This window comes from Trichoplax adhaerens, genomic scaffold (assembly GCF_000150275.1).
Source record: "Trichoplax adhaerens TRIADscaffold_38 genomic scaffold, whole genome shotgun sequence".
Classification (NCBI taxonomy): Eukaryota; Metazoa; Placozoa; class Uniplacotomia; order Trichoplacea; family Trichoplacidae; genus Trichoplax; species Trichoplax adhaerens.
In genome coordinates, this window is record NW_002060978.1 from 1,446 (window position 1) to 73,534 (window position 72,089).

General features: G+C 34.1%; 8 protein-coding genes across 8 annotated transcripts in view; 6 read left to right on the forward strand and 2 right to left on the reverse strand.

The window, feature by feature from the left end:
• Positions 1-154: 154 nt before the first annotated feature.
• Positions 155-4,830, reverse strand: TRIADDRAFT_62201 (uncharacterized protein; the record flags this gene model as incomplete). The annotated part of the gene is made up of 22 exons (XM_002118151.1): positions 155-216; positions 440-590; positions 673-777; positions 859-960; positions 1,033-1,134; positions 1,200-1,259; positions 1,327-1,469; positions 1,567-1,663; positions 1,752-1,841; positions 2,046-2,150; positions 2,228-2,353; positions 2,475-2,557; positions 2,667-2,721; positions 2,810-2,906; positions 3,074-3,128; positions 3,247-3,341; positions 3,442-3,564; positions 3,906-3,949; positions 4,013-4,075; positions 4,149-4,232; positions 4,509-4,603; positions 4,824-4,830. 22 exons carry the CDS (start codon positions 4,828-4,830, stop codon positions 155-157), a joined length of 1,944 nt encoding a protein of 647 aa, XP_002118187.1.
• A 3,194-nt stretch (positions 4,831-8,024) lies between these two features.
• On the forward strand, positions 8,025-18,201 carry TRIADDRAFT_62202 (uncharacterized protein; the record flags this gene model as incomplete). Its single annotated transcript, XM_002118128.1, has 41 exons — positions 8,025-8,141; positions 8,395-8,447; positions 8,593-8,653; positions 8,752-8,823; positions 8,951-8,992; positions 9,069-9,140; positions 9,212-9,307; positions 9,402-9,683; positions 9,769-9,846; positions 10,061-10,155; positions 10,497-10,568; positions 10,658-10,712; positions 10,814-10,911; positions 10,955-11,051; positions 11,325-11,537; positions 11,617-11,650; positions 11,733-11,851; positions 11,932-11,960; positions 12,059-12,085; positions 12,542-12,624; positions 12,791-12,865; positions 12,982-13,055; positions 13,135-13,261; positions 13,466-13,681; positions 13,829-13,916; positions 14,161-14,202; positions 14,286-14,400; positions 14,518-14,655; positions 14,773-14,850; positions 14,957-15,145; positions 15,263-15,320; positions 15,447-15,643; positions 15,706-15,890; positions 16,176-16,249; positions 16,371-16,534; positions 16,670-16,761; positions 16,846-16,975; positions 17,066-17,137; positions 17,309-17,362; positions 17,483-17,564; positions 18,131-18,201. The coding sequence occupies 41 exons, from the start codon at positions 8,025-8,027 to the stop codon at positions 18,199-18,201; spliced, it is 4,116 nt and encodes a 1,371-aa protein (XP_002118164.1).
• A 4,083-nt stretch (positions 18,202-22,284) lies between these two features.
• Positions 22,285-24,724, forward strand: TRIADDRAFT_62203 (uncharacterized protein; the record flags this gene model as incomplete). Its single annotated transcript, XM_002118129.1, has 3 exons — positions 22,285-22,395; positions 23,720-24,396; positions 24,547-24,724. The coding sequence occupies 3 exons, from the start codon at positions 22,285-22,287 to the stop codon at positions 24,722-24,724; spliced, it is 966 nt and encodes a 321-aa protein (XP_002118165.1).
• A 2,453-nt stretch (positions 24,725-27,177) lies between these two features.
• Positions 27,178-28,287, reverse strand: TRIADDRAFT_33759 (uncharacterized protein; the record flags this gene model as incomplete). Its single annotated transcript, XM_002118152.1, has 1 exon — positions 27,178-28,287. The coding sequence occupies one exon, from the start codon at positions 28,285-28,287 to the stop codon at positions 27,178-27,180; it is 1,110 nt and encodes a 369-aa protein (XP_002118188.1).
• A 1,419-nt stretch (positions 28,288-29,706) lies between these two features.
• Positions 29,707-35,380, forward strand: TRIADDRAFT_64406 (expressed hypothetical protein; the record flags this gene model as incomplete). Its single annotated transcript, XM_002118130.1, has 21 exons — positions 29,707-29,805; positions 30,242-30,341; positions 30,599-30,684; positions 30,988-31,043; positions 31,135-31,280; positions 31,424-31,548; positions 31,639-31,695; positions 31,884-31,962; positions 32,040-32,133; positions 32,253-32,301; positions 32,394-32,432; positions 32,942-33,054; positions 33,202-33,233; positions 33,325-33,493; positions 33,600-33,642; positions 33,759-33,882; positions 33,979-34,059; positions 34,158-34,313; positions 34,593-34,694; positions 34,739-34,922; positions 35,320-35,380. The coding sequence occupies 21 exons, from the start codon at positions 29,707-29,709 to the stop codon at positions 35,378-35,380; spliced, it is 1,995 nt and encodes a 664-aa protein (XP_002118166.1).
• A 6,663-nt stretch (positions 35,381-42,043) lies between these two features.
• Positions 42,044-42,349, forward strand: TRIADDRAFT_9204 (uncharacterized protein; the record flags this gene model as incomplete). Its single annotated transcript, XM_002118131.1, has 2 exons — positions 42,044-42,158; positions 42,234-42,349. Coding segments are annotated over 2 exons (231 nt in total), but the record flags the coding sequence as incomplete, so codon positions are not given.
• Positions 42,350-47,502: 5,153 nt separating this feature from the next.
• On the forward strand, positions 47,503-48,984 carry TRIADDRAFT_51183 (uncharacterized protein; the record flags this gene model as incomplete). The annotated part of the gene is made up of 4 exons (XM_002118132.1): positions 47,503-47,682; positions 48,011-48,169; positions 48,348-48,600; positions 48,794-48,984. 4 exons carry the CDS (start codon positions 47,503-47,505, stop codon positions 48,982-48,984), a joined length of 783 nt encoding a protein of 260 aa, XP_002118168.1.
• Positions 48,985-61,808: 12,824 nt separating this feature from the next.
• Positions 61,809-72,089, forward strand: part of TRIADDRAFT_33760 (uncharacterized protein) — a gene marked incomplete at both ends in the record, with an annotated part of 25,197 nt that continues 14,916 nt past the window's right edge. Inside the window, 5 exons of the mRNA XM_002118133.1 lie at positions 61,809-61,899; positions 62,479-62,598; positions 62,806-62,982; positions 71,879-71,951; positions 72,015-72,089. The exon at positions 72,015-72,089 is cut by the window's right edge and continues 71 nt beyond it. Coding sequence (XP_002118169.1) covers positions 61,809-61,899; positions 62,479-62,598; positions 62,806-62,982; positions 71,879-71,951; positions 72,015-72,089 — 536 coding nt within the window. The remainder of the gene's footprint in view (positions 61,900-62,478; positions 62,599-62,805; positions 62,983-71,878; positions 71,952-72,014) is intronic.

Genomic DNA, 72,089 nt, shown 5'->3' on the forward strand with positions numbered 1-72,089 from the left:
CTAAAAGTACGCACAGTTTCTGTTACTTATGCTCAATGAAGCATGAGTCAAGTCGTTTAGACCCTTAAATATTCAACTAAGTCAAAATTTTAGGATAAAAGACAAGTCGAAAATTAGTTTTATGAAATTACTACCAATTACAGCTAGAATACAGTTAGCTAAGTGTCAAAGTCCGATTAGGTCTCCTGTCTTTAAAATCTAAATTTCTGATACCTTCTGCAATTATATAAAGTCATAGTAAAAATTATGAAAGATTGTTACGAAAAACTGCAACTTTGAAAACATTCCATGCGACGCTTTCCGTCCATCAGGATCTCGCTAGATCCAAAAAATTTATTTCTTGTCACCCTTCGCTTTTAGTTTCTCCATTTCTACATAATAAGGGATCCTCACTGAATAATCAATTTAAGATCATAAAGAAACGGTATTGGACGATTACCTTGCTGAAGCTTTTGATTCTCTTGCGCTAATTCAGAGTTTCTGGATGACAAATAAATAGCATCTTGTATTGATTCTTCAAGAAGTGATCTATAGGATTGGTCCATGGTGGCTTTTTGCTGTTCAAAAACGTCCCTGTAGTTTCGGAAGGTCTAACGTACAATTCAGAAGAAACCTTTAATATCATGGGTCTTAATATACGGGTATATTCTATGCAGAGAGAAGCAGTCCTACTTGAAATTGCTGAAGTTTTTGAATTTCGAATGCTTCCTTATGGCGTTTATAAACATTGTTGATATCGTCCTCCAATCTTGCCTTTTCCTGTTGCAATTTACTGATCTACAAATTTGTCAACAGTAATTTACGAGTAAGTTAGTTTAAGAATCAATGATAAGACATGTACTATAAAACAATACATACCTTTAATGTGAGTATTGATCGTTCAGCCTTCATTTCTATTAGATCATTCTCTAGCTTTAGTATTTGTTGTTGCGAGTACTCGATTCCTTCTGCCATTTTTAACTACAGTCAGAGTATAAATAGCTATTAGATTTACACGTGATGTTAGTTTTTGCCCAAACATGACAGTTTTACCTGTACTTCAGCTTTTTCCTGCTGAATTTCAACTTTCATTCTTTCTAATTCTTCTTCAATTATTGCATCATCTTCCTTTTCTCGCTTTTTTCTTTCCTCTGCCTAGTATTTGTATTGTTTAACTCATGTTATAAAGTAAGTAGACAATGAAACTGTTACTGCTGTACCTCTATGACTTGCTGTATTTCTAAATTGCCGCGGGAAGCACTGTATTGCATTTTAGCATCCTTAAGTATAAATTATTAGTTTATTAATAACACTAACAGTTGACAGATTATTAAACTATATGGCTACCATTTTTCCTTTTTTCATTTTCTCTTGATTTTCTCTTAACCTTTTCTTGACATCTTTCAGGATTTCATTTTCGTGCTTCAATTTCTCTTTAACTTCATTAATTGCATTAACATATTGTTTGGTTTCTTCTTCTGATCGTTTATCTGAGTAGATTCATTAATATGAATTACATTAAATGGATTTAAAACATCAAGCATTTTCATATATAATAGGTTTGGATTAATAAAACAGAAACTGTACTTGATTCTCCAAGCTTTGAATATTCAGATATTCGATTTTGCAAGTCGTCTTTCATTTCATCGACAACACGCCTCTTTTCTTTGTATTCCAGAGAGAGCTATGCGTAGATTTATAGCAGATTAGTTAATTCAGTTCAATTTAATATTTCTTATTAGATTTTCTTGACGTATAACAAATAATCTTACTGAGTCCTTTTCTTGCTGCAAGGTAACCAATTTTTCTTTTACTTCTCGGGTATCTTTCTTGTGGATATCAAAAACCCATTCTATCATACCCTATTGGCGATACAATTGTTGTAATTTCAACATAAAACTATCATCAACATTGACTTAATCAAAATATTTGATTATTCGAACTGAAAATAACTTAATGTACCATTGCGCTTATGTATACGTTACATAGCAGCTACCATCTCTAAATTTAACCACAGTACTCGTATACTAATATCACTTTTAGAGAAATGCTTTGATATCTCTAACCTTTTCAGCAAGATTGCGACGTCGTTCTTCTTCGTAAATATCAGAGTAGCGTTCCTTCTCGTACCAGGTTTGTCTCTTTGCAACATTAAGGTCTTTAATCATATCCTGTTTTAAAATTTTGTTGGCATTGTAGGAAAATTTACTAGGTGCAGATCAAATCAATCATTATAAGCTAAATTGACCTCTAGCCTCTGGATGTCTTCCTTATTTTGCACCGCTGCTTCTGGACTAGTTGAAGCAGTGGCTAATTTCTCTCTAAGTCTGTTTATCTCATCCCTAAGCTCTCTAATAACTCGCATATTGTCATCCTAGATGCATAAACAAAATTGGAACCCGTTAAAATGCGTTAATGCTATGCATGTCAAGAAAGACAAAGCCAATAAAAAAATCTGAATGTTTTCAACATTTTAAGCTTATAATATTAATAACCTCTGTTTGCTTAATAGTGTTCTTAATGCTTCGAATAGACTGAGTAAAGTCCAACGTATTTAGCGTTTCCTGATATTTTTCACCTATAAATTGTTATTGGATTAACACTATGCTACATGATCCTACTTTTTGCTAAGTACCAACTTCGAAGCTATCTACTCGCAGCGAAATGCTATTTCAAGAGCCTTCTACCTGATGAAGAAACTGTTCCTATGAATACTGTACAGCTGTTACCGCCAAAAGCATCCTAATTGCACATTAGCGAGAAATAAGCAGAATAATATAATCATATAACCATTCTTTAAAGAAAAGCATATACAATAGCAAATTGTAACCTGTAGTATTCGAGTGATTTTACTCTCTCTATATGGTATAACTGTTCGTTTCTTAGAATTTACGAGGTCTTGTACGACTTTATGAAGAGTGTTGACCCTAAATGAATGGTAGAGTTACTTAAGCATTTATATGTTCCCTAAATGAGAATGAATATCTAGGGGCTGACAAAATAAATAATGGTTACACTATATATTCTGGCAATTACTAGCTTTTGAATGCCATAGAAGGGATATTCATTTCATGAGCATTTGTCGAATACTTACCCTTTATTTGTCAGTTCATATCCTGATCCTTGACTATCCTTCTTCCGTGGTGGAGCTGCATACCATTTTTATTAAGTTATGAATAATTGAATTTTTGAAAGCTTGAATAACAGTAACTAATTTTACCCAACCAATCTACATTACCAATAACCTCTAATTAATTTTCAGTGTACCTGTTATGCTGGCAATCACAATTTTGCTACGTAACCCGAGATCACCAGCATTTTCTTGTTGCTGTTCAATGGTTATGGTATATACATCGTCAGTTCTGCAATGATCGCATTGTTAGCCAAGTAGTTTGAAATATACGAGTATGAGCAAAATTCTTAATAAACTTAAAGCAATCAATTAATTTTAATTAACCGTACTTTCTTGCTGCACCACCACCTTTCTGGTCTTTCAACAGCTTTTTAACGCGACTACCTTGCTCATATAATTTCGTACAATCTTCGCTTGAGCGTACAACAATTTCAGAAAGACCATCTATGTATCTGTGTAAAAGATATTAATGACGCTAATTTTACTTCAAATTCAAAAATAAAACTAAGTGTCGACAAAAAATATTTTAATAGTCTTCCTTACAAGCCTAACTGCGGATGTTGTCTAATTTTCATTTCGTTTGAATGAGGATTTAGCAAATCTTGCATTTCTTCATCTCTAACCTATTCGATTTCTAACTGTTAGTTATATAAGTACAATATATAATTTTAAATCGAAATTAGCGTAGAAAGACCTCGAGAAATGAAGCAGTTGTAAGACAGCGTTTTCCAGATGATTGTAATCCTTTGAAAATGGCCTGTGATAGCTGGAATGAATTATAATTATAACACACTTGAAACATAAATCTGGTGCAAAACATCGATAACAACTATGCATCTATACATTAATTAATTCAATAAAGTTGCTAAATTTAGATACTAGTAAGAAAGATCTTCCTACCAGAGGTACAATTCCAACTTGGTCTTCATTTCCTGACAAAGTATGGGTTTTACCAGTACCAGCCTTAGCAAAGTAGTTAACGATATCTTTAGCACGATAGATAGTGTACTACAATTAAGAAATATTTACAAAGTACCTGTCCGTAAGTAACAATTGTTAAGTTCTTTCCAGATAGTGCTTTTTTAATTAGCGGCTCAACAGCATCATGGTATATGCTATCCTAATATTAATGAAACATTATTAGACGTTATATTTTTATTTCACATCCAAAATAACACCATTGCATAAATGACATCCAGTTTGCATACAGTTTTTGCGTCTGATGAGAAGCTGTAGTCGAAAGCAAAAGTTTGTTCCTGAAAGACAACAGCAGTAATAAAACGTTTTAGTAATAGTTAGGCAGGCGTTCATCTTTTACTATTTCGCATTAAATCAAAGTACTTAATATTTTCCTAAAGTTTTCATGAAATTTGATGCAATTACTGTTTACATGTACCTTGGTATCATTTCCAGAAGGATTAGGATTATGAATAATAACTTTTTCGTTGTGCATTTTAATGATTTTGGTTGCTCCTTGACCAGATTCAGAAGCTGTAATATCATTAACAGCATAGGCAAGTTCAGTTAGAGGAATAGAATTACAGAAAAACAAACAGAACAACATAAACCGATATTAAGCCTACCAGAGAAGGGACGACATCGGATAGAGGTTATTATATTCATAGATTCTTCCTAACAATGGTTAGATCCGCAAATTGCGATAAAAATATTGAAAGATACGAGATTAATTTACTGCGCTAATTATCCTAACTTGCCATTATTTAGTGATTGAAATGAAATCAGTAATGCTAAATCATAACACATAGTGATACAGTTGGCTTATAAAAGCATTTAAATTGACTATAAGCATAAACAATTATGAAGAGAATAACCTTGTTTGAATAGATTAAACTGTATCTTGTTTTATAAAAGAGGAAGTACACGATATACTATATCTACTCCAATTGAACGAATAGATGAGTGAGTATGAACGTAATAAGTTAAGAAATTTTTAGCTTGTATAAAATCTCAATTTTAAGGAGCTAGATATTGCTATATCAACGGTGGAAATAAGAAACTGTGTTAAAATGATTTCACAGCGAAGTTTAGTTGCTTACATGCCGTATACACATGTACATGTCCAGTTAAATTAGTTATCATCGAGCATTCTATATCGAAATCGCATGCTTAGATAACATTTTTACTGTTAACTTGCTAAAATCGCATGTATAAATTTACTACAACAATCCTCACTAATATAGACCGAAAATCTGTCACTTACGGTACAGAACATAATAACTAGCAGGAATAACAAACAGAAATATATCACCATTAAGTGTTAACCAATATTATAAATTCTTTGACATTTGAAGCAACATGTAGTAAGGGAATTATTCATACCATGTTTGTGCCTCTGGTAATTTTCTTCCTGATTTGTGTATTTGTTATTCAAAAGTTCACCTTCGTGTCCCGTAGGCACTAGTTGCTAGTATTGATAGTCGAAGGTAGCAGTTATAACTACGGGATTAAACAAAATGCTTTACAGTAAATTGTGGTCAAAGCTTTTACAGATCGAAACTTTTCAATAAAATTGTGAATAACAGCGACTGGTCTCCAGTAGTAAAGCGATGTAAAGCTTGGACTTACACTTGGAAAGTGCATCTATTTTAAGTGATCTATCTCCAATTAATTAGCTATGGCACAGTACACAGGTGGATACCGTTGCGGTATATGGTACCGTACAGTATTTCTCTTGCAGTATAACAGCGATATTAAAAGTGACTGATGATCAACACAGTGCAACTGGCTATTTCAGGGCCGTTACCAGCGCAACTGCATGATTAAAATAGCTAGCACTATGGTAATTAATAAAGACGGCATTAATGAAGGGAAAACTCCTTTTGCAGCAATAAGTACAAGAAAATTGCATACTGAAACATTTAGCTCGTTAGCTAGAAATAGCAGTACTGTATTGGTACTGTAGCATGTTATTTGAATTCTGTAAGATGCCCCGTCCTTTTCTCGTATGACGCAGAACATGACTATTATGACGTCATAATCTCTATAGCAACGCTATTTCAACGTTGTGTAGAATGTAATTGGGCATACTTATGGCATCGTACTGAAACGGGACTCTCCATTGACCATTTTAGTATTCCCCAAATTTCCAACCGGAGATGTTTTAAAGTAATTATCGAGTCTTGCAGAAGTTTTAAGCAGAAGATCTCTGCAATCTTTATGTGAGATTGTAGTACAGTACAGTGCTGCACTATGCTATACCGGTGAGGAAACTTTATGTACTGTATAGTACAGGTATACAGTATGAACGAAATCAGCTCTGATGATAAGCACTGCAGTATACTGTGCATTGTGCAGCATTGTACCATGCCTGTATCGCGCCTGATCGCGCCGAAATATTAAATAAAAAAATGATTTATTTATTTAACTGCCCGACTTGGCCAATTTATTTTATAATATAGTATAAACTACCATTCAGTTTCAACTTGCAACTAAGAAAGAGTATTACGCTGTCAGATTGTTTTACGCCTTATCACGCAGCCTAGTTCAGAATTTTGTAGACAATCTACGCTCTGGCTCCGGCTAGACGGATACAGATCTGTTTTCACATGCAGACTGCTGACCATTTAACGTGGAATTCAGTATACCGTACTGTACTTCCGTACAGTGTACAGTACAGTCCAGTATTCCTTTGCTATAACCGTACTGTATTGTACAGTACACAGTGTACAGTACTGTACAAGTGTACTGTACAGCCTGAGTACAGCATACCGTACAGTACACGGCGCAATCGCGCAAATGAATAATCCTGCGTTGTACATACTGTATACATACACTGTAGAGAAGTACATCAAGCTCGGGTAGATCTTTGGCGCTTCCTGGAAGGACTGGTATTTCAACAGTTTGACCGATATTTTATCCTATTTGATCCTTCTACGTCTAACCCACTGGTCGCCCTGGCTGCAGTCAGATGGTAAGAAATAGACATTATAAAGTACCGTGTCATTTCAGCCTCGATTTTCTCGATGGAGTTAATTTTGAATTAATCATACACGTCTGATCAACGGGTTAATTTCATGACAACAAGTGCATCAAACGCGTTCTTATATTGGCAGTGCATGATATACAAAATTGAGAGAAAATTCCCAAAGAAATCAATATCGCATAAGTTATCACTGGAAATTACTGTAATGTAGTGTACAGTCATATGTATCTTGAAATAAAGACTTGAAGATAATTGAGAAAACAAACATGTAATAAGACTCTTCTAGCTACCGAGCTACTGTTGCAACGTGGAGGCGGATTCGATGAAGTTGTTTGTGTCTATCAATCAGAATCGATAGACCTGTATTATAAGTAGTATTAAGCACTATATACAGACGACACAGTTTACTAGACGACGTCCACAACATCAGCTAGACACTATCTTGGTATTCACCGTTACGGTCGTTATCTTGTGGCATCTACTTTACCGGAATAGATCCTGTCTGGAAGGACAGGCTATGTACCAACTACTGAGATAATTACAATCTGTAATAAGTCCAATAGTTACATTTTACAACGTACCTAGCGATTTTCAAAATCATTGTCAGCAATGACTTCTAAAGCATATGCACAGTAATTTCTTTATTAGAATCATCAAAACTTAAATATTTCACCATTATCTGTATGTGGTAGAAAATTACCAATAGCTACTATTGCAGTAAATAAGACGTCATGATTTGACGATGTCGTTCATTAATTACGGTTATATTAATAGTATCAAAGCTTACCCTTATACTGCATCTGCTGAAGGTGGATAAATGAATGCATGACAGTCAAATAGTATTAAAAGCCGGTACTATCGATTGAATCGATCTTTTAAGTATAAATAAGGCGACCATAGGGAGTTAGAAAAATAGATATATTCTATACTGTGACAATGTGCCGATGTCATTGGTGTTCTAGGTAAGAGATGGCTTCCAACTTGAAATACAGCAGCTCTTCCGAACCGAGACCAAAGCATTTACGGGTGTCAAGAATAACAAATGATCGCACACTAGCTCAATCTGCGCCAAAGCCGTCAAGCAAGGTGAATGGCATAATACTTTATCATATAGCATGGTTTATCCTGCACTATGCCGTTTTATATCAATTGGACAATTCTTAAATGACAAAGTGTTAAATTGCTGAGAAGCCCATGTTATTGATAGACGTGCATGCTATAATTCCTATTGTAGTAATTATAGTTAATCAAGCTGCTACTTTTAATCTTAATCAACTTCCCTATGTTGTTATAAAAATTCGTCATATTTTACTTATACACGTACTTAATACTATACTAGAAGAATGCGACGACACCGTTAGCTACTATGCAAAGTGCTCCTTCGAATGAAAGGTAATTGAAAATTGATTTGACAGTCATAATAGGAAACGCAGACTACGAAGATCATATGTATTGATTGGCAGCTATAGTAATAACGATGCATAATTAATATGACAATATACGTTGCATACGTGTTGTAAATTTTTGCATATTTTAGCCATCGATTAAAAGATACCATCAATAGAAAAATTGCATTTGATGTTGATGAAGAAGAAATAGTGAGTTAAATGATATTTCTGTTTATTGCCCCTGTTGAATAAAAATTCCGTAATATGAAATCCTTAAAAATTGTTATTCCTTCTTTCTTTTATTGCAGAATTCGATGGAGAACGGAATAGATGATATCGAATCGTTTACTACGGAAAATCAAAGCGATATATCAGAAGCGGTTAGTTTGATGATAGTTATACTGTACGTTATCTGCTATGAATACGTGTACTTTTAGTACTTCTTTCTTAGTTTTAAAATAACAAGGCATCCACTAAATGCAATATAACTGCTCCTCTATACTGTAGATTGACTCTCAGATGGTTTATGAACGCCTGATGCAAGTGAGGGTAAGCTAACACTTTATTGTAGTAACTGTAATATTGTAGATTAATCTGAAATGTTTTACTCTGTGTGCAATAACAGAAATTTCTTAAGCAAGTTACGCAAAGATATAAAGAACTTCAAACTATAGAAGTTAATGATGATGGTAGAAAGGTATTTGTGACTTATATCTAATACCATTTTCCATTTAATTCTAACAATTGACTTTGTGCTCATGAATACAGAATTTGTATGCACAGCAAAAAATCAGACTTGCTGGATTTATTAAGACATTAAAGGGACAGGAGCAAGGATATTTAGATCTGATGAGAAAAGTTATGGTAGGTATTTCATTGCAAATGAAACTACATGTGGTATATTTGCAAATATTGTGTTAATAGCTTGATTTATCCTCTGAAACCGAACCCTAACTAGAATACTGAGAATGTAAGATCTGAGGCAGACACAGAAAGCAATCTTTCGGAAACATTGCGATACGATGATCAAATTGAAACTAATAATCCAACGAATGACTTAGTAATTGATGACTCTAAATTGCTAACAATTTTACAGTTAGATTGTTTCTTTGCTTACTCGCTTAGATCTAAGTCGAATGCTCTATTGCAGGCGGATGCAACGGAAGATGCCGCAGAAGAGATGAATGCTTTACGAAATAAATATGCGATTATGCAAAATATCCTTACGCAACAAAAGGAGGTAAATCGCTGGATATCAGAAGTAAATTATAAAATTTGGATTGATTAAAGGTTTAGTAAATTTTAGCATTGTCTACGGTTATTAGCTGAATGAACTTCGTAGTCGTCAGGCCGCTTTAGTTGCATTGCAACAGCGATCGCAAGACCGACAAAACGATTTAAAGGTAATTGTAAAAGAGATCGTATTGCTATCCTATTCATGGCTTCAAGGTTGTTTTTAATACTAATTGAATGAACGTGTTTGCTCAGGATGCATCGAATGACCTATTTGCGGAGGCAGAACTACCAACAAAAATTGAAAATGTCAGATATGATTTACACTTATCATATTTAACATGAAACAAACTTACTGTCGCAACTCCTTTATTGCCGATTTAGGATGAAACGGATAAAAGTAGTGAACCTGAAAGCGCTAATAAACGACAAGCTGAACTTTTAAACAAGATGCTACTATTGAAACATCGGCAACAGCAGTTAGACGATCTAATAAATCAATATCGCAGCGAGAAACAGCAGATACTTCAAGGTTGTGTATTCCGTTGAATGGGGATAATGTTGATAACAGATAAAAATTTAAATTAATGAAGAACTTGGTATAGTAAAGTTGGAGTAGCTCAGAATCAGTTTATAAAGTACTATAGTATGCACTACAGAAAAATGACGATAGTTATTTGTTAAATTTATAAGTATCAGTAGGCGATTCGAAAAATGCCAGGAATATCGATAGCAATGAAAGGTATCTTCTGTAAAATTTTTCTTTCAATAATGACATCGAACGTATTGTAACATATAAGTGTATTCCTGTTTTTAACAGCATTCAAGATACAGAAAGTATGGAAAAATTTGCTGACGTCAATGATGATCCGGAGTTACTGCAAAAATTAAGGTTAAATTCAAGCATCCTTTATTTTGATTTTAATACTGAAAGCCTAGATCTTATTCAATTTCTAAAACATCTTATCTTAAATTATTCAGATTATTGCAAGAATCACGATCGCGTGTCGCTCGTTTAAAGGAATTAATTCCTGAGGTTCGTCTAATGTTTTAGATATTTAGCTGAAATTTTACTCGGAAATCTGATATAAGTCATCAAACATAAAATAGTCGTCAGAATCGATGGCATCATCACAGGTTGTAATAGATGATGAGGAAGAGAATGCCGGTAGCAGTTCGATAGACGACAGTCTAGCTATTTCAACGGAAGACCCTGAAATCCAAGAGAAATTAACGTAAGAACTATAGTAACTAGAACTTGTTTGCAATGCCTGAAAGGAAATTTGCCTATTGGTTATTACTGATATCTAGAAAATTAAACGTTGCCAAGAAACGATTACAAAAATTAAAAGAATTGATGAAAATCGTTCAAGAGGTAACTATTGCTCGTTATTAATGTAAGAGTAATTTCTGGGCAGCTTTTGCTTTGGAATATGTCAATGAACTTATTTATTACATTTCTTACGAATTATCAACTAGTCATCCGCTGAGCAACTACCACCGGATTTATTACAATTAACAGAGGAGCTGACCACATCCAATCCCGATAATAGGAGCGACAGCAGTGTATGCCTTTTCATTGTTATTACCAAGATTTAACTATCAATCGTTATCAGTATTGCGACAGTATACTATGTCATCATTCTAGGTATCTAGTATTAATAGACCAAGATTGAAAAAATCTGAAAAATTACATACGGAAGAAAGTAACAAATCTGATGATGTGGACCACTTTCAAGAAGAGCAATTGCATAAACTGCAAGAAAAGCAAGAAAAGTTATTACATTTAAAGAAAGTTCTCGAAGAACTAAAATCTTCTCTCTCTGATTCTCTGAACCTACCGCCAGCACCTACAGATGATGTAAGATTGAAATTATAATCGGTTGTATAATTCTTGGTACAGGAATATTTGTTGCTAAGATTTCACATTATGTATCTAGCTGGCCGCAAAGAGTGATAAAAGGAATGATTTAGGTACGTGAAAACTTTTTCTGGTTTATCTTACTTTACGTAAATTGTTCCTGAATTTTATTGTTGATACTGATTTCTATTCAAGCTTTGAATAATTCCAATTCGGCACTATGGGGTGAACTACGTAAGCGGCGCGAATTACAGGAAGAGCTTAAAAGTAAAAGAAAGCAATTGCAGCAATTGCTTGCTGTAGAAAAGGCAAAGGTAGATTATGTGATACCGTAATGTTGTGTGATCGAAAGTGTTGTTGAGTCAGGGCCTTAATCATGTCAATTGTACTGTAGGAAATGGAAGGCTTGGCGAATGGGCCATCGTAAGTTTAGCTAAACCGTTGTATGACAATTAACTTCCAGCAATGTGTAGATAATATCTTGACCGAAGTAATGTTAACTTTAATATTGCACTTTACAGAGTGAATGGCACCGAAGAAGTTATGGGGTTAGTCCTGTATTGACGTAAATGCTTCATATTTATACATACGTTGATGTACAGTATAGTGAGTAGAAAGATTGGTTGTACATGATGTTGCATTTAAATAGAAATACCTTAATACTATTATGTAAAACATGATATGAAGTGTCACAATTTTGATTTAATTAACTAATGTTTATATTATCAATTTAGAATATGTTCTATTGAGTTGCTGTACCGTATGCAAACAGTATTACCTACCGTATAATAATAATTTTAATGATACATACGATCATTTTTCTCGAAAATAGAATTATGGAGTAATTATCATGATTTTGGTGAAAGTAGTCATATAAATAAATACTATGAAATCCCTAAGCCAAAGCCATGTGCAATAAATGCTCGGGATTAAGTCACAAGGCTAGGTTATGTACACATTTTGATACTTGTCAAAGTGATTATATTCTCTTGCTAATTAATAAGATATGGATATGACGGTGCCACCACTCAAGCAACGTGGGGTGGTTCTACGCCGGACGTTGGGGATTTTAACGCAAATCTAGAAGGTATAATCTATGATGCCTGTTTTTATCATAATGTAACGCTTACATTCTAGCTATGTAAGTTTTTATTTTTAATGGTTATCCTTGAATGAATAATTTAAATTGACTTTTCGTTATTAGTAGCTTGGTTTTTGTACAAAGCGCGTAATGAATGACTTTATTAATATAGACGACTTGGATGACGGTTACGTTGCAACCAGAGGTATGGAAGAAGATTCTGCTTCTAGCGAATCTAATGAAATCGGTGAGCAATTTTGGATGGTTAATGTATTTGCCATTCGCATTGGTAAAGTTACATTGAAGCGAAACCGGACCTTGTAGCTTATCTCTGATCATACTAATTGTTTATTAATTCTATAGAATCTGACGATAGGAAGGAATTTAAGTCTGATAGAAATCGTAGTAGAGACTATCGTAATGTTGATAATGATTTGGTAAATAATGAATTGGTAGTCAGCCAACTTTATGATGTACTGTACAGTAGAATTGATTCTTGTTTTTGACTGCCGTTAGTTGAGTAGGAAAGAGCTACTTGCAGTTAAAAGGCAGTATGCCGGCCTAGGAAAGCAAATGGATGGAATGAAATCTCTTTTACAATCGCTAGCAGTTAACTTGCGAGTGCCTTCCAAATCTGATGAAGGTTAGGGATTGTATACGTATTGCAAATAACATACTTATGAGTGCTTGCGGTAGTCAGTATATAATAGGCTTACATAACGTGAATATTGCTATTAGAACGGTGAATTAATGAATTAAGCATTTGTTTAGCTCTTTGTACTAATGGACGTAAATTGTCAAATAATGATTTATGATGTTATATTACATTGTTATTCTATATGCGTAGAGATGTATTTATCTGAACCTAATGAAAGACCAAATTTTGGTGCTGTCCGTAAAGGGCAGGATCAAGTATACATGAGGCAGCTGGAAATGAGTAATACATTAAACCAGTGTCTTTTACAACAAATGAAGCAACAACAGGAAATACAGGAAGTTCAAAAGCAAACGAACCAGCTGTATTGGATGTTCATGGATCGCCGTCATAAATATACTGATCAGGGTTCGTTATAGAGTTCACTATCGTATATAGTAGAATGCTTGTTTAAATTTGCGGAACCGAAAGGAATACTCGCATTGTACTTTATAGGAAGTAGTATTTTCAGATTATGTAGCCCGATTTATATCCTGAATTTTCTACTTTATGCAGCATTAGGCAGGTTGTACTCGGATTCAAGCTTGACATCGGGTCCGGAAAGTACTAACAACGAAAGATCATTCCAACGTTCAAAGAAAGGGTATGAAAAGGCAACTAGTGACTGAAAATAAAACAGATTACTTTAGTTACGTGTTGCTGACTGGAAATGATGATTTCATCTAAGGATTCACTACCTTATCTAAAATGTCTATTAAGTTATTGTAATTAACATTTAACGTCGATCGAAAATTATCCTTGGTTAACTTTCCTAACTTAGCTTATACACGGATAATTAAGTGTTCGTCTATGTTCCGATAAATTACGTTTATCTATCTTATCTTAAGTAAAAGTCATGAAGATCTTTTAAGGCGGATAGCCAGCGATAGGTAAGTTGTGGTTTCTGCTGATTCTATGCTGCTTATAATGTAATATAAGTCAATACATTAAAGGTACACGTTATTAAATGTAGAGAGTCTGGTATAACAAGTGCTACCGATCAGTCACTTTTCGAAACTTTAAGAGAGCCAATCTATTCTGAAGTAGCTGCATTAATATCTCAAAATGAGGACAGGCCTCACTTTTTGGTAATACTTACAATATAATAGCTTCACTGTACTGTGTTGTCGTGATAATGTAATTACGAATGTAAAGAAGTTTTATTGTACGCATTTGCTACAGCATCGTTTATATATTTTCGTTAGATTGAACTATTCCGAGAACTACAACAGTTAACAACGGATTATTTACGTCAGCGAGCGATATTTTCGTTACAAGACCTTACTAGGCGTTATTTGCGGGAAGATACCATAGCTACAAGAGAGCCACAGCGCAATCAACGGGTACGCTTTCTAATTAATTTATACTCCCAAGGGGCTCTTTAAGAGATCGATATCGCTTTCCAGTACTGTTGTAGACATGATGTAGGAATAATCAAGATTTATTCTATTATTACTAAGCCTTGGGCGTTATCAAATGCTACTTCCGAGCATACACCAAGTGAAAGTATTGCTACCATTGATGATGAAGAAATGCAGGTAACGCATTGGTGTTAGTTTATACTTCTGTAGACGTTTGTGTTGTTTAATTAAAATCTATCTTATTGCTGTAAATATTCACCTATTTCGTAAATGATTGCATTAGGCTCAACTAGGAGGGCGCCGTAGCAATCGAAGACATACTCAAGACGACGATATTAGCTGTTTGAGCTACGATTACATGGAAGTGGTTGATTCGGCTACATCTATGGCCACTCCACCGTCCAACTCTAGCCCGTACGATTTACCTTTTGCTTCAGACTCTTTAGGAGATACAATTATCCACTTAGATAAGGTGATATGCGTAATTTACGAGCAGTTTTAATCATTTATTAAGATTGTACACGCTTAGTATGTAATTTCTACTAAGCTAATAATTCATTTATTATGATCCATTTGTTTAACTATACAGGCACTTAAAGAAGTTAGAGCCGTTGATGAAAGGGCACGACGTGGTACATTCACGATAGGTAATTCTGCAGTGGGTTTCTTACGTTAATTTATACTAGTCATCTACCATCTCGAGACTGCTTAATGGCGAAAATAATTCATGTTCAGAGCGTCTATGAATATTTGGAAATAAACTATCTTTTCAGAAACGGAAATGGCCAAGGAAGGAGTTGATAAGATTTCGAAAGCAAGTAGTATTGAAAGTCATAAAAGGAAGGGCGATGCAACTTTAAGTAATAATAGCTCCGCTTATGATGTTGAAAGTAGTTCATCGTTGAGCGATGTTCCTTACCCTCGCGTTAATACTCAAGAACTGGACCGACGAATACATGTGATTCTAAAGGTATAGATTTATTTTGGCTTATTTTAGAACTAAGGAAATTAACCACGAAATTTTGTTACCAGGAACTGGTACCCTACATAAAGGAACACTCGCAGGAATCTTGTTCTTCGCCTATGTTAAGTGCTATTTGTGCTCGTGTTCTGTCGTTAGCACAGAATCAAACCGAAAATGAGGAGTTTGCAAGATTCTTTCATCGTCAGTTGAACTCAACATTGATAGACTCGCTTGGAAAATATATTGGAAGAAGGTGATTGCGCAATTTTAAAGTTGTTATCAAGACTGTCAGTTAAAGATCTAGTGTGTATCGATGTTTTTATAATTTATTGATGTTATTCTTGTTATATGCTGCCAACTATCAAAGTATGAAGATCGTAGCACAGGAAATTCTAGTCGACATTTCAGAGATTCTATTTAATGAGCTAGCATTCTTTGAACTTATGCAAGATGTCGATAGGTAACGATTCTAAACCAAAGTAGCTAAGCTTTCACAATGGTATATCTGTAATAGTTATAATGTGAATATTTATGCTAGCCACGAAAAATCAAGCCAAGAAATACCATCCTATTTACCCAGCGGTAGTGGTAATCAACAATATACAAGTGAAGGTAGCAAGATTTGCTGTGCTATGATGCAGTAATTTTAGACAAATTCCATCAGTTTGTCCTTGTCGTTTTTAAGTCTTTTTGGTGTCCATAATATTATCGTACTTTTATATTTCTCACGCAGACGGGAATGATAATTCAGAAATTGACTCTGAAACTGAAGCGGAAAGCGCTGAAGATAAGCCAGTTGATTCCGTTCATGAACGAGAGGTAAAAACCGCAGTTGATATGCTATCGAAAGATAAGAGTGATCAATCTATGGACGTTGAAATGGAAGAATTAGGCAAAGTATGTACGATTAGATTCATTCTATGAAAGACATTGTTACATACAGAGTTTGTATCATTACCATTTTATCAAGCCTAACCTGAAACTGTAGCATTAATTTGATTCGTCTTCAAATAACTTCATTTTTAACGGTAGGATCGCGACGATGCTATGGCAAATCAGTTTGAAGAGCGGTCAATTGAGCTGATGCAGGAAACGGAATTTATTGATTGTACTGGCGATTCTGCGTAAGTATTTTCTATTGCTTTTAGTAGTCGGCTCAGGATTATTGCATTTGGCTTGTTAGCAATGATTAATTTCTGGCGTTACAGTCAAACGGAAGATTTTAATAAAATTAGTACTGGAAATAACTTGGATGGCAAACAACACTCGACGGAAGGCAACTCCACTATTAGCAATGAAACTATTACCGACGACAACGGCAATTCAGCGGATATGGAGGTACCAACCAGATTACTATTTATTCATGTGGATTAAATTTAAGGAACAATGCATTTTCAGATCTGATAGCAATGAATTTTCGCATCTTAGGTTAAATCATTTAGCAAACTCGATGATGAAGACGATCAGCACGTTGCAAATACGGGCACAGCAGATTTTGAGGTAAACACTAAGCAGCTATAATAGATGTCATAAAACATATGCAGAAATTATGACGAAGCTAAAACTGATCTGCAATTGATCACTTACTTTGCGATGCTACTCTAGTATTGAAGGTGGATAGAATTAATTGCATAGTCTCTTTTAACATGTACACTTCAAACGCTTCTTTAGAATGACGAATTAGGTGTTGAACATCTTCCTTCGAAATTGGATGTGATGACCAAGGTTAGCAATGCTTGCTGTAATTACGGAGCTGAAATTGTAATTAATAGCAAAAGATTGTTCTATACGTAGTTAGCATATGTTGAATACGTATCCTGATAAATCACGCATATCAAATGATAGGAACAGCTGCTAGAAAAAATCGAGGATGAAAACCGCCAAAATGATCCAGTGGTAGCAGTAATAAACACTTCTTCGGATAAAGGTTTTTTATAGTAATCACAACCTTGAAAGTTGTGTTTTTATTTGTGTTAGGCAGTATTCGGTATCTTTAAAATAGTACTACTTTGGCAGAATTGTTATGATCTTTTCTTTATTTTGGAGACCTAAGATTTTTTGCTCATTTACTATCGAAACAAACAAATAATCTTTAGAGCTGGCTTCCACTAATGAAAACATCGATCCTGCTACTTTTGCAAGCGAAGCTTCCACTCAGTAACGGGAACATTTGAATAATTTACAATGCTATAAATGATTCATCGCTTATCATTACAGCTATCGAGGTTTACTTTATAGCGATATTGGCTAGGCAGATTAGTGGTAGTATCCAATACCAAACAGAGTTTTGTCGTAGATTGTTTTCAGTAGGAATGAAATACTGCATCACGTATTGCATATGCAGTTAAATGGAGCTATACAATTGGAAGTTATTCCGGGTGATGAATAATCCCTGAGTTGGGCACTTGTAACATAGCTGTTATTTAATTTACGGCAGTCTAGAACTTACAATCATTCAATAATACTGCTTGCTTGTATGTATTTTATTTAAAGATCGCGACACCACCGGTAAATGCGCGTTTCATACTTTATTTCTTATATTCAATGTCGTCTTTAAACTTTAATTGACAACTATCAATAAATGTAATATTAATAATCCTCTTTTGAAAATTCTTAAACGGATTGTTTTCACAGCACGCATTCTTGCTTATAATAAATGATTAGATGATGCGTGTATCCTTGCAGCTGTACCACTAAATGTCACTATCGATTAACAATATTATCAGTGCATTTTTTTAAGGTGATCCAGCCCTGTATATTTTAGATTTTCATAAGTTAACATGCAATAAATGCCACTGTTACCTTCACCTCGGTCAGGTTTTTATTGTATTTCTGAGATCGTAATTTGCCCATTGTTGGTATTAGTGTATTTGTAGGTCTTGGAATAACTTACGCATATGGCTTTGAATTAAGATACTACGTAATACAAATGTAGATAGGCGTATTTAGGGTATTATACACTGTTACAGTAGAGAATGACGAGGGCAAGTGCTCTCACAATATAAGCATACTTATTTACAGCTTCAGTCTTTGAGGCCTGATTGGTACCTGATAATGGTATTCGCAGATAAATCATGACGTGGTTTATTAACTTACTGCAGCGCTGAATCTTATAATTAGTAATTCAATAATTTATTATATTTAAACCTTGCAAGTGGATTTACGAGTGCTAACAAACTTGGCTTTCCTCAAGTGCAAGCTCACGGCTTACGCATATGTCAAGGTATTCTATCATGGATCAACGTAATACGCTATAATGAAATGCAGTACTTGATTAAAGATCTGATAAGATCATAAATTACTATGACTATCCGTAAAATGTGGTTTAAATTTCTTTGTAACTTGGATAATAGCTTGGACTTGCTTTGCCGTTGTGGTATACTCTATTTATTCATTCAGTTTAATCGTAGTGTAAGACTAGCCATGTACATGGGCTCTAACTGTAAAAATTTAACTATTTATTCTTATGAATACGTCACATAAAAAATGGTCAAAGTATGATGTCTTATGCTTAGAAATAGATCTTTTATATGTACAGTACTTATATTTAACCGTGGATTATGACAATGGAAGTTCTCTATTAATAACTACATCACATACAATTGCGATAATAAACGGTTTTCGAATTTTTAAGCAATCTCCTACTTCGCTATAAATCTGTAGCAGCTAGCTTTCTAGTATTAGAAAATCTTACCAAGTGCACCTATGTTCGAAATACGGTACCAAAACATTCATCAGATTGCTAGAAGATTAGTATACTATACTTAGTAAATATTTCAGTTCTCTACTCTAGGGCTACTAGGCTCGTCTGAAGCTTTCTTGCTAATCTTCTTTATTACGTAAGAGAAGAGTTTTGAAAATGTGGCAAAGATAAAAATTGCTATATGATTATATCTCTAAGCTTTAACGCTAAAAAAAAGGAAAGACTACGTAATGCTGCTTTCCTAATAACATTCATAACAATGTACGCATATCTTCTTTGCCTATGAATGTTATTGATACATTACTTTTACAGAATGCAAATAGGTCAATTACGCGTATGTTGTACTTTAAATCACTAAGGAAGGTACCTTTGCTCTAACATTTAATAGAAGCAAATTACGAATCAGTACTTAGTAGATGTTGATAAAACAATAAATATTAATTATACCCAAGCTGTTTTGTTAAAAAGTAAATTTTGATAGCTATCATTACAAGTATGAGCACCTAGTCATTGGCAATTAGTGTGGTTAAATGTCCAAATACTAGTATATGCTTGCAATCTATAGCAATACTAGTAATATCAACACGTACACTGTACAGCTAAGATTACATAGGAGTTAGCAAGAGCTACGGATAGCTTAGAGGCATTAAATCGAGTTTGACTTAATTAGATAGAAGTCAATTTTTAAATTTAGAGCTCTATATTGTGCTATTGCCGAGGCGGCACCTCTAATTTATAGTGCTTTTGGAAAATGCAGTGGTATATTTGACCCCGAAATTGTAAAAATAAGCCATAAGATTGTAGATGTAACAGCAACTATTGCTGATCGAATCGTAATTCAAATTAATCAAACTCATACAATCAACTTCGCTAATAACCATACACCCAGTTTCCGTAACAAAACTATTAATGTTGCTTGCCGAGCAGCTCTTCCAATTTAATACAGATTCTAAGGTAGTGTAATTTGATATTGAATATAAAGAGTCTAACAAAGCAGTTGATGAATGCCGAACCGTTAATAAGGTAATTACTTAGAGGCAACGCTATTGCGATGCAAGTATCGATTCAATGCACAAATTGGGTGTCAACTATATATGAAAGAATGGCTATTTACAAGCTGTCTTGATATTTTGTATTAAAATAAATAACCAACTTCGTTATAACCATTATAATATAAAGCAGAATTTAACTGAAATTGAATTGCACGTTTGGAACTCATTACTACATACATAAGTGTATATTAAGTTTACAGCAACAGCGCTGATATCTGCGCGTAAAATACATTATACTGTATTGATTGCGCTGCTGAACATGCACATCGTAGAATACTCTATCTTAACATACTGTATACTATACTGTATTATTGTAGACGTAAGTTTCAGTGAAAAGTGTAGTACTCGTACATAATAAATATATTCATCAGTGTGAACAGATAATTTAAAGATTAAAACTAGTTCAAACTAGGTTATTTATGCATTGGCAATTATTCAATTTTTGTAATTAAGCTAGCAATTGCAGCGCATAGTTGATATATTGCTTTTAGAAATGTAAGATGTTAATTAGGAACTTTCTAGGCATCCAGTCGTACCTAATCATGAATAACTAAATGCAATCTTTTCATTTTGCCGTATATGTTACTTATTAAGCTAATTTATTACTAGTAATCAAAATTTTACCTTATACGCATGACATACCGTGCAAGTTGGTACTTGCACGCATCTATTTATTTGTTCATTTCACGGTATTTATTTATTCAATTAATTATACAATGCTCTACAATATATCAAAGTTTTCTATCTATTATAATTATCATGCTCGGCACATTATCACTTTGCCGTGTTATCGCTTAGATATAATGGCTTGAATAAATTTAATGATACTGAAGGAATTTAGATAGCATAATTACTTAGCAAAAGTTTCCAATATTAATAACAAAGCGGCAAGATATGTAACTACGTTTATAGGTCTATTACTCTGTAATAGACGTACGCTTGTTGGTTGTACAAGAAAGGCAATCGACCATAACCCCTATCAAAGGTGTTGAGGCTTAATTTTCCGGAGGCAGAAACATAAAGATATCATCCGAAATATGAAGCAAGTGTGCATTACCCGATATAACTTACCACGGTGCGTAAGAGCATGTTTTGCTACAACTAAGGTAAACATTCAAACAAGTTGCTTTGTTGAGGCAGACTATTGCACCTTGTGCTATCGGTATCCCTTCAAGTAGCTAGGGACAGTAATTTGACCTACAGTTAGGGTAATCGTATACAAGAGGCGTTCCTAATTTTTATAAAAACCTATAAATAAGTGCAGCGTATCGCTTAAATCTTCAGAACTTTCTGGTTCACTGCCCGCAATAATAACAAAAATTTGGCTGTTCCAGAACTGAAACATTCGAAGTTCATCTTTAAAAATTCCATTTCCAGTCCTCGTGGTAAAAAGCTACTAGCGTTTATCAATCTCAATTTAAGTAAACCTGATTTCCCTGCCTATATTCTCGAGCTATCGTACCATTTTATTGGCAAGCAGACAGTTGCAGCGATCACTTTCAGTCTTATACTTTATTTGTCCACTATAATTAGCGTAGTAGACGGTACATAAATTAGTGTCTTCTTGTCCTGTGGTTATAATATGTTTTGTTATTTGCTGCAAAATGCGAGTATATCTTGCTTTCTAATCTTGCTCTCTTATTTGTAATGATAATATTGTTTACTCCAGTTACATGAAGTCAGCTTCATGTTGTCTACAATTGGTAAAATATCAAATTTACTTCAAGTAATTGACTTACAATAAGCATATTACTGTATTACAAGCTAACTGAACAGGATGCTGCTATCAACATTTCAGCAATTATTGACCGTCCGAGTTTCTTGACTATTACGCTATTGATACTGTACTGATTGCTTTCATTTTTGCGTCTTCTTACAGATAACTTGTAAAAATGAATCGACGTTTCAGTTCTATTAAGTCTATAACCCACTTACTTATCCTGATGGTTATGATGTCATCGACGTTAGCATTAACTGCAAATTCTTTAAGATTGAAACCGGAGGTAAGGTCATTAAATCAAGATACGCGCATACGAATCCAAAAGGCTACTTGCAGATAATTTCAAATTAGGTCCATTTCTAACTGATATGCAATAGGCTATATGTTCAATAAGCATATATTTTATTTGCTTGTTCAGTATTTAACTAAGTTACCTAATGTTGATTGAGGATACTAAAGCATATCATACCATAATTACATAATGGTTTTAACAGTTTTGGTACCAACAGTAAAGAATAATTACAATAGTATCGTACTATAGCATATGAATTAGAACATGCCTAAGGTAAAACTAAACTTAAACTAAACTAGTGATATAATGCTCTTCAAAGCCAATGTTATATGGTTTACGATTCCATAGTACATGCAATCTGATAATAAATGGCTTGCAGTTATTCTCATGGCAGGATAAAGATATAATTTCTTATAATTAAACATTATAATTGGCATTTCGCAAACCGTAAACTTATTAACAAGTCAAGCTGCTATTGATTAAATCACAAGAACATATAAGTTGCCTTCAGATTCCATAAAATTCATCAGCTTTATACATAATCTTTTGATAGGCTAAAATGCATGACCTAAAGTTCCTGTTACTTTATAGCATTGTTGGCATTTAAGTAAATGATCACTAGAGGTCTATAACCGAATTTTTCTCTTCACTTCACCAAGCTTTCATTCGATATAAAACATCAGTAATGTACAAAATATTAAAGCTATCTTGACATTCGAATAAGGAAGAGTGAAGGTTTTGTTACGATTAAGAGTTAGATTATATGAATTATGATACTCAGACTATTAGTACTTCATAGCTTTTATTTAAATTTTTTAATGGTTTATTACAATCACGGATTCGTATACGAGCTAGTGTTCCGGTAATCTTCGCCAATGTTATTTAACCGCATTGCCAGATGACAACTGTCAGCTTCTCTAACAACAAATAGTAGAAGGTTAACTCCTTGTCGACTAAACTAAAGAAAAATTGAGTTCCTTAACGTGTTATATTACACGAAACAAACAATATCGCAAAACGTTAGTCATCAACGACCAGTATATAGTCTACGATCAAAATCACTACGTTCCATAATTATTTACAGTGCTGACTTATTTACTCTTAAATTTGCTATTACTGTCACTTCAATGGTCGCTTATGTATTAAGGTATAAGCAGAAAGATCAACATTTTATTTGATTAAGTTCTGTATTATATTGGAAAATAAAATCTTTTGCCAGTGTTACGGTCAATTTATATATTTTTTGGTAATTTACATTTTTTGATGCTGAAATAATAAAATACTATTAATTAATATGTTCTTATGATAAATTTAGGATGTAATTTCATCTTATCGCTCAAATCGCCAAAAGTTAGCCCCATTAATTTATGGTACTTTAGGAAAATGCGTCAATATGCCAAGTAAAGCCACTCAATTTTGCTCATCGAGCTACATGATACCGGAAGTTTCAGCAACTATGGCTGCTGGAATGGCGCATGAAATGAATCTGTCTATGGCAATGATATTTAACACTAATCCTACAGCGACTTGTCGTAATAAAGTTGCAGATGTTGCTTGCAGGTCAGCTTTCCCAAAATGTGATTCAAACGCAAAGACGGTAAGCTTTGATGTGCAAGATGGAGAGTGTCTTAGAACAATTAATGAATGCCCACTTGCCATTAAATTAGTCCTTCAGCAACAACGATATTGCGATTTAAGTATACGTAGAACGAAAAAATTGGGTATTTGTGTTAAACCTAAAGTAACGGCTTTAAAAAATTGTCCTAAATCGCAAGCTGATGTAGCAGTACCAGATTGGCTATCTCATGATTTGCAATTTCAAGATAATACCATCACTGTTGCTCAGGCCATGTTAATTGCTGCTAATGTTAGTCAAGAGTGTACAAAACAGATAGGCTATTTCCAGTGTACCGGTCAGCCATTTTGTGCAAATGACAAAAAAACGGTCGTTAGCTATGGCAGTAAACAACGATGTTTGCAAGCGATGCAATGGTTAGTATTCTTTCCTCGCTATAGCGTAATAATATTTTTTTTGCATACAGCAAACGAGTTTCAAACGCTAAAGTTTAATAGCTTCTAATTTTGGTCTACAATGTAACACGATATTCGATATCCTTGCTTTCTTCTTTGAAATACTTATAGCTTACCGCCGCCGATGCGAAGTGCTCCACAAACATATGGTTTCTGTGGCCTCTTCGTTGATGAGACCGAAGCTGAAGTGTATACGAATTCAGCAAGTCGCGTGATGAAAAATTCTTTGGTTGTGGCGTTATCATCTATACTTGTATCTTTATGGGGTGTTTTGCCACCAACTGATTAATATGGGTCGCCAATTACAGCGCATAGGTATTACCAACGCTCATTTCTTTAATAATAAATATGATTCCAGTAAACAGTGTTACTATAGTTGATTGCCATTTTATAATTTATTATCACTTGCATTATCATAGTATATATTTTGGAAAACCTACTTCAAAGTATATCTGGTAAACTTTTATAGGCTCTATAAAGCAGTACTTTAGAAGATTTAATAATGTAATGTAATGGAGACTAATTTTCTTCAAAATATACGTGGTTATATTGGAATTAGCTATAATCCGCTTAATCCATTGCATTAATTTAACAATTTGGTCGCTCTATTGCTGCTTTTCTATCCATACATTTCATATTTTTAATTCAATTTTGATTGTATTTTAATTAATCTATAGTACATTAAAAAATGCGAGTTAGATGTACATATTAGTATCTCAATTTCTACATGATCTCGTCTCGGTATTATTCAATTTTACATAACTGACCATGTCCTCTTGTATTATCTATATTTAAGTATTTTACGATCCATACATAATTAATTACTTGTACCAGGAGAATAAATCAAATATTTATACAATTTCTCCTTACGTACTTTCTTTGCAACTTTAAACTATTGTGCATCGTAGTAAAATAGCAAACCCATGAAAACATCGATTAAGCTGGGCACATTGGACTGTAGTGAGACCGAGATATAGCCAGATAAGCGAATACTCGTTGCGATAGCTTAGACTAACGTTTGGGATACGATCTAGTGGATAGCAAGGCATGCTACCGGTACCGTATAACAGCTATTTAGTTCAGAATGCAAATCGTGTATAAATATGTAAGAAGATTGCATGCTATGATCCGGGCGATATACCTTACACCCTTTAATTCAAATATTTTACAGCAAACTATACATACAACCGATTCCTTTTCATTCCAGCTGATCGTCATTCAAATCTAATTTACATGGAAATGGATGCTATCGAAGAATACTTGTATATCGGATAGGTGGATCAATTAATTATATTATCGAACACATTCATGCATAGTACTAAAGGTATTCTATGGCACTACTGCTGCTAAGCAGTTTGTAGTGGAGTGCAATACACAAGTATTGCATAACAAGCAATAAACTGGACTGTATACTATTTTTCGTCTTATTCTAAATTAAATCACCGTGTGAGATAGGCTAATTAACGTATTAACAATTTCAAGTCAGGGTATATTCTGTACTTACCAATATTTAAGCCTGATTTCCTGCTCCGCTTTCTACATTATAAAAGCAATTTTAAAGCAACTAACTAGTTAGTTCTACAAGTTACTGTACACAGTAAACTGGTATGCTTTGCCTACAGTATTCTAATTTATCATAGTTATTCAACTATTATGGATCATGTGGTTTATCTACTATGTAACCTCAAAAGATTTACCCACAAACACAAACCTCAATGGAGAAACGTCAAAGTTACATCATTTTATCCCAACTCTCTTTTTGCAAAGCATTTCAAGATTATCCGATTCAACTCTAATTAGCTTATTGCAGGCATCATAATTCTATTGAAACGCACCATCCATAATAGTATTGCGCTACTTTAAAGAACTTGCTTATTAAGTAACTGCCGACTATGCCATTCCTACGTGCCTACGTGATTATACGCATGCATATTTATATTAATGTGAAGTAGAATATAAAAAGATAATTATACAATGGATATTCTCTAGTTTAAAGAAATAACCTCCAAAATTAAGAATATTACACGGCGGAAATATCGTCATCCTACGTAATTAGAATCCACTAAGTGCTGCTTAGCAGGCGCCATAATATTAAATAATTTTCTTGTATTAGTATGTTGTCGTGACATTTATATGTTCGAATTTTCTAGCTTACAGTACATAAACGTATGTTTCATATATGCACAGATATAATCCTGAATAAATCAGATATGGAAAGTATGATAAACGCTATGCAAAGTACACGTACTATTTTGTGAACCCATAAGCAATAATTTTTACAAGTATGCAACTACTAAAACAAGTATATAATGACATAGCAATTTCTACATAAACCTTGTAAAAATAGTTTCTATTAAGTTTCGGCATGCAAAATAGAATATATCACCATTACACATGCAATAAAATTTGAAGTGTTTACACTTCTTGTCAAGGTAAAAAACAATTATAAAATGGAAAGGCGTTATAGTATTCATTTAGAGTACACTTTTCTTCATGCAAAATAAAAATATAGTTCTATCTATACCAATTCACGTAAAGCAGGTATTTTATATATCGATAGGTTTAGCAGAATCCACTGCAGCTCCATTATGTTATCGATAGTAATTTTCTATAGAATGAAGTTCATCGAAACAGCCATCACATTTTAGGCGACACCAGAAACTGCGGAGTCATTTTGGCTACAACACTAAATCATGGTAAACCATAATTGGAATAATATGCTACGAATGTTTAATAGTCAGCTTACATTAAATGGGTTACCTCCCGGTCTGCTATATCACCTACTTTTTTACATCCGTGTTCGGAAAAACTTTTACGGCACCTATCAGCATTGACGGTATGAATTTGAGAGTAGATCAATTTAATAAGATCATTTTTACGCTCTGGCTTATCGAGGGTTGACACTTCATGATCTTTCAACTTCCTAGTAAGGCTGGCATCAATGCATTGCAGAACATGGGTCATGTCCAACGGGAGGAAAGGGACGAAAGAGCTGACTAAACAATGCTTAACAAATTCGGACGAAGCGAAACCCGTACGCGATGTAGAATCGTCGGCCGATGTACCACGGTAACTGATTTTTCTAATGATATCATAAAAATTTTCTGAATCGAAATCGTCAACCTCGGTTGTTACTGTAAACTGTCTGCAAGCTTCTTCATTGATTTCTCGAGAGGCATAATTACTGGTGAATATAAATATGGTATTTGCATAGCTGACATTATCCACGCTACTTTCGTCGAAATACGGAGATAAAGCATCGATGACTCCAGCTTCCAGTTTATCCACTTCTTCGAATAGTACTAGTGGCCTAGTACACGATTGCACAAATCTCTTGATTTCTGTCTTGAGTTTGTGTTTCTTACCGTCCATATTAAGATTAGTTAGGAAATCTTTCAGATGAATACGACGAACATATGAGCTACTTAGACCATTTTTATATAATACTTTAGCAAGTAACTTGGCAACCAAAGTTTTGCCAGTACCAACGCCACCATGAAAAGAGAGAACTAAAGCTTTTTTCGACGTTTTCTTTGAAATTCTCACTAAATGGCTAGTTAGCATATTCCTGATGATTTTCAAAGCAAGATCTTGTCCGAAAACATGCTGCTTCCATTCCTTAGTCAACTTTGCCTTGAAAATGTTGGGATCGTGGATAGCCCACTCGGCATTATCGCATTCCTTGAATTGGCAATATGCATATTCTCCAACTTTGTAAGTAAAAGGAATCGCAACACTCCATCCAACTAACGCAGCTGTAAAAAATTCGCTGTTAACTTGAACGAAGTAATTAGCTGCTAGTAATAGAAGACCAAGGTTGCAAGAGAAAATGAGTGATCGAGAAAGGTGCATTCTACTTTCCTTGTTTGCATTCGCTATTGATGCTGTATCTGCGTATTTTAAGCATTAGGATAAATAAATTATATAATTATTGGTAGCCTTGACCACTAATAGCGTATTCGCTTTTGAGCAAGTATTACAAACTGGTTATTATACCGTACTAATATTAACTTGTAATCTGCCTTAAGCCGTCAACAAATGCCGGGAAAACTATTACCTTAACAGCTCATTATGAACATCCATGACCAGTAGACGTTTGTATACAGTAAACTGTCAGTAGTTGCCAAGATTGGCGCCACTTACTACCCTATCTAAACTTAACATTTCTTACTATCTATGATTGCAGGCTCGTACGAATTAACATACTGTACGTCAACTTTTTACGCGTCGATTATTTCTATCGGCTCCACTGAAAACTAGTGAACAATATAGCTATTGCAATGACAGTTTATGGTTAACATCAACTACGGTGCTTAGACAATTTAGTTTAGTACAGTATCCATTGGATATGTGTAGATTAATTATTTGACTTGTTACCCTACCTAAGGATACTTTTCTTACATTATTTACTTTCTATGATTGCAGGCTCATACGAATTAACCTGCTTCAATTTAGATTTTTTCAGTACAGCCATTGCATTGGCAGTTCATGGTTAATATCAACTACAGTAGTTGGACAATTTCGTACAGTATCCATTGCATACGTGTAAATTAATCATTTTACTTATTACCATACCTAAGGTTACTTTTATTTTCGTTCTATCGATTGGCTGTAGGCTTGTACAAACGCGATCACTTCTTCCAACGAAATGGACGAATAAACGAATCCACATGAAGGAATCTGTTTAAGCGGTGGACAATTGATGATGCTGTATCATACCGCGATACCGGTGCACAGTACGTTACCGTCTGTACCTCTGTACGTCCGTAGGGTCTCCATTATAGTACTAAGTACTGTACTGTCAGGGACTTTTCCTCTCGTGTCGCTTACCGATGATTTACAGTATAGTACCATGGACTAATACTGTATTAGTAACTTTAACACAATTTATGTAAATTTAAATAACATATTTACATAAAGCGTCTTATTTGCAATAGACTGATACAAAATTTGTCTAATTTAGTATTGAAATTGTGCTTTCATATAACTTCAATCGTCGTAGATTTTTTATGAGACATCTGGTAAGATTTTATGGTCCTATACAGTACAGTACAGTACAGTACAGTACAGTAAAGTACAGTACAGTACAGTACTGTACAGTACAATCTGACCCTAGTGTGTACTGTACAGTACAGTACAATACTGCACTGTAAATACTGTAGACTGGATTTGCTGCTGCTCTCACAGGCAGCTAGAAAAGCGGTCGCAACTGAAGGCATCAGCGATTGATTGAAATGAATTGCAAATCCGAAATATCGACTACCATGCAAAATGAATGAAAATCAACAATCCGACGACGCTTTCCTGAACTGTATTGATTTATTACAAGCATCGGATAATGATAGCCAAAAATTCGCTGCTCTCTTACTGGTATGTTGACGATAACTATCAAGTCAAAAGGATAAGTCGCTACTTTCAATCATACGAGTGTTGAGCTAAATAAGCGCCTAGTATTGTTTGTAAACTACAGAGCATTTTGTAGTGGGCCACCGTGGTAGATGGAGGGCTCAATCTTATCAATTGCATTTTAAATGCCTAAAATTCAATCAGTATATGCATCGAGTCAGATAGGATACAAACATCAACTCTCTCATGTTATTGGAGACTATAGTCATGAATAATATTTCATCACCGTAAAAGGTAGTGCTTTTGCTAGTATGATAACGGCTAAGGATCGAAGCCTATGTAGCAGACATGATCCAACGACTCTATCGATGTGCGTTGGAAAAGTTAGCATTTCAGGACCAACATTTTATTTTGTAAGCTAATTTTCAGCAACTGAGTTGATAACGATTTATTTTGAAAGGTTACAAAGTTGATACAATCAGAAAATTTGAATCTTGAGAGCAAGAGAAGACTCTTTTCTGCCATTGGAGTAAACTTTATTATTCGCCTACTAAAGTCTGGTAAGAACTGCAGATAGCTTATCGCTGTTGGAGCATTCATTTGTCAATCCTGATAGATTAATAGTCTGTTAAGTGTTAAGCTAATCCTAGATACAAAGTACATCATACACAAATATGCAAACAGCTTGATAAAAATAATAGAACGTCTGCAATAAATAGCTTGAATAGGATGCTCAAATAATTCTATATTTAAATGCAAAGCGAAATCATCCGTTATAATTATTTATAAACAATATTATTTAAATGTGCGCTTGCAGCTCAAGTTCCATCAGGATGTGATCCAAATATATTTAAGACCTTGGCTGTCACTGTTTTATCCGCTTTTTGCGATGACGAAGCCATTGTAAGTTAAATTGATGAAATTTCAGCTGCTGCAATCTACATGATGCTGCTGCGTGTATATTATCACAACCATGGACGATTATATGTAATTTAGTAGTCTCATGTCACGAGCAATCTGTATCAATGTATCTAATTTGTTCATAATCCAATTGATCTATAGGTGAAAATTAATAAATAAGGGAATGATACTAATTTCTATTTGGTAGACCACTTCGCGTAGATTGTAGTTATAATTTAAAGCTCTTTGTATGCATGACTACTCGCAGTTACAATTATGTAATGTAAATATTCATTTCTTTATTAGGTTACTGATTCAAGTATGGAGGAGTGTTTGCACCACGTTTTGCACATTGTGGAAAGGTAAAAAATGAATTCAATAAAATCAATCTGCTGTATTTACACCAAGAATCCTTAATACCTTATAGTTTCACGTTAACATTTTTTTTGGAAGTACTTCGCAAGGCTTCCAGTCACAAGCTGAATGCTATCAATGTTTACATGCTGCTTCATCATATCAAGTTGGGCGTCAGTATTTACTGAAACTTAACGCTATAGAGACGCTGTCAAGGATCGTTACTAAATGTGAAACTATCAGTGGTGAGTGTAATACCACAACAATTACATAGGCAACTATTCGCTAACACATAGAACGAGCATCGCAATATGATCAGAAATTCAGCTTTTAGTCAATGGTAATTAGGGCTCATGGTCAAATTGTGATTTTTTCCAATGCTACCTAGAGTCTGAATCACCTCTTCAAATTCTCCTTAATCTGTTACACGACTGCAATTTATCTCTGCCCGAACAGAAAGCTTCAGTTACCTCTCTATTAGAATTTTCAAGTCATCAATTTGCTACAAACCACGTATGAATAAGAAACATTTACTATTGCTATTGCTATTAAGACGTCCTACTATTCTTTCCAAGCTAACATATATTCATGAATCTAAAATAGGAAAATGAGAAATTTGTTATCTGTCGAAAGATATCTGCCATTTTGCTAGCAACGAAGGTAATTCTGTAATTTCGTTATATCCTCGTTACTAGATAATCTTAAAATATTACTACATCGACTGCTATAGTGACTTACTTGTGACAATGGTTGTGCTTTATTAGTCGTTTAATGAAAATTATTTGAAGAGAGAAATAGCACAGGGAAGCATTTGGATAATTGATCATTTTATTTAATATAACGAACAGGGCTGCCAAGATATTCTGGGGCAATCATCCATAAAGTGTATTAGGCAAGGATTGTGGGATATCTTAAGAAGTAGAGTAGGTATGACTATTAATACGTCTTGATATAGCATTTCAATGTAGGAAAAAGGCGTCTAAAACTCCTGAATTTATATGCAGGTGCGAAGCATCGGGAGCCAACGTTTGAGCTATGTGCTGAAATGATCCGAAAAATGCAATTTATTTGGATTAAAAGTGACGATTTGCAATATACGTATGTTTTAGGGTTAAGATTAGAGTTTACATTGATTGCAGAAATTTATCTACTGAAAATATAAAGTTTCTAAAAATGCATATAAAGGTCAAATGATTTACTACGGCGTTGTTGCTTAGGGAAGAAGATATCAAAATGTTACTGATATTAGTTAACCTAAGCTGTGTGGTAAGGCCAACGTTGCTACTTCTTATGCTTTAATATTGGGTAAACGATAACGCATTTAAGAACTTATATGATATATCTTACAATTGATGTAGGAAGTGCAAGTGCAGTTAAAAACTAACGCCCCTGGACAAGTAATTTATTTGTCACTAATCTATTACTTCATTAGAATATGTATTGCATTACTGACAAGCCCAATGTTTTTGGCGCTGTAGCTCTTTCTAGATACTTGTATATTATCTAGCTGTTTCTTCATAATCGAGTCCTTCATCTCGTGTATTTCTAGCCCAACCGGTAGATAGGAACAGTATTTGCATTGATGTCTTATTAATTTTCGAAAGTAATTCAATAATCTTTGCTGGTATTATCTCAAGGGTTTCTAATATTTCTAACCATCTAGATATCGCTAAACAAGTCACTAATGATCATATTATGTATTTACGGCCGATGCTAAATGAGACATTCATAAGTGTCACTGAATATGTTCAAATGATAACAATGGAGAAGAATTTCTTCAATGTTAGTACTTCATATAATCGTCTTAATAGAGGTTAATGTCTTGAATTATACCGATTGTAATTGCAGTTTATTCTTACTGTTTCATTTGACGCTATTATTGTCAACTCTATTGCATTACATATAGAAGCCGGAGCCTTTGTTGATCGCTTGTCTTCGACTATTGGCAGCTTATTTAGCTGAAGATTCTTCATTATCCAATCGGATTTATGAAGTTTTACCCCATATCTTAAAAATATCGTAAGTACCACAGCTTTATTGGACTGCATATTGAGATCGTGAATATACATACCCAAGATAAATCTTAGCCGTAGCAGACACTTTATGAGTTCTCTATATCTTATGATATTTTGATACTTAAAGATGCTATTTCGATTTATTTTACAGTTACGTCGAATTTGATCAAGCGACAGCAGAAGGTTGGTATTATAACGATTGAATTGCCTTATTTATTACAGGGAAACATGGTATAGATAGATATAATATTGTCGTCATTTGTGTTTATACTAGGTAGTCTACTTGATGATTCGCGTGGAGCATTACTAATACGTTTCTATTTGCCGGGCTTGTGTCATTTAACGGCTGAAGAAGATGCTTGTAAAATTATGGCGGATAATGGTGGGATTAGCTTTTTAACCAAATACTTTTTGAGAATGTATTCAGATTTTAGCAAGAAAAGGTAACCTGCAGTAGTAATGATTGATCAGTATAAGTACGATGTAGTAAAAAAATAGCAATAACATATTTTTTCATTTGTCGATATCTAAATGGCTACGTTGATGAAGATTACAACGAAATGACAAATCATGCGATATCGAGTTCTTTGAGGTTAGATGTGTTAAATGCATGATAATATATGTCGTTATCATAGTTTGCTTTATATTTCTAGCACGATTTGCAGTATTGCCTGCGATATCTAAAGGCCATAGTTTTGTTGTTTTCAGACTACTCTTAAGCTGTTGTGTGGCATTTTCTTGAATATTTCGTTGGTGTATCCGACTGCAATAAGGTCTTGCCCTGAATGTTCAGGAATGTTGACTACTATGCTTGTAAATAGTGATGTGGACGGTATGTGATAACTATCGCAGTTTTGTTATATTGCACTAAAATGTATGGGTATAGTATTAGTTAATTAATGGTTGAATGTTTTTATCCTTATTTTAGTTGATGCAGTGTCTACTACTGTAGCCATTAACATAACTGCTTTAAGTTTTGCTCTAATTGAGTGCAAGGCTAATGCAAAGGGTAAGTCGCAGAAAGTAAAGTATATTTACTTCAGCTACCTGATTACGTGTAAATGAATTGAAAATTTGTTATCCTTCATCATTATTAAATCAATAAAGGTGGCATAGATATGATGCCAAATGATACTTTTAAAGCATCTTTAGCGAATAAATTAAATTTCATCGGTTTGGCAACCCCTAATGTTGTATTAAACAGCAATGATAGACCAAGCAATTGGGAAGAACATGTAGAACTTTGGACTGTTGTAAACAGAGGTATATTAAATAAAATAGTTAAATCGATACCTAATGATGTACGCCCTGCAATAAATCTGGAATGCTGTTTGCATGTATGATTTAATCTACTGGTTGTGATGATACTTTGCTAATGCATAACAAGATAGCAGATTTACTTAGCTTATGATTAGTTTTATTAAATAAAATCCCGCAATTCACGTACTGTATATGTTATAGTGGCAATAGGGATCATATAGATTTCCAGTGTACATATATTCAAGTTAGTGATTGTAATCTTGCTCTTTCGGATTTTAATAGCATTACTAGGAGTGCTTCGGTTGAATGTAGACTATTACATGGAAATTGTCAATAAATCTACTTTTTTGCAATCGGTCTATGACTGGACACAAGTCTTATCAGGTAATTATCGATTATTTGATTTGCTACTTTTATCTTTATTGCAGGTCCTTATATACTAACTCGGGTGTTTCTATTTTTAGTCAGTAACCACATCTATGAACAAAACAATTACATGATTGATTTACTACAAACTGTAGAAGAATTATTTATTTGTTGCATTCAATGTCGTCATGGATTGAGAACAATACAGAAAATGATTGAACCTAAATCTTGGGCTACAATGATTAGGTAAATAATACGTATAAAATGCTTAATTACAGATTTATTGGCTATCTACGGGTACTGCTAGTTATTCTAGACGTCAATCAGGGGAGTTATTGATGAAAAATAGTTATTTTTACCGTTTCTCATAATCCATGGTTATCTGAATTGTCTTTGAAACTGGAAATTACTAAATTTCTTTACTTGCAATATTTACTTTTCTGCTCGAGCAGTAGTTGATCGGCTACATTTCATTGCATAGCACGCCAATGCCAATTTAGAGAAGCACGGTTGTAAATTGTATTTTTGTGAAGAGGTGTTTGAAACGTATTTACAATTTCTAGTAATCAGGTTTATGAACTTGATGATGTCTCTATATCCTTAGGTATTCTGTTTAAATGATTTGTTCACTACTTTATGATAGGAATCTCAACATGGCCAGATTGAAAGATTACGTAGATATCACTCATGTAAATGTTGACTAAATACTCACCGTACTCTCTTTGAAAAATATATTGAGCTTTATGTGGACAGCTTCGTTTAGGATCGAACGGTATCAGTATCTAAAACTGTTTGTTGATGAGGCTACCATTGCGATTATTTATCGCTTCACTAGATAGACTGTATTTTTGTACACTTGGTGATTTGTGATTTCATTAGGTTCACTAAGAAATAAATTTGAATAACTTTTGTTTTATAATTCTACGGAAATTAATAAAAGTTGTTATGCATATCGAATGAAACGGTAATACGCACGTTTTGAACAATTTATGTGTCATCCCCTTGTGAAAATTTGCCATGAGTTGGCCACATTATTAAGAAGATCAAGGTGACATTTTACAATAAAATTATTTCAATTACTCATCATTTTTATTCCTGGAATACGCATACTTAAAACTTGACAATGTATTGAAATAAGCCATCACTATAATCACTTGTAATTGCACGTGGTTTGATAGGGAGGAGTGTTAATGCGCTTCAGAGTATAACAAATAGTATTGTATAGGCCACTTAAGAAATTTAATTGCTTGGCCTTAATGAAAAATGCTTATCTCTGAAACAACTATAATTGTATAATTAATATTCATTTATAGTGAAGAATGCATAAATACAGTACTGAATATGCATAGCTCTAACAATAACATTTTAATCTATTATAAAAGGTCAGGATAATCATGCGGAAATGTTTACATAAGCATGAAATTATCCCTTATTACATTAGCCAGAACGTTAAAATTGTTTAATTAAGTTGATACCTTTGTCTTAAACAATTATTCCTGTAAGGGTGGAGCAATAGGGTGGGTTGTACTGAAGTTATCATTAAGCAGAAACCGCGATCAATTATCGTTCATAACTCCTGTTCACTTATCGCAGTGGATCGGTAGGAAATTGCTATTAGAAGAATTAGGTGTCGGACAGTTTTCAAGTTATCAATAATTTGAATTAGCTTCTACGTTGACAAGATCATTTCTTCAGTGGCTATTGATATTAAAATTCATTGAAAGCCATAATCCTATTTTTGCTATATCGTATTATCTTGCACACTTTATTACCAGTAAAAAAAGTTGGTAACTGAAGAATTATGGCTATTTTACGTCTTTTATTCATATTTTCCATATGTACTCTTGTGGTAAAAGCCCAGATGATGTCAGGTGAATCTGACGTTTATTCGATGTCCAATTTTGAATTTATCACCTCAGGTTATGATGATGGATCTCAGCAACTATCAACTGCAATTCAAATGTTATCGATACAGTCAATAAGTTCTGCATCTGTTACTACATTTGTTTATACCAATAACCTGCGTAGCTCTCAACAATTCGCTCCATCATCGATAAGCGTGCCACCTAGTGATGTCGGTTCTTTGACAAGCAGTGTATCTACTTATGATTTGACTGCCAGTCAATCGGTCGTTCCTACTTCAACTACTGGCAGCAATACTAGTGCTACAGCTGGTACTTCAGTTAGTGCCCCATTTAGTGCTTCCATTAGTGCTTCAGTCGGCCCTTCAGCTAGTGTTACACGTAGTGCTAGTGCTAGCGCAGGTTCAAGTACTATTGCTAATCCTACTGCTAGTTCTAGTATTAGTGCTAGCCCTACTGCTAGTTCTAGTATTAGTGTTAGCCCTACTGCTAGTTCAAGAACTATTGCTAATCCTACTGCTAGTTCTAGTATTAGTGCTAGCCCTACTGCTAGTCGAGCGATTGATTACACGCCAACAAGTAGTTTCGACGACTCGGGTGAAAGTGATGCTGAAACAATTATCATCATTAATCCAACAACGGCTACCAGTTCCAAGTCTGCAAGTCCCTCTGCGGCAACAAGCGTAGCTGTATCAGCTTCAGCTTCTAAATCATCGACGGCAGCAAGCTCAATGGTAGCTCAGCCAAGCAGTACATCTACTCCATTTTCTAGCTCAGTGGCTCCTACACCAACACCAACAACTCTTGCTCCAACGCCACCATCAGCATCACCATCAACTCCAACTCCAACTCCCACCCCAGGTAAGCATATTTTGGTAGGTTTTAGTAATACATTAAGTTACGGCAAAATATGATCAACGTCATGTATAATTATCATTATTTTCAGACGTAAATCATACAATATACAGTTTCATTCCCTCCTATCTTTAGACAATATAGTTACTGTATTGCTCATGTATAATTTATTAGTTAAAGACACATGAAATTCGTAATTATTGCTGTATTAAAACAGAGATAATCTATAATGCGGTAATTTCGGTACGGTACCATAATCTTCTAAATTTAATCAGCTTAGTTAACGGGATCCCATCACTTTTTATCCACCATAATGGACGCACTAATTTCTCATAAATAATATTAAAGTCATTACTGGCTTCCCCGTAGTAATGAATAAGTTTAACTTATTTAAAATTCGACGCATCAGTTTACCGCTCGTATAAAGAGTATTTTGATTAATTATTATGGAATTTGATGAATTTTCTTTTAATGAAAATTAAAGATGCGACCACTTGCCGCTAGGGAAAGTTACTAATTTAAAGATTTTACATGTACCCTCCTAAGAATATTACAACTGATATTGAATTTATCTTATTTAGACTCTGGTTCATTACGCCCATTCAGTACCAAAAATATGGTGCCGCTAGGTTATGCTTGTCAGCCGATGACAGTTCCTCAGACAGTTGGTCTACCATTCTATGGCAACCTCTATTATACCGCATACGTAAGTATCCAAAACGATCTGAGCATGCATGAAACAACGAAACTGGCTAAAATCTTTTACCATTATAGAGTTAATGATAGTCCTACAAAATTCATGATAATATACTGTATCGTATATACTCCAGCAGTCGCTTTACTTTTCCCGAAATACGAATACTGTTATACAGTATAAACGTGTTGCAGTCTTTATCTTACTAGTCTCCACCAATGAATAGTTATCTACATGACATCTATCGCCGTCGGGTAATTAACTCTGACTTTCATATCCATATGTTATAGTTATTAAGGCCAAGTGAAGATTATTAGTAATAACCTCTTCGAATTGCTTTGTTTCTAACAGCTTTCATGAATTATTCATGCTTTCGTAGTTTAAAGTATCTATCTACAGATATACGTGAATGTATATCCTAGACAATTGCATGATCTATTTTTAAGAAGTATTTAAGAATGTTATGACTAATTCCTTATTATTTTATTTATCTCAACAATATTTATAATATCTTTAATAATAAATTTCGTTCTATGTAAAATAAATAAAATCATATTCTTCCTTCCGTTTCATTTTGCACTTTAGATTTGTGGAAATGGCATGATTACCTTTAGTACAAATAGTTGGATCAATTACAGATTTCCTAAACCATTCGGAAGTCCTGGATCGCTAAGATCTTTATCCGTTGCCGCCCCATTTTGGTCGTTAGTTTCCTTACAACAGCCAGTTAATTCTGGTACTTTCTACGAGCCTCTATCTGATAGCTTACTCGCAACATATAGTAACGATGTTCGAACGGCTCTTAATATTCAACAATTCGCCGCAACTTGGGGCCTCCAAGTTACTTGGTATAGATTGATTGCAAATGAAACCGCTTTAACTTCTCCGGTGAGTACTGCATACTGTATATTATTAAATTGTAGCAATGTTTGCATGATTTTTTTGTCATTCTCGGAAGAATTTTTCTCACGAGACATCATTCTTGAAAGTATTGACAGGATCGCATAAATTTATAGTTACTAGACTTGATCTATGCATATAAATTACAGTGTCAATGACTGAAATATTTTGGCATATAAATATTAGTATGCTATGAATTGATTAATCGTATTTTAATATACCATACCTGTGCTGTTCAGACCAATACCTTCCAATGTCAATTAATAACGGATGGTACCAACAGTTATGTGCTCTATCGCTATCCTAAGAACAGCCTGCAATGGTCATTGCCACAGGAAAATACCTATTTAAATAGCTTAGGTATTGGATCTCCTGTCGCTGGATATAACAATGGTCCCAGCTTTTTCAATATTAGGCAGTCAGCTACCGGCGGCATCAATACAGTTGTGACTGGTACTGGCAACACTGGAAAACGCGGATTTTGGATATACAGGTAATTATACTATTTGCAATCCATCTAGTCGTTAATATGTACGATTTCCGATTCTCTCACACTTTACAATTCGTTACAAAACGTTTAGCCTATCAAGTAATGTAGAAAGACCTCCAGAAGGATCATGCAGAAATTTCCTCACGCAACCTGCTCCAACTTCATTGCAAGCCATTTCCAGATGCCCATGCTCACTTGGTCAAGCCATTTTGGATCGTCGATTTATATTTGATAGTGCTAATTCTGCTACTCAGTTGTGTTACTATTCACGCTATATTGTCAACAACTTTGTTCAGAAATGTTGCTATCAGAACTTCTCTCCTGGTTTTGGATCATATCTTAGTGGAATCTCTAGCCCTGGTGCTGGCTATATCGTAGGTTATACTAATAATGCATATGACAATACTGGATATGGTTTCTGTTGCCATCCAGCAACACCACAATCTTTATGTGTAACCTTCTACAATAATTATCCAAGTCGAGAATGTCAGATTTCACCACGCTTAAGTAAGTTACGTTAGTTATTATACTGAGGATGGAAATATTTGTATCAGACTTCATATTATACATCTTAAATTGGAGATTGATTCTAATTTTATTTTATAATATTTTCATTTACGATTAGCTTGGAGTTTTGGAGACCCTCATTTCACTACGTTGGATGGTGTTCGGTACACATTTAATGGCCTTGGCGATTTTGTTCTATTGCAAAATAGAACAGCAGTTGTACCCGCCCTTGAAGTTCAGGCACGATGCGTAAAAGTAGCCCCAAATGCTGGTGCAACAGCATTCCGAGCCGTTGGTGCATCTGAAGGCAATAGCGGAAGCATAGAATTTAACGTTAATACTGCAACAAATACTATCGATATTTTATACAACAAGCAGACTGTTGTTATTGGCAGTTCGGGCTCAACGACTTACCAAAGTGGCTTAATTGTTAACAAACTCAATACTACTTACGCTATCGCCCAATTTCCATCAGGTTAGGCTAAAATTAAAATGATTAAGAATGCAACTGATTAAATTTTAAATTGTTGTTGTTTTTGGATATTAAAAACTGGATTTTTTCCTCATATGAATACTTAAGGTACCGTTGTCATCGCTAAAGTCCGAAATGATTCCTTTATGGATATAAGCATGCAATTATCTGTTAATTACTTCGATCAAACGCAAGGCTTGCTAGGTCGATGGGACAACAATGCGAATAACGATTTCACTGATCAAAGAACTGGAGTGAGCTTCCTAATCTCTGCTGTTTCAGAATCACAAATTCACAACATAGCAGAAACATGTAAGATCAAGAATCATAATTTTTAGTATAAATACGCAAATAATACTACGACCGTCTGTCGTTAGCTTATTATTTTACTAATTTTTCTATCTATTTACTGAAGTTATATGCTAAATGATTGTCGTCCGCGTATGCTAATATCTTATGAGTAACATAAACAGAGTTTGCATGAAAAATCGTATATCATGAAATGATCGTTGTTGAAATAAAGCAACCAGGCTCTGTAATAAAGTGACTAAAACGTTCTATTTTTAATTTTAAATTAAAGGGGCCGTGGATCCGCTGAAACGACTAATAGCAAATGATCCACCTTCGAACTCATCTTATGTACCGATCTTTCCCGCAAATATCACATTCAGCTCACAACAGTTGGAAAATGATGCTGCATCAGTATGTCAAGGAAATCAAGCTTGTTTATACGACGTTGCGTTAACTGATTCATTAAGTATTGGTTCAGCATCTGCAGCGGTGGATCAACAAAATACTGTCGATAAGCAATCCTTAGGTAAGTTGTTGAACGTAAGTTAGGATTAAAAAGTTATATGGGATCGTTGATTTAGCGAACCAATAAATCATGGAAAGTTAACCGATGTCATATCGCTAACCAAAAATCTACTGGTAATAAATGTGGAAATATTTAATGTAATCGAACCAATTATTTCTCTAAAGATCACAGACCTCCGCAGATTGTTACACCGAAATCAACAATCAATGCTACTATTGGGGAAAAAATTGTTTTTCAAGTATCCGCTGATAGCGCCCAACAGTATACAATGACTTATACTATTAGCGGCAAATTACCTGCAGATTATTCTTTTCCTAATGGCAGCGCCGATGGTACTTTTGTATGGAATGTTACTTCAGCTGATCCTATTTCGATCACTTTTGTTGCAACTGATTCACAAGGTAGATCAAGTGCAATCACACCCAAGATTAGCATTTGCAACTGTTCGAGTAATGGCCAATGTATGTGGAATGCTGCCATTGGCTCTACATTTGCATTGGTCCCGTGCACTTGCAACGCTGGATATACTGGTTTACAATGTGAAAGTGATATCAATGCTTGCGCATTAAATGGAGAAGCATGCTTCCCAGGAGTTACCTGTACTGATCAACCAGCTCCAGCGGGTATCGATGGTTTTACATGCGGATCATGCCCTAGTGGTACAGCCGGTGATGGAAAAGTCTGCTCAGGTATGTTTTTCTTTTATGTTATTACTAATAAATTAAAATAGATATCTAATAAGATTTGAAATAATCGATTTAGATATACAGGAGTGCAGCGGATCTACACATGGTTGCAATCAAGTCTGTGTTGAAATTTTTGGTTCCTATAGATGTCAGTGCAATCCTGGGTACCGATTATCAAATGACTCAAAAACATGCACTGGTGAGTCGAATTCTATAAGAAATAGAATAAAATAAGAAAGAAAGTAAATTGAGTAATAGATTTTTTGGATTTCAGATATTAATGAATGTTTGGAACAAAATGCTTGTAGTCAGCGGTGTGTCAACACAGCTGGAAGTTATACCTGCGGTTGCAGATCTGGATTTACTCTACAACAAGATGGCCGAACTTGTACCAGTAAGTTATCGCAATACTAGTACTCTACTGAAAAAGTTTACATTTCTGGTCAAAACAATGCCTTTACTCTTGTGTTTATCGTTTTATAGGCTATCGATATATAATTGTAATTATTACTCTTTTCCACAGGCAATAGCCCCTGTCAAACCAATAACATTTGCGGCATTCATGCATGTAGCTTTATTAATGGACAAGAAGTCTGTGAGTGTAATAATGGTTATGCTCTTAACTCTGCCAAAGAATGTGCTGGTAAGATAGCGTCATAACTCACTATATATGTACAGTATATGATTTCTTGATCAATTGATTAACGTTCCAACACTAACGCTATCAATCGATTCAATTCATAGATATAAACGAATGCGCTACCAACAACGGAAATTGTCAGCAAGTCTGTATTAATACTATAGGTAGCTATCAATGCAGTTGCAATTCTGGCCAGGAATTGAGACCTGATGGCAAATCATGCGTTGGTAAATCTATTTTCCTTAAAGTTAATCATTTGCAATATCCTTTTTTATCACTTTGTAATGATATTTGGTTGCTAATCGAACGCTATTGATGTCCTTAAATAAAAAAATAAAAGTTTCTGACGATTAAATGCGTTTCCTTTTTAGATCTTAATGAATGTAATTTGCATACCCATGACTGCGATTCAACTCAGTTATGTCAAAATACTCCTACATACTATTATTGTATTTGCAGACCTGGATTTACTTTTATCAACGGCAGATGCCAAATTGGTAGGTTACACAGTCAAATATATACCTTGATTTTTACTTCATAAGTTGCTGTAAGTTGCTCAATTACGTCAATGATAAGTTAATTTATTAATCAAATGGGATAGTGTGTTGTATCGAAAGATTTGCTGTACGTAAAACTGTTTGATTGCTAGAAAAATCTCTCGATCTAATGTTAATAAATTTGTACTTTTGCAGCTCCACAGAATTATAAACCTCCAGTAACACCGATACCCGGCGTTTTGCAAAATATGAGTTCCGTTCAGGCGACTTTCCGATACAGTGCTGCTCCATCTGTGAGTAATGCATTCTATTTTATTCGTATAATTCAGTTAAATAATTTCATTCATTATATCATATGTTTCTATTAGATTAAATTATAAATTTCTAATTTAAATATAACATATTTCATTCCTTACTTAAATTATCCTGTTTAGTGGAGCCTCGATACTAGGATTCGCTTTAGAGCTGCAGTAGCTGCTGTTGCAACACGCTATTGTCAGGCGAATCTGCAGATATGTAACCTAACATCAAGGTTAATAAAACTGAAGAGCTAATTTCTTTTCGAACCTTATTACTTGATCATACAAGATACAAATCAAAATATGTTTCATTTTTATTCATAGTGTCAAATTCCAGCAAAATAATGTACAATTTCTGACTGGTTTCCCTGTAGCTATGGGGTATGCTATTTTAAACTGTCTTAAGAAAGCAATTCATTCAATGATACAATTATAAATACTAACATGATGTAAAGATAATTAATCATCTTTTTTATATACTATTAATTTATAGTAATAATGAAGTGGCTGCTTTCTATGTGAATATGCCTAATTCACAGAATACTTTACCTCGTCCGGCTCTCCTTTACGTTGTTGAGGCTAACAATCGGCATTTACCTGCTGCCGTTGGTGCTGATGCTCTTATTGCTGTCAGTACATTTATACCAACGCCGACTCCACCAACACCCAGACCAACTACTCGGCCTACAACACCAACAATGTCCGCCACCACGCAACCTACATCAAGACCTACAATAAAAGCAACATCGCAAGCTACAACACCACCAGTTACGTTAGCAACACCTCAAAATAATGACGCACTCATCATTGGATTAACAATTGGATGTGGTAGCGGTTTCATTCTGATTCTTTTTGCCGTTGTGGGGTAAGATAGTCTAAAAATTGGATAAAGATGTGGATGAAAATTGTCTAGTTGATTAAATTACCTATTATGATTGGATTTGAAAAATTTGATAATATAATTGATGAAATTTCTTTTCTTTTATTACCAGTTTCTGCTGTCGAAATACCAAAAATAAGCCGAAGCTCTACGAGGAAAGAGAACATGAACTCAAAAAGCTTAATAATTTTTAATATCATAGAAGGAAAATTATTCTGGTAGAGAAAGTAAATAGTAATAGTCTACTAGTGTAGTTTATTAGATGATATGCTTTAAAAAATATGATATATCTAATTTCATAGTATTTTTAACCGTACCATTAGCAATCACTATAATTTTTATTAAATCATGTGGATATTGCGAAAACTGTTGGTATTAAGGATGCCTATATTAATTATAGGAGCTTTTACTAATGTCTTAAAATATCCTTAATTCTATAATCACAGTGTCTTCTAGATTTTGAGAATTTTTATAGTTCGGAAATTATTCATATTTTCGTTCATCATTTCTCTTATTAGTAACAATGTTAGATATAGTATTGCTAAATTTAATATCGAGAAAGATGTTCGTCACATCAGAAATACTAGAAAGATTTTAAAACACATGATTTCTAGCATCTATCTATTTTTTTTTTTCTGTACGATTAGCTCTCAAATGCTTGTCTATGCAAGCACTTACTGCATTTAATTTGAATAACAATTTATTACGTGAAGCATTATCTCAGATAAGCTTACACGATTGTTATTATGTTCTTATTTGTAATATTCAACCAAGATAGACGGGTATGTCCAGTTTAACTATACTTATATGGTTCATATGTCTGTCTGTAATTCGGAATTTTTTCCTATGCAATGCTAAATGAGTGACGAATTATCGAGGATAAACGTACACCTGCATTGTTTAACAATATTTTGTGTTCGCCTACGACTTTGATTCTAAATATGTTATTTTTACATTGATTTCAAATAAAAATTACGGTTTTATAAAGTACTGTTGATCCATTACAACAAAATATAAAATTTCTGATCTTTTTGAATTGATTAACGGTTATAATTCTAACTTAATTTAGAAAATATTTTAATCATGGATCAGAGCATAGCAATAAAATGTTGTAATTGTACAGTGTGACAAGAATGCATAGCTACATGTTACCTATTCGTGTATATTAATTAAACCCCAGCCTATTAGCAAGGCAGGAAACGTAAACCTTACTAATGTAGCCTAAATGCAGAGTTGAATCGAATTACAGTACATACAGCTGTATTGCTTTACATTTAATGCGAATCAAAGTTTGCAACGAAGAAAACTTAACATTACCACTAGTAAATTAAACTCTATGAGCCTACTGTCATGTCTGTCTTCTCCGACATTAAACTGTTAAACCATATTTATATAACTCCCTAAATATTGACGACCTTCATCGTGCTACTACTTCTCATTGATACGCTGTTTCAATCCCAACATAAACATCAGTATGTATACGGACGTAGCTTCACGTAATTATGTAAGTTAAAGTAAAAATTACTGCACTATGAAAAAAGGTGTCGTTATTTTTCTGTTGTAGATGATAATTCTACAGAGTCCTACAGAACAGGACTCATAATAAAGAAGTTAATACCTATACAATCACAATTATATAACCCTAAACATTGACGACCTTTATTATATTACTACTTTGTAATGATATATTCTATCAAAGGTACATAAAAACCAGTATCTATAAGAATGTGCCTTTACGCAATTATGTAAGTAAAAGTAAAAATTACTGTACTAAGAACAGATATATCGTCATTGATCTGTTGTAGGCGATAATTCTATGGGGTTCTGCAGTGCAGGACTCAAGATAAAGCAGTTTACCATGTGAAGGTGTTGAAGTTTACGGTACTTATTCTTAAGATTTACTCACTATAATACTAAAGTAAATCTGCCTATATTTTTAATAATTGCAGGTAGATTTACTTTATTTATTTATCTACTACTGTTTGTATTATCGCGATATTTAGTCTACGTAGATAGATATGTTATAGACAAAGTACGAAAATCAGGTATTGTAGATCTTTCCTGAGTATTTCATGCTCAACTTTACAATGTTAGGCAATGCAATCTAATTTCAGATTAAGTAATGCTCTACCTAGGAAAAGTTAACAACTTATTCCTTTACCTACAATAAGTATTCTGTGTCTAGTTTGAAATTGATAGTCTAATGTACCATATGATCTACTCGCATATTTACTTTTTATGCATACTGTACTACTAGTACTAAGAATGGCTAGTTTACAGTGCTACTACTCCAACTCTCTATAGCGCTACATTAGAATAACTCTTGTACGATACGTATACGCCATATTGCAATTATGCCTACTACGCTCGACGATATCATCTATATCTAGACGTACGCATACATCAATAAAGACATATATATTTGACCCTACAGGAAAGCACTATGGATAGTTATGCGATTTTAGCATTGCATAGTGACCTCTATAATGTACTCGGCAATGAGCTAGCCGGGAATGCAAGCGGTTGAAGACTTGAAGTACATCTTGAAGAACTAAGTATTATAAAAATAGTCTTGCTCTAATTTAAGAAGTACTGGTAAGTACTCGGCAATGAGCTAGCCGGGGATGCAAGCGGTTGAAGTACATCTTGAAGAACTAAGTATTATAAAAATAGTCTTACTCTAATTTAAGAAGTACTGGCAAGCATGAGCACGGTACAAGTTGGTTAGCTACGGTATAAATAATCTTAATTTCACGAGGTATCTTAATTAATATACAGTAAATCATTTTACAGTGCGATTAGACGTACGCAAACACTAATGAAGATATGTATAATTGTATGACATTGTTATATATAACTAAAGGTACTGAAGGTATACAGTATATTAGCAGTTAGAACTAGGATTTCTATCATTCTACTGTATACTGTAAATGGATCTAAAAATACACCTATACTGTACTTTTACATGTACAGTATCTGTTATATATGCGAGCTAGTAATAACGTAAGAAGGAAGAAAAAATAAAAGTTAGAAGATATACGGTACGCAAAGTATAACGAGCGTAAGTAGTAAGTACTAGTAATTGTATAACTAGCGTTACTGACATGAACAATGTATCAGTGATTGTTAGATTACAGTCAATGGTCTACTTTACAGTAAAATCTATCTACGCCTACAGGAATATTGAGGAGTAAAAGGAGTTGATCTATTTATTAAATTTTTCAGAAATGTCCGTCGTATCACAGTTAGTAGCATTAGTAACTGGTGGCGCTTCTGGTCTAGGTCGAGCCACCGCTCAGCGTTTGGTTAGGCAAGGAGCCAGAGTGGTCATTATGGATTTGCCGAACAGCCATGGTGCAGCTACCGCTGAAGAAATTGGTAGCAATTGCTGCTTTGCTCCCACTGATGTAAGGCTTCTCACACTATGCATACAGCTATGAATTGATCGTAATTCACATTACAAGAAAATTGCTTTACGTGATTATTTTGATGCTTTTAAACTCGTAATAATCCATTTATTGCTGAAATACTAGCATCAAATTGGCATGATTCTTTTCAGGCTTAATCTCAGGTGTCTTAGTTATTGTGCTATCACCATAACTCTTGTGTGGAATAACATAAAACTACCTTGGTACAATCTCTCTATGGCATTATAATATAATCTACAGTATTTAAGATAAAGCCGATAATGCACTTATAGCGGTATGATTGTTGACATGAATTTGTGCCAACAAGGTAACTAAGGAAAAGGACGTGATGAATGCAATCCAATTAGCTCGAGAGAAATTCGATCGAATTCGTCTTGTGGTCAATTGTGCCGGTATTGCACTTGCTCGAAAAACTGTCAATAAAGATGGCCCACATACATTAGAAGACTTTAATAAAGTGATGATGGTGAGTTATCGAAGTAACGCATTAAGACACATACATTACTAGCAAGTAGTTAATAGAATAATTAGTCTTTAAGAGGCATTTGCTTGTACATAAGGATTATGAAGTGGGATGGTTCGATTAATGCGTGCATATACAGTAGATAATAAAATAAGTCAATTTGTTATTGACTTCATTGCAGGTAAACACTGTGGGAACCTTCAATGTTATACGACTATGTGCTGATGATATGGTCAAAGACGAATTACCTCCGGGAGCTGGCAGTAATCCTGATGAACGTGGCCTTATCATTAACGTAGCTAGCGTTCTCGGACTTGATGGCCAACCGGGTATGGCAGCTTACTCGGCTTCAAAAGCTGCAGTAGCAAGTATGACATTACCTATTGCAAGAGATTTGTCGCGCAATGGTATACGTGTATGTACTATTGCTCCTGGTTAGTAATATCAATAAGTTAGCAAGTTTTTTAGATTAGAAATTATTTTCTAATTGATCGAAACATCGTAGAGTAATGTACATCGCAAATTAATTATGCTCATGCTTTCGTATGGTACATGTAATAATATGATATCATGATTATACTTACTAGTACGTATTAATAGAAAAGTGATGTCTGGTGCTTTTGCTAGGTGCTTTTCTTACTCCAATGCTAACAAACAACACGCCTAAAGAAATCTTAGATTGGTACACCAAGTTGATTCCTTATCCAAAACGATTTGGAGACCCTGACGAATTTGCTCAACTTGTCGAAGCAGTCGTCGAAAATCCTATGCTGAATGGCTCTGTTGTTCGACTAGATGGTGCACTACGAGTAACATAGCAATGCACCAGACATCGCATAAAAATTGAAATTTGAGCAAGATAATTCTTTATTGAACATCTATACGCTTTTATTTCGTAATGCTACATCATCCATTGAACGATATTTATTCCGCCCTTGAAGATTTTACATAAGCTGTTGCAGTCTTTAACATACGCAAAAATTAATTTAGTCTATAGAACGAATTGAGGAGTTTCCTCAATTGTTTTAGTAGATGCTACAGTCTTTGCAAGCAGTAATAATTATAATGCAAGATTTGCTGGTCAATTTTACGGAAAGGTAACGTTCAATAAAATTTAAATTTTTTGGTGACACTACAGATTTAAAAATACTAAAAATCTCTTAGGATTTATTAGAACGTATCTGTTTAAAGTAGTAGATATACTGGTTGAAATAAGAAAAAATAAACAAATTTTCTGAAAGTGTACTACATCATCACTAATAACTTGTACATCTATTCATACATGCTTATTGAAGCTTAATTCGGGTATCAACTGCCATTGCAGGAGTTATCTCGAGATTTTATGCTACAGTCTAAGAATATTAGAAGATGCTATTTTTGAATATTGATTTTGCTGCAAGAAAGTGTCAGTGACATTATTTCATTGTTCAATGTAGTCGCTGTACTAATTAGAAATGATAAATAAAGAAATTAAATTATAATAACAAGTGGAAGAACTTTCGGCTTTCGAATTCCAAAATGATTACGACATCATATGAATAGTGGAACAATTCAACTTCTAATCCTTTCATTAGAATTTCTTGATATTCCTCATTAGACTCACGCCTAAGTCTAGAAAAGGAGGCTGATGTATTAGATTATAGGAGTTTGGATATGCAATCATTTTTAACCTAGCTTTTTCATTGTTCGTAGTTACTTTTAAAGTTAAAGCTATTATAATCGAAGAATAGCTGTAAATATTATCCTGTACTGCTATAAATAAAGTTATGATACTCATAATTTCTCATCTACGAGTAATTGGCCATTAGTATTACATAACATCTTTAGTCTGACAAGACTAATCTCAATTAAATATATTCCAATCGAATTCTAATCCAACATGCGAGTGTACTATAAAACCAATATTTTACTATGTTTATGCTAAGTAAGTTTTAGAGTTCTAGTAAAAATGCTACGATAATTATGATCGAGATTTCACAATTGAATTAATAGATAGGATAAAGAAAGAAACAATAATGGTTTAAGTCTGTTTAAGCTGCTAAGTTTATGTTTTTGCATTTAATCAAAAATGCGTATATAATTGAGTATTAGAATTTCGCAATATTTTTAGCTGTAAAATTAATTCAATCATGCTCACATCCGATGGATTTCCAGCGTGAAGTTTACATAGTTTATTAGGCTTAGAGTTACATTATGCTTTTATAAAGTTTATATCATAGATCAGAATGCTTATAAAAAATATACTCGAAGGACTTCCGGCAAGCAAAGGCACGAAGTAAAACCAGTTATATCGTGACAAGCGCTATATTATTTGCAATTTTCCAAATAGTAACATTATCAAGTGGCTACAGAATGTGAATTATTCCCATTATTCATATTTGTATAATTGATCTTATCATAGATACTCCATGTAATTAAAACCCGTGGAAGATCATAGCTTAATCTTTATTGCACTCAGATAGAGTTGTGCTTATATCCAATGTTACGAAGACAAAAATGCTGCATTATTAATTTATGGACTGTTTTCTTGACATAAGACTTACGTTCTAATTTGATTATTGACAATTATCAATGCGCAAAAGGCAGTATATTTAAGTTCTACCTTAAACTTTGATAAGCTATTTTGAAATTTATTCGACAAAAGTTTAAACAATTTATTAGATTTTTTAATAATTGTCATAATGCTTCCTGCTTTATGAAGAATTCAGATCTCAATAATAATAGTATAGAATAACATCCATGTATTGATAACTTTGGCTATTATGCTTAATTTAAAGACTAGTAGCTTACGTAAGCTAATCTAATACTGTTACAACATTGCTTAAAAATTGATGCTACACTCAAAATAAAATTCTGTTTAGTAAATTGATCTGATTAAATCACATAATCAACTGCAAATTATATTTCCTTATAAAACAGCATCGGAACTGGTACACAGCTGACCTTATGGCTACTCTGAAGGAGGAGCTTATTTATCAGCCTAATTCGAAAACAGTTCTTTAGTTGTTCAATGTCTCTAGCTGCTAACTATCATCAAGCCATAAGAGGTCATTCAATCAATCGATTTATAAGCAGAATCTTCAGTGGTGGATAAATTTTATTAAAAAATTGGATAAACTGTTTTAGCTTGGATAAATAACAGATCGGATTTAAAGCAAAGCTATTGAAAGATGGATTATTATCTCATATCTATACCACGTTGATAATACAAAAAAAATTAAATTATAACGCCGAAGATCCTAATACACTGTAGTAATTAGAAACAATATTTTGTCAAAAATAAGCTCTGTTATCGTAAAACATTAAGCGCTAGACAGAATCATTTCGGACAATCTACATGGTAAATTTAAGGTAAATTTAAAGGCTAATTTTTAATCTTTATATATCTACATAAATTGGATAACGTAGAAATTACTGAGCCGCTATATCAAAGATAAGGGTAAACTCTTTCAGTAGCAATTTGAAAATATTTACCGAAGTGAGTGTAGTTAAGGTTAATTATTTAAGGTTAGATAGAATGATTTTCGACTACCTATGGCGTAAACTTGAAGGAAATTGTTCTACTTTTTATCCGCTTAAGCCAGAAAATATGAAAATTAGTGAATCATAGAGTCAAAAATAGATATAAACTTTATCAATAGCAATTAAATATATTTTACTAGGTAAATCCAGTTATTGAATATCATTTAGCACTGGAAAAAACAATTTAGGATTACTCTAAATGGTGAACCTTACTTAAACTATGATGAATTAACACCTATTTATTAACCTACCTTTCGTTTTAAAGTGGTCTATCACCCTAATACAATATCGGCTTATAGATAATATAAAACGCTATAAGCATGCCTGGATGCAGTAAAAGGCAATGAATAAGGCATTGTTATTTGCGAATCACTTACTATATAGCTAGAGTAAGATATATTGCTAATGGGTCAAGTGCCCGCTACCTACGCTAATTAATTATATATGAATAAGAAACCTTTCCCAATTTACTATTTATTCATGAAGGTAGACAGCTTATCCCAATTATCGAGTTTATTACAAATAAAGTAGAAACTGGATAGCAGAATCAAGTAACGATTGAAAAATAATTTACCTACGGAAATCCAGTATTCAAATTATTCTAGGCTACTCTTAAGTCATGACATTAGACAAGGTATGAACAAAATTTGTATTATTTGTCTGCTATCATTAACAGTGTACTATGGACGGATCGGAAATTTGGATAGCAGTAGAGAATTTAATTAGACATATTGTGATATTTTATATAGAACATTTGATTTCCTTTCGTTAAATTACAAATCCTCCTTTTTTCAAGTCTAGGCGTTAGGCATGATCATCGGAAGGGCGATGCCTTCTCCATTATTCAAATAAATGATTTATGTTGGCTTGATCACGTTACTTCGCTTGTCTTTCATATATATATATCATAATCCTATTGATAAAAATAGCTTGATTTTTATTCCATTTTCGTATTAGAAAAAGTTGTTTTTCTTATGGTAATGAATAAGAAATTGCTGTTATTAAAGGACAAAAGTCATATCAACAATTAAGGTGGGACCAAATTGGTAATAACATGAGACAAAGCAAAGACCGAAATTTTCTGCAGTATCATAGTTTGATCATAGGGAAATGATTACAATCGCCTGTTATAGAGATTTAAAAACGATTTGCCTTGAAAATAATGGAATTCTTTTCTAGACTAATTGGCCATAGAAATGACTTAAACTGGTTTTTTCACCTTATTGGCGTAGCTAAACCTACGTAGTGTATAAGATAATATAGCAGTCGTGCATCAGAGAAGAAAATTTGAGCATACGTATTCTCTTATTCATCGAGGACATCCAATTCATTGTTCACTCATTCTATCTAAATTGGATCCATCTATAAATTAATTATTATTGACAATTAGCCTCTCGGTAGCTAAATTCTATATAAATAAATAGCTGTAATAACGGACGAAACAAACTCATTTGGTTCTAGAAAATAACACGTAGCTTGACTCCATCATTCTCCAAGAGTATTTATACTCCTAGCCAATGGGTACCAATTTAAATCTATCGAGCAAGATGAACCATTGATATAGTCTAAAGAGAAGAAATTATCTTTTGACTCAATAGGTAGAATACTGAAGGCCGATCAAATTATGTTTTTTAATTGAAATTCAATTCCCTCTAGGAATTCTAAATAGGAACATTGAGCCGAGTGTCCAGTAAATTTTTAGTAAAGTATCCTATTTAGTCATTGATTATTTCATCAGGAATGTCCATTGAAAAAGTAATGTTATGTTCTACCTAAGATCCGGTAATGCTTTAAAATACGAATTGAATTATTTAGCTTTGGATTGTAGCGATTGTCTCCGTCAAGAAAATTTTTTTCAGCGTTGCAATAAAATTTCCATTTTCAATACAATTCTTTCTCGTTATTGTTTGCTACATTATAATCCTTCATTCAATTTTTTTGTATCATTAACAGTATGAAATAGTTGGGTTGGGTCTGTATACCCTAAGTAGTTATTTTTCTAATTTAGGTGATCCTTGAAATACTGGATTAGGAGCACTCTTGCTGATTCTATCCGGCATTTGGTCTATGTTAGGGTAGTGGTGTCTGTTAAGGAGTTATTGGAAGATTATCGATAAGAAAGATATCCGAAAATTGACATCATATTTGGTTAAGAGTTCTTTCACTCTTTGAAAAGTTTTCTTTATAAAAAATTATCCTACTTTCTATCCACCATGACTCGATTAATACTTTTAATATTTCTTATATGCTGCTATCAAGTACCAACAATATCTGGACAAGAATCGCTATCGTTAGCCATGCTTAGTATAATAGACGAAACTTATGTTACCGAATCGATTGTACTCTCAACAGATAATTTTCTGTTTTCTATGGATATGCGGACATATACGTCTTCTATTTCCATGTCTATGCAGACATCAACATCCACACTTTCCTCGAGCATTGTCGCAACCCCAAGTACTGCCAGTTCAACCGCTCGACAACCAACTCCTACGCCGGTGATAGGTAAAAATTATAGGATCCTTGTTTTTTCTTGGATATATTATGATTACGTCAATTTAAAGTCAATATGGGGAATGTCTAATTCAAATGAATAAAATACGATCTATAAAATGGTAGAATGTCATGAGTTGAGAAACAATTTAGTTTGCTAAGTAACGGTTAGGATGAACGAGTCCAGAAATAGGGAAGGCTAATATTCTCTCCGACTTGAAATAATTTAGAGTATGACAGTCGTTTGTGTAGTGACATGCGATGCTAATTTTCTCTTCACTGCGAGATTAAAATTTGTACGCAAAACTGAAAAGGAATTGGTTTTAACTTAGATAACGATAACGAATAATACGTACTGTAATGGTTAAATTAAGACTGAAAATGCTACTGGTAATTATTATCATAATAGTATTCTAGTGTTAAGATGCGTAAAACCGACAAAACAGTTACGGTAACGAGTTGATAAAAGATGAATTTTCCGAAATAGCTGCCTAAAAATATGCTAAATATTCTAAGAATTAGGTCAAGACTGATATTTTCAAACTTGAATATAGTCAGAGGCAGCTGCCATTGCTAGAAAATCCTTTATTTCATCTAAAGTATACAATAATTAAAATATTTAAGGCATGGATGTAAATATAAGAATTATTCTAATAACGGTAAATAACGATTAGGATAAATATGCAATCTAATGGTTAAAATCAGATTTCTATCGATTGTAGATCCTGTCGCTATGACAGGAGATTTCGAATATAATCTGGCCAAATAGTCAAAAATGATAGTTAGCGCGTCGATATAAGTGCTAATTAAACTTATGCCAACTATAAATAGCCATCAGAATAACTAGCACAGAATAGCTAGATTAAGATTCCGATTTTCAAGCATGGAATCGTAAATCGTAACAAACTTTACTATGATTGCTGATACATTTTTAGTATCCTTTTTTAACGTTGGATCAAATAGGTTACGGTTAACACGTATTTAGCATTTATTATGCCCTTGGAATTGAATCAATGTCAGAAGCTGTATATATAATGAAGTATTTTGTTGCATAGCCAATAGTAAAACAAATTCTAACTAGCGTTAGCATTGCAAAATAATTTTAATTAAACCTGGCTTCTTTGGCTTTAATAACGAGTAGATAGTGGAAATATACGCCCTTTTTCACGAAATAATGGCGTTCCAGACGGGCAATCTTGCCCGAGTATCGATATACCGCAAACGATTGGATTACCTTTCTATGGAAAATTATTTTATAAAGCTTACGTAAGTATTAATTTGATGTTAGTCTTAGCCAGTATCTACGATAACATCTAGCTGCTATAGGCCAGACGATATAAAAATGCTGTCAATTCAATATTACCAAACGATATAAAGTAAGGAAAGTAGATTGAATTTAGCAAATCTCGAACGTCATTTTTCAATATCATAGCTTCGAAAGTTTATGCATTTATTCATTTGATGCTAATTTTTGGCTGGTTTCTGTCATAATATCACGCTGATAGTTACTAATATTAATACAGTACTTATCTGATGATATACGAGAAAAGGTTTGTAAGTACCACACTATCAAATGATATACGGAACATAAGAAAACAGTAAAGAATCTTTAAAATTCTTCTCCTATGCTATAACGAGCTAAACTATATCAAAAAGACTACGAAGATATTGATTTAATTGCTAGTCTGGCTCAGCCCTCTTCGCTGCAATATCAGTTATTCGACGATAGATGATTTAAAATGTTTTAATGTAAGAGTTAATTACTGATAGAAAGACAAGATATCTTGAAAACTATTTTTCTATATCGAAACTTCTTAGAACTATATTATCTGCTATACAAAAGCCTTGATTTATGATTCGTTCAGTGGGTTTCTATTAGTATAGCTTAATCGTTAATTTTCAAATGATACATTCGTGAAAAGATATAATCTCAAATTGATTAAACTGCAGCATGTAAGGACCTAAGAAAACGGCAGACATTCTTGAAAATTAATTTTACGCACCTCACTCGACTGAGCTATATTGCAAAGTTTATAGACGCCCTGACTTAATGTTAGTGTTGGCAAGTTTCTATTATAGTATTATAGATACTACTGATCAAACACTAATGGTTATAATTTCAACACAATCAAAAGATGTAAGGCCATAAGATAAATTTAAAGGGTTTTAAAAATTTTTCGTGTCTATCTTGACCACATTGCAATGTACGAGATGTAAAAAGTCTTGATTTAATGTTAGCGTTGGCAAGTCACTATTGCCATCTCGTAGTTGCTACTTATAATTATTAGATACTATAAAATGTTACAATTTCATGATCTAACGATATAAGGACGCAGCGTCAAGAATCTTTCAAAAAATATCTTTTCATGCCATAGATAGCTATTACAACAGCTAATGTTTGGTACTATTTATTGTAAGGTATTTAATAATAACCCTTTTCAACGACAAAGAAATCCTTGTAGGCTACTTAAATTGTCCTAGTAATTAGCATTGATATCAACAGCGTGGCTTAATTGATTTATTTATGATAATCTCCTTGAAAAAATAATTCTGTCAATAGAATCATAAATTTACGGCCTTTGATATTTCCTAAATTAGATCTGTGGCAATGGTATGGTCACATTTAATCGAAATACATGGGTGAAATACCCAGTTCCCTATGGTGGTGCAGTAATCACAGCTAGTATTGCTGCAATTTCGCCATTTTGGTGTTTAGCATCGCCTCAACAACCCAATGGCTCGGGAACATACTACGAAAAGTTGACGGAAAGCGCACTATCCATCTATAGTGCAGAAATTCGATCGGCATTTAATAAAACTGATTATGTGGCATCATGGGGCTTGCAAGTCACTTGGGAAAATTTAGTTGTTGATTCAACTCCGATTGATACTACTAAAGTAAGTTCTAGCCCACTTTTATTCTTGTTACGGTAGTCTGTGGAAAAATATCTTGCTTTGATTCTGTTTTCTATATCAAAATTTTGTATCAAAAATATATATGTCTTATAGAAAAATACATTCCAAGTTCAAATATTAACGGATGGGACCTCGACATACGCCTTATTTCGCTATCCTAACAATGGAATTATGTGGACCTTGCCTAGTAATTACAGTTATTTATCAGGCCTTCAAATTGGTTTTCCAGTGGCTGGATGGGGCAACGGTGGCTCAACTTATAATAATATTTTTCGATCAGGAACTACTGGAATCTCACAAGTTGTTATGGGAGCTAATGCTAATTCAGGCAAACAAGGCTATTGGAGATATGTGTGAGTCAATTAAGAACAATACCTACCATAAGGCGCAAGAACAAATTAATTAACTTTATCGTTATCAGCGATTCAAATGAAGTAGATTATTGATTTTTTAAAGTACCGTAGAATACCCGGTGCCAACTTAACCTTTCTATTTATATCGTAAGTAAATGACTAATTTATTGCAAATACGACTATTTATAGATTAACTCAGAATGCTCAAAGGCCAATTGAAGGAACATGTAGAGCTTTCTTGGCTCAGCCAGGGCCAAGATCTTTTCCACTCAGGTGCCCTTGTTCCATAGGCCAGGCTTTTTTCGATTGGCGCTTTACTTTTGATGCTGTATCAGGTAATTCGAGATGCTTTCGTTCACGATTTATACGAAATGGGATTGCCCGTCGATGCTGCTACCGAGGATTTGGACTAGGCTATGGATCATATATCATAGGACCACGCAATCCTACAGCAGGCTACGTAGTCCAATTCAACCGAGGCTCTTTCGATCATACAGGCCACAAAGCCTGCTGTAATCAGCAAACACCTGTTCAACTATGTGTTCAATTTTATAACAAATATCCGAGTGGACTTTGCCGGCCTTCACCGCGTCAAAGTAAGTCAATTGAATGATTGTGGTATAAGAGATGTAATTTAAGATTGCAGTCATTCCTTCTACCAATAAGCTATACCTACTGCAATTACTAGCAAATTTTTTAATTTAAAATTTATTCACTTTCTAAAATGACTATCCTATCTAATTGATATCGTCAAATATTAACTTCTTCCTTTAGTTATAACTTTGACCTCCAATCATAACAATTTCTACCATTTAACTTATTCCAATTCTTAAAATGAATTTCCTGTTTGTAATTGATGCCATCAGATATTTAATCATTTTTTTTAGCTATTACTTTGACTGTGACAAGGCTTAGTAAATTTAAATTGTAAAATTCATTTCAATTATTCTAAAAAATGAATGTCTTATATTGAAGCCATCAGATATTGAATTCTTTCTTACCTATAACTTTGGTTACAAGAAACATTTGTAAATTTTAATTCCAATCCCTAAAACGGTTATGCTGTATTTCATTAATTCTATCAGATATTAAAATCAATTTTAATAACAATGATTATTTTAATAATATAAAATTAAGGCCTCAGCAATTTCTTTATCGATTCCGTTTACTTCATGCATTTGTATTGCATTTTTCCTTTTTAAAATGGCTTTCAGTTTTAAAAGTGATATTACAGCATATGTAAATTATACTGCATAGTATAATTGGATATCGAAATTATCAACTACTGTATTTATTGCTAACTGATGAAAATCAATGATATCTTAGGTTGGTTTTGGGGCGATCCTCATTTTAATACCGTGGATAATCAAAATTATACCTTTAACGGAATTGGTGATTTTATATTATTACGCAATCGAACGATGAGCCAAACACCCTTCGAATTCCAAGCTCGTAGTGATGAAGTTTCTCCTGGTGCTGGAGCTACGGCATTTAAAGCTGTTGGTGGATATGAAGGTGGTAGTGGGATCGTTGAATTTAACTATGACAAGATTACTAAAAGTCTTCAATTATATTACAACAAAGTGAACCGGACAATTGGAGATTTACCACTTACCCTTGGTAGTGATGCTATTCATGTTCTTAAATTAAATTCAAGTGCGATGAGAGCGGAATTTAAATCAGGTATACAGTACTACTACGGCGTTAAAGTTTGAGTTTGAGTTTAAATAAGCTACTTTACACCAAATTTCAAATTTGTTTTAAGAGTCCATCTTTCTTCTCTTCCTCCCATACTTTAACTAAATTTAACGATTCAGCTGGAAATATATCAATATATATTAGATGTAATTCGGTTTTACCCTTAATTATCCCTACTTAGCTATATCATATGTATCGTACCTCAAAGTAGACTTAAGTTTCTAGCAGTTATGATTATGATCTTTTAGAAATGTAACATTACTAAACAGTTTAACCAACTGGTCTATAAATCTGCTGCATTAATAATATTCAGCTGAAATAAATATTGAAAATCTATTATCACGATGAAAAATGGTCAAATAGGTACGACACTGCAAGCCATTTTGAGATCAGACGGAATTTTAGATGCAACCGTGCAATTATCACGGGATTACTACGGCAATACAGAAGGCCTTTTAGGTCGATGGGACGGAATTCAGAATGATTTTGCAAATTCGAATGGTGTTGAATTTCCACTAAGTAGCACTTCAGCGCAGGAAATTGATACTGTAGGAAATACATGTAAGTAGGTTCCTTCCTACTAGTATTTTATCGTTTATCAATCGCTTTAAATCAGTTCCAAGCAAATCTTTTTTTAAGTTTTTGTTGGAATACGTGTATATGGCTTGTCGTTCTTGAGACGACATCCATCATTTTTTGATAAATTGGCACTTAGCAAGAGCGAAAGTAATATCTACAGTATTGATTGTCTCTCAATCTCTCAGATATAATGTTCTTGTTCTCCATAAGGTTGATTATCACTTTATGATAAACTTGATCCTTCAGCACATTGTTGAGAAGGAATACATCTAGGCTTTCTTTTTACTCCATTCTAAAACCTAAGTAAACTAATTTACCGGCTGATCATGCACTCTTATAAGTTTGTATGACAAGAACCATTTTGCTATGATTTCATATTTTTTCAATCGGAATTAATTAATAGTTGAATTTTCTTTTAATAACTAGTAGACATGCTTTATGCTTGATTAATAGCTAATTAATCTTGATCCGTACATTTGGATAGAAATTCATGTGTGAATGAGTAGAAGCATGGTCTGAGCTTATGCTTCATTTTTGCCTTATCAAGATGTTGATCGCATTTGGCTGAATTTACATTTTAACAGGGAGAGTAAATCCCGGAGCTGGAATCTTAATTAATTTTCCACCAACTTCAGGATCATACCAACCAAAGTTTACTGACAATATCACTTTCAGCAGTCCAGAATTGGAAACAAATGCAACCAAAATCTGTGGACAAAATATTGCATGTTTATTTGATGCAGCTGTAACAAATTCTCTTGCTATTGGTTTACAGTCTAGATTAGTAGATCAGACCAATAATCAAGCAAAGGAAGAATTAGGTAACGTAGGCAGTTGACTATATTATAAGTAATTTTTGTGTTTTGCGCAATATAAACATAAATTTTTAGTAAGAGCATTTGCACATTACCATAAATACAAAATGTAGATATAGTCTGGTCTATATACGGGTATTTACCACGATAAAAGAGTAAAGTTACTCTGACTATCTACGATTATTTTTGCGAAATATAAAATGATATTATTATAAGTGTGTTTACTTGTCTTATCAGATAGCTAGTGTAGTTTATTCTAAGAATGAATATTTTGCAAATATATATGAATAAAGTCTCATTTCGGATACGCTTACTTGCCTTGAGAAATACTTGATGTAATCTGCGGGTATTTTTTGTCAAACATGAATACGACTCTTGAGTTGGAATATTAATTTGTCACGGCAAATACAATATAAGCCGAATAGTCTAGCCTATCGATCAGCATTTGCAGTAATTAAAAATCATCTTTCTCGTCGAATTCTAGACCATGAACCTCCACAAATGATCGTGCCTGCATCTATTAACGTAACGGTTGGCTCTACGGTTTCTTTTACTGTTACTGCTTCAAGCAATAATGGATATAGCATCAATTTTACGATATCAGGTCTGCTACCTACTGGAATAACATTCTCTAATGGTAGCAGCAATGGTAGCTTTGTCTGGAATGCTACATCAGCCAGTCCAGTATCCCTAACATTTATCGCTACTGATAGCAGAGGTAGGTCCTCCTCCGTAACACCAATTGTCAATATGTGCAATTGTACGAGCAATGGCCAATGTATGTTTAATGCTGCCGTTGGAGAAGCGTTTGCTGTGGTTCCGTGCAAGTGTTCTGCAGGATATACTGGTCTTCGATGCGAGAACAATATTGATGCATGCCTAGCTAATCCAGATGCATGCTATCCAGGAGTAAAATGTACAGATCAACCCCCTCCAGCTGGAATAAATGGCTTTACTTGCAGTCCATGTCCTGCAGGGCTTACCGGGAATGGAAGTACATGTACAGGTAAGCCATGGTTTACAATAATCGTTACCAATTAACGAGATAGTTGTTAGGAATCGTTTTAGTAACGTAGAAATTGTAGCAGGATAGAGTTAGTATAAATGAGAAAGGGTAATGAGAATGATCTTTATGAGCAAACCTGCTGCTGAAAATACAAGAGTGTTGAGGAACTGTAATTCATTAAACTTAGGAGAATTTTTAGTGATACAGCTCATAAATGACTTATTGCAGACATTAATGAATGCCTGCGATCTCAGCATAAATGTAATCAAACTTGTGTCAACCTGGTTGGCTCTTATCGTTGTCAATGTCGATCTGGATATCGCTTAAATGCTGATGGCAAGGGGTGTCAAGGTAATGCTTCGATTCTGCCTTTAATTTGATTAATTTGAAATCGTTTCTCTATTCTATCAAGTAAAAAAGACGATAAACAATAGATTTCTGAATTAAAGTTAATTAATTTATGTGTGTAAATCATATCTTAAGATATAAATGAATGCATTGGACTAAATAACTGTCAGCAAACATGCATTAATCAGCCAGGTGGTTTTCGGTGTTCTTGCTTCGCCAATTTTATCCTTAATGTTGATGGTCGGACTTGCAGAGGTTATATTAGTTTTCTCTCTTTGATAGTTCTTACTCTTAATAGATATTATGTTATATTGCTACATATGGTAGATTTGAAAACTCAATTACTTTTTGCACGTATTCCAAATAGCAAATAATTCTTGCCCTCAACCGAATGTATGTGGAAATAACCTTTGCCATCTAGAAGGCACTGCTGAAATTTGTACTTGCAAAAAAGGCTATCGATTAACTGGTCCTAATACCTGTATAGGTTAGTTTGCTACAACATCAATGCGGTAATGATGAGATTGAAATTTTTCAACTATGAGTTCTATAGGCTAATTTTCTTGTCCGGAAATGATACAGATATCAACGAATGTTTGGCTAACAACGGTGGCTGTTCTCAACTGTGTGACAATACCGTCGGAAGTTTTCGTTGCATGTGTAGAAAAGGGTATTTACTGGATTCTACTGAATTCTGTAGAGGTAAGAACACCTATTTATGATAAATGGTGCATTACCTACGGAAATTGAAAGGAATGTTAGCCACATTACTTGTAGGATCTTGTTTATCATGACGAATATTAGATTTGTTAACCCGAAAGAAGTACTTCATTCTGATAAATATGCAGTTTTCCAATATTATTTCTATGTCACTATATTAATTTCCATCTTATTCTTTCTACTATTAAGATATTGATGAATGCTCTAGAAGTGATGATTTATGCCAGCCAACACAAATTTGCCGAAATACACCATCAAATTATTACTGTATTTGTCGTCCTGGGCTAGTATTCATGAATGGAAGATGCCAACTACGTAAGATTGTAGAACAAATGCTGATGGAGAACATTGATTTATCTACCATTAGTTCCAAACATACAGCTATTTTCAAGTGTAATTACTTAGGATGTGGTTCTTTGGTCTTTTTCTGATTTATAACTATCTTTTTGGTTGTTTAGCTCCGTCCAATTATGTTCCACCAACTCAACCTCCACCGAATGCCGATCAGACCCAGAATTCCGTTCAAGCTCTATTTCAGTATGGTAGTGCAACACAGGTTGATCATTCGTCCAAATACAACTGGCATCTTCATTCTGTAATCTGATTACATCGATTTTATTGCATATTCTTATCTTATCTTTTCCTATTTTTTATTTATTTGGGTTATGATTGCAGTGGAATATGAATACCAATAATGCATTTAAAGCAGCTTTAGCTGTGATTGTAACCAATTACTGTGCCAGTCAAAGTCAGAATTGCATGATCCAGAATCGAAGGTATAGTCTAAATTTTGAAACTCGTAGAGAAGATGTCAATCCGGAACAGAGTTACGAGCAGCACTAATAGCACCATGATTTATGCTTAGCGACAGTTATTTTAATTGGAGTTGTTTTTTCGGATTTTCCTGTTATAGCTCCATTTTTACGCAAGGTGACATCCAAATCCAGCCAGGCTATCCTAAAGCCAATGGGTATATTATACCATTTTGCAGCTACATTTTAAATTCTTTCATGACTCGTAAAATACATCTAACCAATTATCACTAATGCTATATGATATTAGCAATAATAACCTCGTCATCTTCTACGTCAACCTACCGCCAAGTGCTCAATCAGTTGGAGCTTCCAAAGTTGTTCCTTCAACTGTTCTTGTTAATATTGTAAGAAATAATTCGATCCATATGGCAGCTGCGGTTGGTGCTCTACGAGTCACTACTATTTCACAAGTTGCAACATCGCAACCTACTATGGCTACAACATTATCTACGGTATCTTCGAGAGATAATTTGATAATTGGCTTAACGTTAGGTATTGGTGGTGGTGTGGTGTTATTATTATTTGCATTTGCTGGGTAAGATTCTAATATACTCAAAGCTTCGATATTACTAGGTTTTACGATTTTAGATTATGATTGCTATATGGAGTCAAAGACTTGTAATGTATTTTTTATTAATTATGTCAAAAGTTTTTACACATACTAGCTCACATAGCCAATTGCAGATTGCTGCATGATCACTATGTATTTACCTGTACTCATAAAATATTAGTGAGGAGAGTTATCAAGTGAGATTTCAAGTAAGTCTTCCATTTTTCTCTCCTACTAGTCCCTGTAATCTTGAGCTCACTGTCCATATTTGTTTATATGATATTTTATGCGGAGTGCAATTTGATCGCCGACGATTTGCATGTACTGCTGCAAGATTCGCTAGAATAGATGTTATGTGTGACTTTAATGGGGTTTTAATAGGGTGCCAAGTGAGATTTCAATTCAGTCTCCCATTTTTACTCCTACTAACCCATGTATCGTAGGTTTATTGCCAATATTTGATTTTATGATGTCTTAAGCGGATTGCCATCGATTTGCTTAGACAGCTTCAAGACTAGCTAAGAATATTTAGAATAGATCAAGGTGGTCTTTACCAGATCTAGCAGTTATAACTCCTGTTCGCACACACTTTTGCGCTATCATAGATTACCATTACTTCACGATAGTCTTCAATATATTTCATGGGATATTAATGAGATGCCATTCTATATTTTTATATAATAGCTTTCCATCCTAAAATTTATCAGGTTTTAATGGAAAAGTCTTATCACGAATTGCGCTTGCTCACATGAAATTTATTATGATAAATGATTTATTACGCTAAAATGTTCAAGTATAGCTTTAATTAAGTCTAACAACTTTACTCATACTGGCCAACATAATTTTGATCCTGCTTGCTGCATGATAGTAATAAACTTTTTGCATATGCTGGTGAATGGTAAAGATATCAAATAAGTTTTTAATAATAGCTGAGTGTTATAAATCTTACTTATGTTAACTCGTACTGTTGGATCTATATGCATTGATGGAAAATCAATTGATATTAATATCTACTTATCTCATAGATTGGTTTTAATAGTATCATAGAATTCTCACCCATATTATCTGATAACATTAGATTTCCTTGCATTGATGTTCAATTAGTAAAGATAGAATGATAGACAGTATAATAAGCGTGGTTTTAGTAGTATCATAAAGCTATTGCTCATACGACTTCATAACTTTAGATTTCCTTGTACTGATATCCGATTAGTAAAGATAGAATGATAAATAATATTGGGTATGGTTGTAACAGCATCTTACAGTACTCACCTTCAGTATACTAGACTGATAACCTTAAATTTTCTTGTACTGTATATCCGATTAGTCATGATATGTTTGATGTTATATCAGATGGTTTTAATAAGCCCACATTATCTATACTGCTGCTAGATCGCTATAAATATATATGCAAAAGCTTAATAGATGATTGATTTCATGTCTAGCTTAATCAAGACTTAAAATGGCTTTTTCAAACCAAATTATAAGATTTGGGATTATGATTACTGTTTATTGTTATAGGTTTACGATGTATCGTTTGGATGGAATTAGTTTATAGTTGTACTGGTCTAGACAAGCTGACATTATAATTCCAATTATTATACTGTTACATAGCTGAATCTATTTTGTCATTGCAACGCAATCAAGAGCCTTATTTAAATCTATTTGGTATTACGCTTGTAGATATTACTTTAGGAAAGGTAAAAGGCCTGACGCGGCAGAAGGTCGAAAATCCAAGCTGTATTGCGAGAAAGCGAGAGAATTAACCAAACTAAATGACTTGTAATTTTGCTTGTCAACTTTCATGTCGTCAGGGGTAACCTATTTTATTACTATCGTCTTTACATTTGTAGAAGTAGTTTACCAATCGTTTGGCCTTTATTCAACATAGGATTTTATTTTTAGGCCACTATTTTATCAATATTGTTTTATTTTGATTACGTTACGTAAAATATTATACAGAAATCCAATTTCTTACGGCAGATTCTTGCGTATAGGAATTTTTAATTACTTTGTTTATGATGCAGTCTACGGCTTGAAAATTGGATGCAAGTACTACAGCGGCATTTGGTAGTCCGTTAGAATTAGAAGTCTATGATTACAAATTATTTTAAATATTTGAAATGAATTTTTGCTATGTTTATCTCCATGATGCTTGATGATTCAGAATTAGACGCTGTAAGGATTATCAAAACTAGGATGATATTGCTTAACTCTAGTTCTTCAAGGTGTATCATGATTGCTATTCCAACCGCATTTATTTAATCATCAGCAATCAATTCATCTATGGCAGCCTTGAAATTCATTTTCTAACTGCCCGTACTGTACGTTCATTTACTTGAAATGACTGCATCATTTTACTCTTGCTGTATTCTACAATAATCGTTAAAGGAATAAAAAGGTGTGATTTAAAATATCAAACTTTATGTGCTTGAAGTAAATAAGTGTCTGTGACTTATTTGCCTAACGAGTAAAGCAGGAAAAAATTTACTATATAAGCAACAAAGATGCTCAGTACTGTGGCCGTAAAAAGAGAATGATCAGGGTTACTTTACTTTGTCATGCCAATTAGCATATAAACTATTTTGATGAACTAATTACACATCAACAACGTCAGTTATTGACAATCAAGTGATCCAATGCCGGTAATCCATAGGATGAAGAAGAGATGGCGAATACAATTTTAAATGCACAGTAGAAATAGAAGAGTTTCCTTTTTTTCGCTATTTTTTAACTTGCATCGCTCTGGGTTTCAATTAAAGTAAGTCGATCTATTTTTATACAATTCGTCGAGCTGATATCATTATTTCCATGATTGTTGAAGAATTTTATTCCATGCAGAGACTAATAGGCGTGTTACGTCAAGAATTCTTCAGAATAAAGAAGTAAACTATTCCAAATTGAATACAAAAGCAAGCATCAACGAGTATGGTTACCAGAATGGCAACATCGATTGTTTACCAGTTATGTTCCCAATCTACATAAGAATAGCAGATCATGGTAACTGTTTGAATTGATTAGTTATTCTCTATCCTTTCTATGAATGCAGTAAAACTAAGTCTTTGTTGATTACAAGAATAGCCTAAGGCAGCAACTTTGGGTTGGGCACGGCATGACTAATGCATTGACGTCGATTCCACACCTAAGCCGCATTTTGTCGGCGGCGATCAAATTTACTCATCATTGGACGGCCTGTTTTCACTGTTGGGTGGTAACGGCGCCGACATTAACTAAATTTACTTGGTTAAAGCTCCCTGCTAAGGCAAATTAATTCGTTTGCTTTCCATCCTAATAAGAAGTCCGATCGAAACGATCCGTTGTATTATATTTAGATCCATCTTGATTGCCCATTAGATTTTCTAACCTTCATTTTTTTAGTGTTTGAACTTGATTAAAAGACAATCTTCACCATGCTGAAATTGGCGGTTTTAGCCATCGTCTTGGGCTGTTTTACAACAGCACCGGTTTCTGCTCAAGAATCTATGTCACTCTTCCTTTTTAGTGACTCTGACGTCTTGATTACAGAATCTACCGCTGTGGTTGTTACATCTTCCATTACAACTGGTTTTGAAAGTACTATGAGTATGCAAACAACGATGATGTTTTCCTCCAGCATTGCACCACCAACTAATCCTACCTCTACCTTAACCCCGCAACCAACGCCAGCTAGCGGTAAGATCGACGTTAGAAAAAATTTGTAGGCCAGATATTAATGATAAACTGTCTAGAGATGGTCTGCGATGCGAAAAAAAATTACTATAATCCTTTGCTATAATTAATCTGTTGGACTATAATGGAATGGCGGCGGGGTAATGCGATCCTTGCTCTGAGAAAAACACCGGCATAGAATTAAAATACTCTGAAATATATGAAATAGGAAGATTGCTATCTTTTTCAACCAGATACCATTATTCATTTAATAAGATTTCTTGCAATTTCGATAAACTGTAGATGATAAAGTTTGTAACTTCATTTTTTTTAACTGAAAGCAACAGTAATAAATGATAAAATTTAATACTATCAGCTACCTTCGATCAGATTTGATCGCTAACATTGAATTAAATCGAATAATTAGATAGTGGAAATTTACGTCCATTTTCCAAGAATATGGCTGTCCCATGCGGTGCTACTTGTCCAAGCGTAAATATACCACAATCCATTGGATTACCAATTTACGGAAAGTTATACTACAAAGCTTACGTAAGTATCAATATCGTGTAAAAATTGATTTGAATTTTCTCCCCTTATCCTCAGAATCGACGAAGTGGATCGATTTATGACTGAGAAAATGACTACAACTTCATATAAATTAATAGAACAAAGAAGGAAGATTATCATATGGGTGTACTTACGGGTAATAACAGTTATTGCTCTTACAGTAGAAACCGGGTTAGACTAGTGGCAGTAGTGTAATGATTACTTGATCAACTATCTGAAAGCCCTTAGACAACCCCTAATCGAATACTCGTGAAAATTAATCCTACACAGGCAACCATCCTATAGATCATTGATTCCAGGAGAGTACCGTTAATAGCACCAATATTGATGGAAAAATTTAATTTTAAATCTTTAAGCTTACTGTAAAGAGGCCGTTAGACACAGCTAGACCGTCCGGAAGAAAGTAAAAGACGGCTTAAATGATGATCTATTATAATTATACTACGTTAGACACACTCATTTCCATTCTCTTTATTCGATTCGTGATCCTTCCTGCCATAGTATCCTACGCAGATAAATCTTTAATTCATATTACCGGTATCCGATTTTAGATTTGTGGCAATGGCATGGTTACTTTCAACCGAAATTCTTGGATTAAATACCCTGTGCCGTTTGGTAGCTCTGCTGCTATTAGAGGATTGACAGCTATCTCACCATTTTGGTGTTTAGCTTCATCTCAACAGCCCAATTGTACTGGTACTTATTACGAAACACTTAGAATGGATTTATTAACCACATACAGCAACGAGATCCGAACTGGATTTCAGAAGCCTAATTTTAATGCAACTTGGGGATTACAAGTTACTTGGGAAAACATCTTAGCCGATGGTGCACAGCCCAATTCAACAATGGTAGGTATTAAAAAAATGATATTCCATAGGTATCATCAAAGATTTAGCAATTTATTATAACTATCTAGAGACCAATCTTAAGCTTCCTATTTCTCAATATATTCGCAGCAAAATTCCTTCCAATTGCAGTTATTAACCGATGGGATCTCGACTTATACACTCTTCCGTTATCCAAGAAATGGTATTATGTGGTCATTACCCGCTGATAATAGCCTGCTAACCAATATAAGAGTTGGTCTACCTGTCGCCGGATGGAGTGCTGGTCGATCAATGCCTGCTCGATATCAAAGTATTAGTAAATCAGGAACACTCAGAATTTCGCAGGTTTTAACCGGCATGAAGACCAACACTGGCCAACGTGGCTACTGGAGATTTGCGTAAGTAATATTGCTATATTAACATATTCCACGAGTAATGAGTAGATATAAAGAAGATATAAAGATGTAGAAAAACTCATCTTTGAAAATTGTTCTTGCTGCTAGTAAATTAAATAATTGAATGTTGATGATGACCGTAATATTGTTATTAATTGCTATCATTTTGACCTTTAGGCTTACTAATGCTACTCGAAGACTTAGCGAAGGTTCCTGCAGAGCATTCTTAGCTCAAGCAACACCAGTTGGCAATCCACTTCGATGTCCTTGTTCATTTGGACAAATTCTTTTTGATCGACGTTTCCAATTCGATGCTTCTATTGCTAATCATATCTGCTATCGAACAAGATTTATTCGCAATGGCCTTAGTCGACGATGCTGCTATCGATTAAGGAGGCCAGGATTTGGTGCTTACCAACGAGGACCGACTAACATTAATGGAGGATTTGTGGCTCGATTTAGCCAAGGCCGATTAGATACTAGTGGGCATAGTTTCTGTTGTAATTCACAAACACCCATTGCTCTATGCCTTCAGTTCTACAGGCAGTATCCAAGTGGAAATTGTCGCCGTCCACCACGCCTATGTATGTTGCATCTTTCAAATTGATTTCATTTTACTCGTATAGCAATAATTTCGATATACCTTACGAATCGATTTGTTAACTGACAGTGACTGTATTCATTTCTTTTTATTTTTCTTCCATTTAAACACAGCCTGGTTTTGGGGAGATCCTCATTTCACTACTTTGGATTCTCTCACCTATACCTTTAATGGACTTGGCGATTTTACCTTGGTCCGCAATCGGACAGCGAGCGCAGTTCCATTCGAATTTCAAAGTCGCTGCGTTGAAGTTTCCAACGGTGCTGGTGCAACAGTATTTAATGCTGTTGGTGGTTATGAAGGCAATAGTGGTATAATTGAATTTAAAGCGAATAATGTAACTAAACAAGTGGATGTCTACTATAACCGCACATTGCAGATGGTTGGAAATCAATCCGTCACTTTCGGTAATGGTGCAATATACGTTACCCTAAATGGAACAACCATCACTGCTGAATTTGAGTCAGGTCGGTGTAGGAAGTGTGAAAATCAGTATCGCAGTATTAGCTAAGTTAATGAATATCGTATATATTGCTTTTCGAAATCTATCGAATGGTCTGGTAGTCGATTATGATCTATTCGTATATTGCTTTCGAAAGCTTAGACGCAGAGGAGATGTTAATAAATAAATAACTCAACAATTAATAAATTGATCATATTTTCGAATCACATAGGAACTGTAATACAGTCTAGCTTGCGCCCTGATAATATTCTGGATTCATCGATATCATTATCGCGAGACTATTTTAACAACACTGAAGGACTGTTAGGTCTATGGGATGGAGTAGCATCCAATGACTTTACAAGTAGCTCAGGCGTACAACATAGCATTGCTACTAAAACTCCTCAAGAAATACACGGAATTGGTCTTACGTGTAAGCTACTTACCTTAAATAAAATATATGCGATAACACTCATCATCATCTAACATATCTGGAATATTAATATAATAGCAATTTGTCAACATCAATTCTATTCCATTTGCAATTTGTAGGGGCTGTATCTGCCAATCTAAGGCTGTTAGTCGGTAATCCTCCGTCATCATTAGATTATCAGCCCGTCTTTACCAACAACGTAAACTTTAGCACACCAGAATTGCAAGGGAACGCAACGGATGTTTGCGGCTCAGATCCAGCATGTTTATTTGATGTAGCAGTGACCAATTCTATTGGCGTAGGGAATCAATCCAAAATTGTTGGCCAGACTCTAACCAGAGAAAAGGAAGAATTAGGTAAGTTTCAATAGTAACTGTTGTATTACTAATATTCTGATACTTGTAGAATTACTCTATCACTTTGTTCCACCAAGAAATACCTTTGTAGTTTATAGCCGACTCATTACTATAGGTAAGACGGTGACTTTAACTTTGTTATCATTTATTTCTCTCCGCTATGCCTCAGACCATGAACCTCCTAGTATGATTGGACCATCATCCATCAATGTCACTGTTGGCTCCAACGAATCTTTCGTCATAACTGCTACTAGCCCGAATGGATACAACATTAATTTTACCTTAACGGGCAATTTACCGAAGGGAATTAACTTTGTCAATGGAAGCGCTGTTGGTAGCTTTAGCTGGGATGTCTCGTCTGCTAATCCTGTTTCGCTAACTTTTATTGCAACTGATAGTAAAGGAAAGTCCAGTACTTTTACGCCAGTGGTTAATATGTGTAACTGTTCCATGAATGGCCAATGCATGTGGAATTCTGCAGTTGGAGAAGCGTTCGCTGCCGTTCCATGCCAATGTTCAGCTGGCTATACAGGATCACGATGTGAAAGCGATATTGATGGATGCGCCGCCAATGCTGATGCATGCTTTCCTGGAGTAACTTGTACAGATAAACCAGCGTCAGCTGGATTACCTGGCTTTACTTGTGGTAGTTGTCCTGTAGGATTTTCAGGAAATGGAGTCAACTGTATAGGTTAGTGAAGATATTCTGCTTGAAAAATAATGCTAACAAAGGCAACATGATCGAATGAAATAATGAGCAAATGTTTATATATCCTTGTAGATATCAATGAATGCCAAGTATCCAATGGTAATTGCGGTAGTATTTGCGTTAA